Below are 71729 nucleotides of genomic sequence, written 5' to 3' on the forward strand. Positions count from 1 at the left end.
ACTCACCCTTGCACTTCTAAATTAATCAGGAGATTAATGAATGATGAGTGAATGAATAATTAAAGCAGGCCTAATGCTGTGGCCAAATAAATATAGGCTAAAGATACTGTTTGAAGACAGTTATTTAACTTTGACAATTTGTGGCTGTATGTCTGCATATTTATTCCATAAAAATCTAAGACAACTGGTTTAAACATCCTAATGATAGTAATAATAACTAAAAAAAAAAAAAATCCCATATTTGCTAACGATGCGGAATTTATCAATGTGCAAATATTTATAGCTTTAAACGTTTCTTCTGCACGGGTGCTGGAAAATGTTTTGTGTAAATGTTGGTAATCATGGCCCTCTAGTGGTGACAGTGAGAAAGTCCTCAAAGACAGAAATCATGAGTGAGAAATAATTCAGGTTAAGAAAAGTGAGATTTGAGAAGTTGAGGGATCCACTGTGGACAGCCAGACCCAAAAGAGGCAGAGTGACTGTATCATGAATCGCTTTATTTCTCAAATGTACTGTCACAGTTTACAACACAACTATACATTTTAATACACAGCAAAATAAATTCATTTCATACAAAATTAAATCTGAGAAATAATAGTCATGTGAAGCTAGACTGTATTCCAGTCTGTTTTTCCACCAACGTTCACATATTAACGAGTCAGTAACACAGTAAGGACTCGTACAGCCCATGAAGCACAAAGCCATGTGATCCCTTCATCAGGTTTGCCTGCTTCACTGTGGCTTTAATTTACAGTTTTCAAAACTAATAAATGATGATGATGAATCCTGCTACCATTTAAGTTTTCAAAGTAAAATGTAACAAGAAGAGAAAATACAACCATTTAGTCTCCTTTCAGATGTTTGTGTTGAAGTAAATGAGGAGCAAGTACACATACACGTCCGCTCAAACAGCATACACATTAAACAAGTTGATATTCTTGAACTCTGTTTTTAATTTCGCCAAAACGGTATTTCAGTTTCTCCTCAGAAAGAGCCGGGAAACCAAGAAGACAATTACACAATGACTCAAAAATGTCTACAGAGCTAAACGGGAAGATGAAGCCACCGTTGGTTACCGAGCTGATTCACAAAGAAATATTTAAACAACCAATCAGATTAAAGTCAGTTAACATCACATGATCAATACCACCAGGCCAGCCTGCCTGAAATGAAAGTTACACCTGACCTTGGATCTTGTTGGATTTCATTGCTGTGTCAATAATTAACCAAGCAATAAATTAATAAATAGATCAATAAATAGTTACTTGTGATTGCAACACTCTGATATACAGTACAGTATATTTCCAGGTTTACTTGTAAATACTTCCACTATTTACATCAGCAAAATACTGCACACACACACACACACACACACACACACACACACACACACACACACACACACACACACACAATCCTACAGTGACGCATGTCCCAGTCAAAGATTTACAGGTCCTGTCACAACACTCAAACACACCGAAAACTCTTTAGGATTTCCACACAGACACACTGAGGTGCTCTCCGTTTGTCACACTTGTGCAGGGAAAGGAAAAAATCTAATAAATTCATTTTTAAATAAGAATTACATTGCTCTTTTTTTAATAATCTGTGTATTTGTTTATATATATTACGCTGTACACATTGTGTTTGTATATATTTGATTCATGGGCAGCATCTTGAGTTCAGGGGAGGTTAGTGTAAGCTCAGGAATGAAAGGGTTTTTTATTAAAGCATCATTAGGTGGTTTTGCATGTTTATGCTTCTAAATATGTATAAATATATACTCACCACTTCCCATTATCAATACACCACTTTTGTCGATTGTTTCCTTCTTTCTAGAAAGACACAGATGTAAGTTTACCATGTCAAATATTTAGATTGCTTCGTACATGTTAAGTACTGTCATTTCCTTCTGGCTAAATTCAACAGCACTTTGACAACCAAGCTTAGAAACATAAAAACTGCCACGTATACTATATATTTGAATTGTGAATGCCAGCTTCCACGTGGTGAGCTCTGAACAGATAATCATCCTGTGTGTTCATCACTAGGGAGTGTAGATGTGCGTCCTGTCTCCTGCTCTTCTCAGGCAGCTTGCTTGTCCAAACCAAACAAAAGCATATGATTCAGTGAGAATGTGTCATATGTGGGCTCTTGTGCTCTGTGCTAATTCTCAGCCTAGTTCTGTATAAAAATGACTCACGTCTCTGGAACTCTACTGGAGGGATGAACTCCTGTCTTTTAAAGATATTGCCTCATTTGGTGTTTTGATAATGGCGGTGGAGAACACCCTCAAACATGCTGATCTAGATTTGCCACAGCAGGTCACTGCAAAGGCCACATCACATGATTCACATCAGTTTTACCTTTTTGTGACCCCTTCTTATCTATGGAGAACAATGTCTTCCACCAAGGCTCCACAACCATAAAGATAGAAATTTCCATTACAGGCTAAGGTGATTACTCAGAACAACTTTGCATTGGTTTGGGGGAAAGAGACACTTCAAAGTAAGGTTCAGATATTTTGCTCTAAAATTGATCCTAATGAGAATGCATACACTAAACTGTAGCACTAAACATGCAAAACTACCTTTTTGGTGATTCCAGAGATCCAAATTACATGTCAAGTTGTCAGAACGGGAATGGATTATTTTTGTTCACCATCTCATCTGACCCGCTGCCTGAGACGACTTCAGCGCCAGCCTGTGGGACGGAGCCTCTAAATTGACCGTCACCTGATGGGTGATTTTTACTTGAAAGACACCTGAGTGAATCATTCCAGTTCCCATTAAGATGGAGCCTGGATATCCAAACTGCACCATTCCCACTCCTCCAATGGGGGAGTTCATGTTGTGTCCTAATTGTGGACTCTCATTGATATAAATGGGATGTATCATTTGTGTTTCTGGACCTATCTGAGATGCCTGAATCATACTGATGGAAGAATTAGACATTTCCAGAGTATTCAATGATGCTGAAGGATTGTTAGCTCCAAAAGTGGGAGTTGGTGCACCATGGGGGGAAGCTATGGTCGAAATGAAAGGGTTGGAGTATGAGGGTGATGTTTCAGCAAAAGCTCCTGGTTTTAGCAAAGGGCTGGATGTCATGCCCGCTGTTTTGAAAGTGCCTGGGAAATCAAGGAGAGTGGCAGGAAGATGGAGGGTTGAGGGGGAAGGACGGAGGGAGGGAGTTAAACACAGTTTGAAGAATTCCAGTAAAGAGAAAATGTGCCAAGGCAGAGCAGAGAGAGGGGTGAGAAGGGTTATACATCTGCTGGTTAATGTACACTAGTCTTTATACAGAGTAACTTCACTAATGCTCTCTCACACACACTAATGTACAGAACAACATCTACACACTACAGCAAGGCCACAGGGGCAGGAAGGGGAGGTAAAACACACGACCACAATAAGTTTCTCCATACAAACCTACTGATAAATATTAGCCATCACCCCTCTCATCTTATCTTTGAATGACTTCAGACGAACACAAGTGGAATGCATTTTTAAAATCAGCAGGGAGTGACTTTCATTTGTCAGGTCTTCGAGGGTGTTCATGCATCCGTTTGAGTCAAGCGCACCACAAATATTTCCACATGATGAATTTGTCAGAAAAGTTACTTTTCACCCAGACTGACGCGTCATTTTTTCTGTCCTTACCGATGGCTTGTGTTTGGGCGTCAATGAGAGGGCGCTGTCTGGGTTTAGGGTCAGATGAAAACAGATCGTCCAAGTCAACCAGTGATGCCTCTGCTGAGCCCAAGAAGGAAGCAGTCTTTCGATACATCGCGTCTTCCTGCTTCGAGTGCTTTCCTGCAATAAAATAAAGGTCCAGTTCTACTCTAAAAGGTGTTTTCTTTTGGGGACAGGTCAGGGAAGAAGAGAGAGCAAAGTGGAAGAGAAGGTTAATAGATTAAGACTGTTAGGTGACTGCTGACTGACGGGGAAATGAGGATGAAAACAAGGAAAATGGTGACAAGTGCAAATCACCATGTATGGACACAATAATGAAGGTTTAACGAGTCCCCACTTTCAGGATATTAATTAAAGACAAGCCAAACATTTAGTCAATTAAATCAGAGCAGAGTGTGTTATAGGTGATTATACACAGACAATCAGTGTTTGCTCATGGGAATAATGGATAAATGACACAAACATGTATTCAGACAGTGTGTAGAATGTGATGTACCTGTGCCATTGCCACTTGTGTTGCTTGATGCACCCCAGGGGTCATTGGATTTAGATGCTCCATCTCCAAAGGGGTCACTAGATGGGGAGGAGTCTAAAGGTGGAGCAGGTGCACCCCATGCATCGTCTGTACTGGCAGGAGCCAAAGCTAGATGAGTAAATTAAACAGACAGGTTCAGGTGATGGAGAAATAAATGACAGAATTAACTCCTCTGGTTATTCCAGAGTTTTGGACCATGCTACTCAGCCTTCTTCAACAAAGACATAAAGGTGCCACATGTGATGTAAGTACAGAAATTCAGTCACAGGTCTTTCTACAACTAATAAAAATCAGTTTCCAAAATCAGTTTTCATTCATGACTGTGTAGCCACATCAGACACCACCTCCATTGTCAAGTTTGCTGACGACACTGCTGTTGTGGGCCTGATCTCCGACAACATCGAGACGGCCTACCTGGAGGAGATTAGGAACCTGGAGACCTGGTGCCAGGAGAATAACCTCCTCCTAAACATCAGCAAGACTAAGGAGCTGATCGTGGACTTCACTACAAAGCAGGCGAGGAATTACAAACCCCTCATCATCAGTGGCACCACGCCAGTGGAGAGAGTGGACAGTTTCCGATACCTGGGTGTCCACATCACTCAGGACCTGTCATGGTCCTGTCACATCAACACCCTGGTTAAGAAAGCCCGTCAGCGTCTCTTCTTCCTCAGAAGACTTAGAGACTTCCATCTGCCACTGAAGGTGCTCAAGAACTTCTACTCCTGCACCATGGAGAGCGTCCTGACGGCAAACATCTGCACCTGGTTTGGGAACAGCACCAAGCAGGACAGACGAGATCTGCAAAGGGTGGTGCGCTCGGCAGAACGCATCATTCAATCAGAGCTCCCTGACCTGCTGTCCATCTACACCAAGCGGTGCAAGTCCAAAGCTAGGAAGATTATGATGGATCTCTCCCATCCCAACAATGGACTCTTCTCACCTTAAGGCCAAAACAGAGAGAATGAGGAGGAGCTTCTTCCCCCAGGCTATTCGGGGCCTGAACCAGGTGTAGGACTGGACTCTCCCAAACACGTCACTATAAGACTGGACTCTCACACACGTCACCACACATTTCCTATAATCCTATAATTCCTATAATTTATAATCCTTATCTTTATAATCTCTTCTGCTATTTGCACATTCTTTACTGTAAATTCCTAAGTTAATTTGTAAATTTTTGTAGTAAAGTGTAAATTGTAAATATTGTAAAACTTTTCTTCTGTCATTTAATGGTCGGGCATTGTACAGCTACAAGCATTTCACCCCCATGTCATACTGTGTATGGTTGTGTGTGTGTGACAAATAAAATTTGAATTTGAATTTGATATGCCTTTTTGTGAATGTGTGCACTTTAAAGTGCCATGTAAAACTCCACAGTGGAAATGAAAGGCATATACACCTACTTACAATGCATTCTCAGTGCAAGGAGTGGTGAGCACAGCAGCCCCACCCACCTTCTGTTGATAAGGGTCAGCCAATGAAAAAAAGTTGGCATCTTTTTTCAGATAAGTATAACAGTCATTTTGAACTACGACTAATTCAAACCGGTTAGAAGTTAGCAAAATTCTTCAGCTTTACGTTCTGAGAAGTACTATCCATATACAAGTATTTATTTGTTTGTTTCTTACCTGAAGGCCCCCATGGGTCATTGTCTGCTTTGGATGCATCTCCAAATGGATCAGAATTACTGGTAGGTGAAGAAGCACCTGCCGTGGTCCCCCAGGGATCTGACCCGGTGGCTGGTGGAGAAGTGGCTGGGGCTCCCCATGCAGCTGTGCTATTCTGAGGCGAGCTCACTAGAGGGGCATCGAAGGGATCTGTGGCATCTATCTTTGGTGGACTGGATGGTTCTGTGAATGGGTCTTCTTTAGGTGGTGTTGTTGGTGCAGCAAAGGGATCTTCCTTGGTCGGTTTAGATGTTGTGGAGAAGGGATCCTCTTGAGGTGGAGATGTTGGGGCAGCGAAGGGGTCATCTTTTGCATGTAAAGATGGTGTAGAGAACGGATCCTCTTTGGGTGGTGTTGTTGGTGCAGCAAAGGGATCTTGAACAGGTTTGGTTGGCACTGAGAAAGGATCTTCTTTAGGTGGTGTTGTGGGAGCAGTGAAAGGGTCCTCTTTCCCTGATGACGGTTCTGCAAATGGGTCCTCTTTAGGGGGTGTTAATGCTTTTGCACTGAAGGGATCATCTTTTGGAGAGCTAAATGGATCGTCTTTAGGTGCATTAAATGGATCGTCTTTAGGTGCATTGAATGGATCGTCTTTAGGTGCATTGAATGGATCGTCTTTAGGTGCATTGAATGGATCGTCTTTAGGTGCATTGAATGGATCGTCTTTTGGGGTAATGAAAGGATCTTCTTTAGGGGCACTAAAAGGATCATCTTTTGGGGCGATAAATGGGTCATCTTTTGGAGCTTTGAAAGGATCATCCTTTGGAACATTAAACGGATCATTGTTAGAAGAGCTGAAAGGGTCTGGTTCATCTTTCTGAGCAGCAAATGGATCCTCCGTGTCTTTGGGGGCACTGAAAGGGTCTGAACTGTCCTTTGGGGTGTTGAAAGGTGTTGATGCACTAAAGGGATCTTCCCCATTTTTCGGTGCCGCAAAAGGATCTTCCCCATTTTTCGGTGCCACAAAAGGATCTTCCCCATTTTTCGGAGCCGCAAAGGGATCTTCCCCATTTTTTGATGCCACAAAAGGATCATCATTAGTTTGATCTGCTGCAAATGGATCTTTATCAGGACTTGTTGGAGCCCCCCAGGGACCACTGCTAGCTGCTGTTTCAGTTGTGTCAGGTCTTGAGGGGGTGCCCCATGGATCTACGGCCTCTTTAGGTTCTTTGGGGGCTCCCCATGGGTCCGTTTTTACTTCCTCTTCTTTCTCTCCTCCCCAAGCATCAGTTTTAACATCAGAACCTTTATTAGCATCCTCCCATTTTAGCTCCTCTTCACTCATCTTGGCCTAGCATATCGTTGCAAAATGGTTAATACAAATAATTCATATGCCATAATAATTTCATATACCAAAATGCTATATGCTGTGGCTAACCTCCATTTAATGGCACAATACAGACGATAGTTGTTCTTAATCAGCACATACAGTAATTAAAAATATATAGCTAGGTTAGACTCTTACTACTACTACTACTACTACTATAGTTGCTGGATAGACTGCAGGTTCTTGGACTGAGGCAGCCCTAAAAACCAATGGAGATCAAACTGCAACACATCATAGGAATCTGCAATGGGCTTCTCAATATATAACTTCTGCCTATTGAGATTTTTTTGTTTACTTTAATAAAACAGAAGGCCTTCAAATGTAAACACATTGGCTAAATGTTTGGAGAGTTTCCTCGTTAGCCTACCATTTATCGGCAATGGCTTTTTATCTGAAATAGAGCCTCTTGGCAGCATCATATTGGCGTAATGTTCGATCTTTCTACACCTGTGCACTGTACTTACCCGTCTCTCTGTTTCTTTCTTCTCAGCTTCCTGTTTAAGCCGCTCTTCTTTGCGGGCGGCGAAGGAAGCCGTCAAGTCAGCTACAGAGGGTATGTTGTCCAAAGATGGAAGCCCTGAGGCCCCAGGTACATAACAGGGCTTATAGTTTGGATCCTTGACGTTGTCCGTAGATGATGCTGGTTAGAAAGTAAGCAAAAGAATATAAATGATCAGTGAAGAAAACCTGTTGGAACAACAGTATATAGCAGTGATATAAAAAAAGGCTTACCAGCTGCACTTTTTGATGTCTTTTCTCTGGTTTTGACAGCAAACTCTCTCTCTTCCTTTAGTTTCTCATCGTCCTCCATAAGAACAAGAACAACCTTGGCCTTGTCTCTCACATTTACACCCTAGCACAAATATGGCTACAATAAGCGTTCACTTGGCTCTGACCATTTCAGAAAAATTATTTAAGCCTGAAATACTTGTGCTTGAAGAAAACCCCAATGCTTTTTGCTAAACAAGATCAGAACTATTCAAGATCTAATTTAAAACAAACTATAGCACATGATTAAAAAAAAACAAAAAAAAAAAAACAAGTTTATTCATGCTGTAGAGAAATTAAATGTGTTTGTTACTCTGAAAAGGTTTTCAGTTAGGAGTATCTTAAGGTGATTGAGGCAGCAAACCTAGACTACACTTTCATTCTTGCTGTAAACCTGGTCTGAAGGTTAATGACATAAATATTATAGTACCAGTAACTGTCTTAATGCATAGCATGAAATCCTTTAATGGAACCTAAAAGACTACATCCATTTGACATAATCAGGAAGTGTGTATCACCTGATCTTTGCCATCCTTTTCTACAAAGCGGTACTCTGTGAGAGCTTTGACAATGTAGATGTTGTCTTTCATCTTCAGAAGCACGCGATCATCACCGGTCTTCAGCAGGTACTCCAGGAGTGTCAGGGACTAGGATAAAAAACACATGACAACACAAACTCATTTATATACAATAAAAATGCCATTTCCTATCACTACAATGCTTCTTGTTTTATCTGCATTAGGGAATAAATAAGACAAGTAAAAAGGAACAAAAAATATTGGTGCAATGGATGAAAGATAAGAAAAACAACTGAAAAGACATAATTTCTCTGGAACTGATGAGCCAACACTGAGTCATGTGGCTGACTGGCAAAGCTGAAATGGAAGCAGTGATACGGCTGATGTTCAGAAAGTAATAACTGCCACTTAATAGACTAAACTGTGCTTTTAAAGAGAAACTAAATATATTTTTGCTGTAAGGTTTTTTGTTTTTTTTAAACACTAAATATTAAAAAACTTTACAAAGTTAAATGTTTATTTTTAAAACCTTGCATATTCCTATATAGATACTGTACATGCTACTTAGATGAAGAATGCCTTCTATCTTCTCTGTTGGTCCCATCAGGGGGTCGTGACAGCAGATCAACTGCCTCCATCTCACCCTATTCTCCGCATCCTCTTGTGTCACACCAACCCTCACACCAAGCTGAGAGAGGGTTCCCTATGTGCTAGCTTACTGTTATGCTGTTCTACTGAATTCAACTTACACAGTCTGTTTTATTAGATTATTTTTGCTTTTCATTTGATAATGGCTGCACAGGAAACAAGTAGAAACAGTGTTATGAAACTTAAGGGTAAGAGGCTTGGGGAATAGTTGAGGAGTTTAACCAATGCAACAATCCTTTTATTGTTAATCACAAAAATAAAACAAAAGCTGTGGTATATGAGGTTTTACATGCTGCCCTCACTCTAATTCAAACAATCAACACTGTGATGGATTAAAACTCAAACTAGTTCTTTTGTGTTAATTTTATTGATTTATTGTTTCCTGTGACAGATGACTTCAGTCAGTCATTCATGTAGTTTGGAGCAAACTGCAACACACAATCTGTACAGCCATGTTTTGAACAGGCACAATCACACAGACATATTCAGTGACTGTATCGTGTAGCTGTATCAACATAACATGATTTTGCATGTGGTGCATTAAAGGGACATCTGGAAACTGTAGCTGCAAAAAAAAAATAAAAAAATAAAAAAATAACCCTCACTTCAGATGGGCACCGCATTGTAGAGATGAGTAACAGAAGACAGAAACTGACTATATCTGAAGATGAATGTTTCCCATCTTTTTTGTGAATAAATGGACAATTCCACACTTAACATCTCATCCCCGAAGAATCCAATATATGTCTGAAACCAGCATCTATCCTCTAAAGCAAACCCTTCTTTGTTCCAGTGTTACTCCTTCACCGTCGCTCACCTTGTGGATATGTCTCCAGTTCTTGTCGTCTTTCAGCCGTTTCCAGAGCATTGTCATGATCTCATTACAGGCCACAACGTTGTACGTTAGGTCGGAAATGTCGGCCATCTGAGAGCTGGATGGGCCCCATGGGTCATTGGATGTCGCCTCTCTCACCTGCAACAGAAGTAAAGAGAGTAGAAAGAGGCCAAAACAGCTTCAGGAAAGTTGAAAGTTTGAGATGCTAACTTATAAAATGTTAACATCAGGGTTTTGGAGGACTGGCAGCAGCAGGGCATCTCATTACATGAGCCATGCTACCAAAGATGTTTAGTAATCAGTTCTCAAGGACATTATTGATCATGTTTGAGATCAGCATCCAAAAAAGGAGTTCATCTCTATATTTTCTTTGACTCTAAGAAATTCAGGTTCAGGGCTTAAAATTGATGGTTTCTGCTTTGTTTTAATTAGTAGGGTTTTTACTTGAGTAACCCTTTAGTCACTCTAACCTCTTAAAGTATAAGCAATTGTTACCACACCAGACGACTTGAATTTAAAGCTACTAGTGTTCAAACACATGCCAGAAATGTATTATTTGTTGTGCATACAATGATGCACAGACTACATAATAAATATTTACCTTTATTGTCCTCCTAAATTTAACCTACATAATTTTTAAAATATTATTTGCATTACTGGATGAGGTAATATTGAATTGAAAGGCTGAAAACATTATGGTTTTGAGGTCATACACAATTTAAATCTAGCTTCTCCTACCTTGACCTCGGCCTCAGAGTAGTTCTGGACCAGGTTCTTCAGCTGTCGACGGAGCATAGAAGACGTCATGATGTCCGGAGGAGAGGTGGGGAATCAAACCACCGCGATCTGATTTAGAGAAAACATGAGAACAAAGCAAAAGAAAACACAAAGAGTTCTAAAAATGTAACATTTTTGAAATTTCTGGGGATTTCTACATCGATTACCAAGGAAATTTACCCTAACTTTTATCTGAAGCTACATCCACATATACATTTTTTTGCTAATTGTGCATCATTTTTGTAGTTGACGGTTGGTCGATAATGGAGATGAAGCAGAGGTTTATTGTTTTGTGAAAATGCTATCTTTATTTTAGTCAGATTGCTTGGTTCAACATAACTGGTGTTCTGATTGCTAAGACCCAGTAAAATGTTATGTTGGACCAGGAACTACCCAGCTGTTGGCCTATTCAGATCAGTTTTTCATCAGACAGCAAATTGGAAGAAGATAAACCCCATCTTTCAGCTTGTTGCACAATCAGTGAAGCAGCACAAGACTTTGACTTATAATAATGACTGAAAATCTTGTAGATCCACATGTCTAGGAGCATGTGTGTGATAAAAACACTCACAAGATTTGGTGTAATTTGAAGTGCAGCGTCTCTGATGGGCTCACTTTATGAGCCGCAGAGAGTGAGCACTTGGACGGAGACTCAGGTGGAGTTTTTTTTCTATAGTTTCAAACAGCAACACTTTGTTTCTGTAATCACAATCAAACCTTTACAATTAAAAAGCCCACGAGTCGTTTATCAAGCTATTTCTTCAGTAGCCCTTAACATGAAAAGGAGATCCTCCCATCAAACACCTGTTTGTTTTATACACCGACAGCTGTATAATCTATACAAATAAACTGAGTGAGTTTGTCAGTTTTAAATTTGACCGTCCTGCTTCTGTCTTTATAGCAGAGATACCTGCAGCATTACAGGGTGAGTCAAAAGGGAAGTCACAATAGCTCTATGACATTTATTTTCTAAAGCTCAAGTTATTTTATACTTTCCTGTTTTATATCATTCATAAAAACAGACAATATACTAATAAATGATGCCATTTTATATATTATTATTATTATTATTATTATTATTATTATTATTATAAATCCAGGCCAGGCCTACACTGCTTTTTGAAAACTTCACTCCGACTTGAACAAAATTCCATCATGGATATAAATTTGAGTGACCTCTAAGTTACATATGGGCAACGTATGTTGAACGTGAAATGTGAAACAAATGCAAACAAACAGCAGGGTGCAAGATGCTAGCAGGCAGGGGACACATGGAACGCCATAACCAAGTAGCTGGCAAAGTATACAGGAACATCTGTGCCGAGTATGGCCTGAAAGTTCCAAGGTCAAAATGGGAGACGCCCCCTAGGATGGTCGAGAATGACTGAGCTAAGATCCTGTGGGACTTCCAGATACAGAAAGACAAACTAGAGATAACTAACCAACCAGACATAGTAGTGGTGGAGAAGCAGAGGAAGAGGCCGTAACAATAGTGAATGACAGCAAAATCAAGAAGAAGGAACACAAGAAGCTGGAGAAGTACCAAGGGCTCAGAGAAGAGCTCGAGAAGTTGTCAAGGGTAAAGGTAACAGTGGTCCCAGCGGTGATCTGAGCACTTAGTGTAGTGACCCCCAAGCTAGGCGAGTGGCTCCAACAGACCTCTGTCCAGAGGAGCGCAGTCCTAGGAACAGCAAAGATACTGCGCAGGACCCTCAAAATCCTAGGCCTGTGGTAGAGGACTCGAGCTTGAATAATAGACCACCTGCAGGGCCGAGACGGGAATTAGCCACTGTTTCCCTAATGCTTTGCTGAGGCATGTTAATGCCAAGTTTTGCCTTGTCATTCAGTGACAATCATTTTTTATTTGTTGTTATTTCTACAACATGCATCTGCACAAACTTTTTTAATTAATTATTTAGAAAATTCTGTTAAAGTGGATGCTCAATTAGCTCGTAGGCTAAGCAAGTCAAGATATGCTGCAAGGCTAGATGCAGCAGCCCATGGTTGACTCCAACCTGAGGTTATTTGCTGTGTGTCCATGTAATCTTCACTGTGCTATTAAATGAATTCAAAAAAGCCCCCAAACTAAAAAAAAAAACAACAACTAAAAAGCAGTCTGTTAACGCTTTTGTCAGATGATAGGAATCATTATAGTTGCTAGTGCAGAGGCAAAACTCTTACATAAAAATCTAAATGTCATGCATGGTGTAGATGCCACAAATGGAGAAAAACACTGTGAAAGACACAGTCAAAGAACTGCTCTTTCATTCAGCTATGAATACTGGTTTCCCTTTGAGCCCGAAACCCCCCCCCAAAACCCTTCAGTCTGCAGCTGCATATAAAGTTATGTTTTTTTTTGTACTTCACTCTGGACCAATACAACTCTGACCTACTGGCCTGCTTTTTAATCTACAACTCAATTGATTTTGACGATGGCAATGCCACATATAACAGTAATCAATACACAAATCATATGCAATGCAACTATATGTTCTCGCGCATGAACAACACAGTGACATACCTTCAGTAAAATCGTCCTCTGTTGTAAAAGTCTAACTTTCGGTTGTATTTGTGCAGCTCCTGGCTCAGTTAGCATTCATCCTGCTGATCCCCTCTTCCTCCTGCCTGCATTGGTTTGTCTGAGGATGTCAGAAACCAGATCCTAACGCTGCAATGAGAAACCAGTCAACATATAAAAGAGCTGACCAGTGGGAGGTACACATAACTGACTGCAAAGCGTAAACTAACCTAATGTAGGTGACAGCTTTGTCACTGCGACAAACATATATCCCCACCTACGTTAGCTCAGAATCTAGCTGAGCTACAAGCTAGTTAGCTACCAGGGCATGTTAGATAAATTTTAAGAAAAGAAAAGATAAAATTGCATGTTTAGCGCAACTGGATACTTAGTCTTAGGATACGCAGTCGTGGTGTTTGTAACAAGAGTCAGGGTAGGTGTTTTCAGGACCTCGGAGAGCGACTGAAGACGGTCAGCAGGCGTCAATATGGCTAACAGCCAAGCGGTGTTGTCAAGGCAGCGAGCTCCATCATAAATATCCGATTTTAGTGTTCAAATGGTGGGATATATTCCACGAAACGTCCCCTGCTTTTAGTTCAAAACTACAACTGACGTTTTGCATATCAAACATGCATATTTACAGTAAAAATAAAGCACTAACCATGAGCAGATATTCAGGAATCTTCGAGGAGACGACACGACCGGACGGTTTCCGCTTCCGCAGTTTTCAGCACCTGCCAGGCCACGCCCCCTCTCAAAATTAGTGTTATTTATGTCTTTATATATTTATTTATTCATTGATTGATTTCAATTCCCAATATAAACAATCTAGTTCTCTTTTGTGCCAAAAAAATAATTTTCTTTTTGTTTAAAATTTAAAATATCATTCAGTTTTATGGTAGTAAAGTATAATTTTTTTTCTGTTGCCTACGGTTACGGTCTAAGCTTTAAATGACGTCGTGTGTCAGTTAGGTCCCCCTGAACCATACACACATACACACATGCATACACACACACACACACACACACACACGCATACACACACATGCCCCCGTTTGAAAAGAGCTGAATAAATGAGTCACTACCACAACTCCCACATCAATAACAGTTGGACCAAGATGGCGGCCGAGGGAGAGTACGAGTCGATCCTGTGCGTTAAACCCGATGTCAACGTTTACCGTATCCCGCCGCGAGCTTCAAACCGAGCGTACAGGTAAAGACACACCAGTGTCTCGCTGATGTTGCTGTGAAATGCAGTTTAAATGCGTTTGTTGGGCGGGTTTGGGTGTTGTACTTTAACTGCTCGATAGTCAGCGCATGCTTTACAAATCACGGAGGGACAGTGCTGGCTTTATGCTCTGATGTCGGAAGCAGCTGATGAGATGAAAGTCCATCTCCAGGTGTTGTGAAGATGAAGAGAGGCTGAAATGTTGGTTGTTTGGTGTGCGGGGATTCGCTGAGCTGTCAGAGATGTGACCGGGGGTATTTGTCATCATGCTGGCTCGATACGGGCGGCTTGCCAGGATAGTCCCACTCTCCTCTGTGACAGCTGGGATGTCTTCTCCACAAACTGTTCAGGCTCTTCAGTCTGAAATCTTCTGTTTGCTTTTAATTGATCCTTTCAGATAAAATCTTCAAATCCATCCCGCTCTGCTGCACGGCTGTATTAACTTCCTGGAGCCGGGAAAAGATGTGCTGAAGCACTCCTTTCTCCCTGCACCTGTTCCCTGAAACCCACCAGATGAAATTATTAGCTGATATTCATGGGATCCTGCTTTTTTTTTTAAAATATGTGAACATTTGCTAATTCCATAGTTTTCTATGTTAGTCACCTTAACAGCTTTTGTTTTTTCAATCTAAGTTAATGGTTTTTTATTTAGGAATGAAGAAAATTGTTGGCTGCAGCCATGATATCTTCACGTACAACCATGTTATGGAGTTCTCTGTCCCAGTCACAGAAGCAATTAAATCAAAGAGTTCAAACACTTTTTTTCCCCTAATAATTGCATATAGCTCTTTTAAGCTAGAATAATCCCCAAATTGTATCTCTACAAATTAGAGAAGTAATGATAATAGTAAATACTAACAGTTAATTAGTTCATACTTCTAAGAAACATGCCATTAATAAAAAATCTTTTTAAATAAGTCTAATTTTTATAGTGTAATGTCTAAACAAGAGTTGCCATAAGGCGCTTAATACTGTAAGGTAAAAAACCTTACCTAACCTAAAATTGAAAATAAGGGAGCCATCTGAGAGTAAAGTGCTCTGTTGGGGTGCAGTAAACAGTGGTCATTAAGATCAGATGGTGATTATTCAAGACCTCGTATGTGAAGAGAAGGATTTTTAATTTGATTCTGGATTTAACAGGGAGCCAGTGAAGTGAAGCCAGAATGGGAGAAATATACTCTCTCTTTCAAGTCCCTGTTAGTACTCTGGGTACAGTGTTTTGGATCAACTGAAGGCTTTTTAGGGAGTATTTAGGACATCCTGATAATAATGAATTACAGTAGTCAAGTGATAAATGCATGAACTAGTTTTTCAGCATCACTCTGAGACAGGGTATTTCTAATTTTAGCGATATTGCCAAATGCAAGAAAGCAGTCCTACATATTTGTCTGTCATGCATGCTGATGGAGATATCTTGGTCAAAAATGACTACAAAATTCCTGAAGTGTTACTGAAGGCCAAGCCGAGTAATGTGGAATAACATGACTCTAAGAGGACCTTGTTAGTGCACCCCTCTACTGCAGGTGTAGAAGAATATCAGACCATAAATTTAGTAATAAATTACACTAATTAAAAATAATTTGAATTGATCACACAACACAAAAATATAACCCAAAACAAAATCTCTGTTTAAAAAAAGGTGACGTGTAAGTGTCAGCTTTTACCATCCTTTTTGTTTGTGAGCCAGAGCTCCAATGTGTAAAATAAATGCATATTTTCAGTGTAATCAAAGTAATTTGCTTTGTGATTCTGGAACGTCTAAAAGGGCTCTGGAGATAAACCAGGAGGCTCAAGATTTCTTTTAAAGGGGTACGAATGGAGGAAAAATGGGCCCATTTTTACCCATTTCTCTGTAAAATGCTCTTACACTTTCAATAGTATTTTAAATTAAACTGCTAAAAAGTAAAATTACTTTTCATGACATAACCACATTAAAGCAATAACCTTGGATTTTTGCTTTTACAATTAAATAAATAATCCCACTTTAATATGTGCAGCCTCCACTAATGGTTTGTGGCTCCTGAGGCAGCACATATTAAAACTGCAATAATGAAAGTAAATGAACACCTAAATCAAGAAATATCAGAGAGAGAAAATAAAGATTCTCCTCATTTAAAATACACAAATCCTTTTAATACCACCTTCAAACATTTGTTAGATGTTAGAAATATAAATTTTCAACCAAATATCACTGAATCTCTGGATTTTATTGTTCAAAATAAGCAATAAAAAGAAGTCACTTTGGACTTTGTACATATTAGTGTCAGTGAAACAAGTGAAACCTCATTGGACTTTTGTCAGCACTCATGAGGCCACATTATGACCTGAAAATAAATAACTGTTTAAGCAGCCCTGGATTCTAATCATTTAATCTAAAGGTTATTAAATTCTCTAAGAATTAAAAATACATTACAAGAAGCATCACTTCTCTTTCCATTGTCTGTTTTGTAGCTTTATTTGGTGATATGCAAATAGGTAAATGTCTATGCACTCTAGTATGCCTCAAGCCCTGTAATCCACTATGCCAATCACACCTCAAAAGCCAGGTTTGGGTTATTCTTTAAGCAGAAATGTACTGTATTAGTAGCCTGAGTTGGAGCATTTTCCTGATTTCTTTGTCTTGTTTGGAAGCCATTTACAATGTTTTTTTTTTTTTTTTTCCTTTAGAGACAAAGCAATTAACAGAGAGAATAACTAACATTTAATTGAAATGTAACCAGACTAACTGATAGTTGCAGCTCTGAAAATGCTAAACTATGTCAAATAATTTCTGCAGGGCAGCTGATTGGAAGCTCGATGCTCCAGACTGGTCAGGTCGAATGAGGATCACAGCCAAGGGCAAAGCAGCCTACGTTAAACTGGAGGACAAAATCTCAGGTATGACATCACTGGGTTTAGCACTAAAAACTACATTAAAACTATATTTTTATAGTAAAATTGACACCGACTTGCTGTAACGTGAAAGTCACGCTAGTGGTGATGTTTGCACTCAGAATTATGACCCATCTGTGCTGAAGCACGACTTTTCCTCACTGCATTGTATTGGTTTAACATTCCTCTGCTGTTGCAGGGGAGCTGTTTGCCCAGGCACCAGTGAAGGAGTATCCTGGTATAGCAGTGGAAACCGTCAGCGACTCCAGCCGCTACTTTGTCCTGCGGATACAGGATGACAACGGTGAGGATTTAAGTACCCCGGCAACTCCAGAATATTTCTTAACCTTGCTCAAAGACCTTAAATCCTTTCTCTTCTGGTCTTAATGTGAGTTATCATCTCTTACTGGCAGGTCGCAGTGCTTTCATAGGAGTTGGTTTTGGTGACCGAGGGGATGCTTTTGACTTCAACGTGGCTTTGCAGGATCATTTCAAGTAAGCAGGATTTGGTGGTTTGGTGGTTTTAGTGGATTACTTTCTGTTTTTTGTTGACAATCTGATAGCAGGGGATTGAAACATGTAATGTCTGTGAAACACTGGTTATGCCAAATCATCCAGTAGCCATTCTGACCACGCCAGAATTTCCTGAAGTTTCAGATCAAGACACCACAAATAAGCAACCGACCAAAAACATGCTGATATTTGTATGTTCCTATGCAGAATGATATTGAGTAAAAGTAGTAGTACTGCCCTCATTCCCCTTACAGGCCTTCAGCCGGCTGAAGTTGTTCAGAAATGAATATAACAAGCAGCAGAGCTGGGTGCATCCATCCATGCTTCTGCCACTTATCTGGATCTGGGTCGCAAGGGCACCAGTCTAAGCAGGGATGCCTTGACCACCCTCTTCCTACATGCCCACCTCCTTCAGCTCTACCTGGGATACTGAAGTATTTGCAGCCTGCACCAGGAGGCATCTGAGCCACATCTAGTGGCTCTACCCTGAGCCTCTGAACTCCTCCTGCCTCCTAGCTGGTGGTTGTTGGGAAGCAGTAAGCTGAAAAAAAAAGTTTGTTTAGGTTTTGGTTCAACCATACAATATGAAATATTTAAGAAAGGAGGGAGAAAGTCTGACCATTTAAACCAAGTGTTTTAGGGGCTCATCAAACCTGTGTGCTAGACTGTTGCATTTAAATAAAGGTTTGTTTAAAATGAGTACATTCTGAGTGTTTGAGGAATCTAATACGCATCAGATGTACATCCTGTCTTTAATGGTATTCAGAGTATTGATTTTTCTCTTTCACTGTAACTGTCTGCAACACAAGCACTCCACATCAAAGTGAAGTGTTGTTTTTGAGATGCGCTTGTAGAAAGCTGCTGTGGTTGTTGTTAAAACTGCTGAGGTGCATTGTTTATTTCTGTATCAGTGCTGAGAGTGTGTGTTTGTGTGTCTTGCTTCTCTGCAGATGGGTGAAACAAGAGACCGAACTCAGTAAAAATGCCCAGCTTGGGGATTCAGGACCAAAGCTGGACTTGGGCTTTAAGGAAGGGCAGACCATCACACTCAACATAGGGGTGAGAACCAGCTTATGTGCATATACAATACATGCAGATAAAAATCTGTCTATAAAAGAGGCACATGCAGGGCTGTGCTGTTGAAGGATGGGGTGGAGGCAGATCACACAAATGAGTCTGAAAGGCAGAATGACACAATGAGTCATGAAAATGATTGGACTAGTGATGACAACAGAATTGAGTTTGACAGTGATGCAAAGGACAGAAGAACAGCCTGAGCACCCAGGAGTGCAGGCAGACAAATGAATACAGATATTTCTTATTAAACTTACATTTAGGTCTCATTTAAAAAAAAAAACAAAACAAAACAGAAATACCCCATAAAAATGAAAATCCTGATTAAATTTGAAGGTTACAGTTTGTGATCCAATTCTTTAACTATCAATGAAGTAGGAAGAAATACATTGTTTTTGTCATCGCATGAGCCTAACTTCATTCTTCTCCAAATGCAGCAAGGGAAAAAGAGGGATAAGCCCCGCCCACAAGGATCGGGTGGATTTGGACTTCTCCCACCACCACCTGGAGGCAAGATAGCCCCTCCTCCTTCATCAGGGTTATCGAATCACAACATCGTCCCACAGATGGGAAGCACAGCGACAGGTATGCAAACTGACTTTACATAAACATCTTCATCAGCAAATGAAAGTGCACACAAGATGTCAGGTGGGATGTTCCCCTTTGTGCAGCTTTAACATGAGTACACGAGTGACCCGTTTCCACAGGCACTGTGTTAATTAGTGGCTGTTAGATGACTCATTCGTCTTCAAGCTTCAGGCTGCAGAAAATGAGTAAAATCTGTGCCAGCTCGTAGGCTAATGAGCTCTGCTTCTGTCTCCGTCTGTCAGGCTGCCTGCTGGAGCTGGACAGTAGTAACTCCAACACAGTGGTTCAGTCAAACACTAGTTCAGATCTTCTTTGGGGAGAATTTTCTGCTCCTGCAAGGTAAGAAAATTATTTCTTGTGTTAAATGTATGAGGACACTGAAGGATTGGGTATTTTCTAAGCTTTTGTCCACAAGTGACTTTGTGGAGGAATATCACTGATTAGCACTGGCTCCCGGTTTGAAAGGTGCTGAAAGCAGTTGAAGTTGAGTTCTGTGTTTTTTGTAGACCAGTCAAGGCCCTCCACACATGAAGAGAGTTCTTTAATAAATCATTTAAAATATTCAGCACCTGCAAAAAAACACAGAGAATGAGAATAGCAGTCATAGTAATGATGAAGGACATTCAAACATACCTTTGATGTGATAGCACTTGAAATGGATTTTACATGGTGCTTCACAGGGATGGACTGACCTTGCCATACTGTAGGGCAGGAGGGAACATATTTTTTACAGACAGCCGTACCAACTTAGCTTAAGCAAGTGAAGGGTCATACACTTGGTAACTGAATCAAAACTACAATGTAAACTAGCAGTTTTGCACAAATCTGCCATTTGCATCTTACAGTTTTGCATACTGAGGTCCATTCCCATTAATATTAGCATGTCCTTTCCTTTAAAAAGAAAGAAAGAGAAAACACTGTTACAGTGGAAAATATTACTAACATTAAAGAAAAGTCACTTAATGCTATATAAGCATTTAAATGGCCTAAAAACTTGTCACAATTTTTCGTGTCTATACTAAAGAGTGATTAAAAATGTTGTACTCTAGTAAAGTTAAATAGCAGTAAAGGCTACCTGAAGTCATTGCCTGTGAGGTTCCTCAGCACAAAACTGCCTGTTTTTAATTTTTGAGGGTTTTCTTTTTTGGTTTTACTGCTAGATTGTCCAGGGCCATATTAAGATGGTTAATTAGTCAGTTCTGGCATTTGGTCCATTTTTTTTGCCTGTGTTTATTCTAAAAGTTGCAAAAATATTTCCAGATACTCTAATGCAACTAAACTTGCCATGTAAATAGGTTTACTGTGTGTGTGTGTAAAAGCAGCTGACACTTAAAATTGTTTACAGTAAGTATTTGGCTGATGTTTGATGCTGATTTATTTTTTTTAATTACTTTGTCATTAGTTATTCATTCTTTTGTTGCAGGGAAACTAAGAACTATACAAAATATCTAAACAATTAGTTTAGATATTAATTAATCTTTTTGTTACACTAAATAGAATTGATTTGTTGATAAACGATTACAGTAATTAAGTATTTGTGGCAGCAGCAAAACAAACTTCCTGTCCTAAATTTCAAAATGTCATCTGAATAACTGGAAATTGACTGCGAGTTTTTGTTTTCAGCTCTGCTCCACCTCCGCCTCAACCACAAAACGCCACAAACTGGATCCAGTTTTGAGTCGTCGATCGTCGACCGTGACCTGCATCTCACCTGCATCTGTGTCCGTAGCTTCCTGTGCATCACACTGAGTGTAACTCCCACACACTGAACCCAAAGCAGAGACATGACACACCCACAGAGCTGTAGAATCACTTCACTCAGAGAGAGTGAAGCATTAATGCGTTAAAGCCATCACTCTATATGCGCCATCTCAATGATATTTAAGGGCTATGTGTGATGTCCCGAGTAGCAGGTGTTCCTCTTTCATGTGTCTGCATCTCCTCCCCAGTAGGTGGCTCCTACTGCGAGCAGAGCTTCATTTTTGATCTGGAATGTTTTTGTCCCCCTGCAGGCACTGCAGAGCACTACATCAACACACCTTTGCTTTCTGCATCCTGCTGTGAATCACATGTAAAGAGCAACACAGCAAAGATTAAGTGAAGGCTGCAGGAGACAAATTTAAAAAAGAAAATACGATGATTTCTGTACTGGAACATAAATCTTAATTCTGTAAATTATTCACTTTTCCAGCAGTGATCTGAGTAGTTGTAATGTTGATCCTAAAAACAAAGGAACAGTTGATGAAGCATCATGATGATCAAGGTCAGAAGGAGTTTATATAAGATGATAAATTTACTCTGAAGTGGAGTTTAAGTTACTCTCTCCTTTTCACATTGTGAAATGTGGAGCATTACAGCGTTGTCATCAGGGTGGATGCAGTTACATGGCTCAAAATTCTCACGTGTATGTCAGCATTCACATTTAACAACTTCAGCTCATATTGGGTTTGATTAGAAATTGATAATACAGGTGAATTTGTACATGAATCTCCAGACGTGAGGCACAAGTTTAATTGCTATTATCCAAATTTCCTGAATAAATCTTTACAGGAATCAATAATCTTCTAAATTATTCACATGTTTGCAAAATTGCTCAATCTGAAATAGTTGGATGAGATGCTGATGTTACGATATGTGAGTGATGAATACATTAACAGTTTTCTTTCTGGTGTATTAAATGTAAAAATGTATGTTTACATTATGAAATCATGTTTGTTTACTTCTGGGTGCTTCTGATTAGCTAATATATTTGCAAATCAGAAAATCAGCTGCCAAATCCAGACTATCACTATTTTTACATATTTTGCTGCATGTTTAAAGAACTACATAAGCTAAGAAGGATGAAATATTTGCATGTCCTACTCAGTTTCTATCAAACTGGAGGCAGAAAAATTAAAATTGCTCAAATACGAAGTGGGCTATTTTTTTCACCCCAAGTAATTTTCTTGACCTTGAATTAACCGACACATAATCAAGTCTGGTTAAAATGAATCAGAGCAGAAATGTAGGACTTATTATCAGACATTTCTATTTTTTTTTTTTTGTTGCTTTTTTGTATTTATTTTAGAGGGGAAACTGCTGTGAGAGAGGTCAGCCCAAAGCTTAGCTTCACTTTCTATATGAAACATGCAGTAATCATTTATATCAACTGGATTTAAAGGTTTAGAGGAAAATGTTTGGTGCACAGACACAATATTATTGGAAATGAGAAAACAAACTGACAGTTTCTTTGTGCAGTGGAAGAAGTCTGAGTGCTCCAGATTTTCACTTGCAGTTTTCACAGCCTGCTGGTTTCTGTTAATGAAACAACCATGAAGAGTTTTCCACATGTGCTGCAGTTTACCTGCAAAGACGGCCGTGTGGTGAACTCATCATTATGGAAATGAGAATAAATCTGGCAGATTTGAAGAATCTCCACATGAGTCCCAAACAGTGGTGACTGTACGAGGTTTGATGGTCTGTGGATAATGTCTGGAAATTAGAGAAACAGTTTGATAATTTGGGAAATCTACCATTTGACTTCTTTGCTGAGAGTTAGATGAGAAGGTTGATTCTCATGAATTTGAAGCAGGTGGTTAGCTTAGCTTAACGATGAAAGAAATCTGAGACACCTGGCTGTGACAGAGTCCACCTCTAATACCTCTAAAGGAGACTGATGAACACACTATATTGTGTTAAATATTATTGAGTTTTCTTAAATAAAGTGGCAATCCTTTTGTGGCCTATTTAAAATGAAATGCTCCTTTCATTGACGTGATCTGTTTGCTGTAAGAGATTCGAACACATCAGTCTCAGGATTTATGGCGGGGAAAAACAAAACGATTGTGTTAAATCATCTGATGAATGTTTAATGGCAGCAAATGAAATGTTAATCTTTGTGCTAAGAAGGCTTTGGGTGATTGTGAACATGTCTGACATAAAACATGCCTTGACTGTGAATATGTCTGCATAGTATCGCTGTGATCAAATCACATGAGCTGTGTTTAATTGGCATTAAGACACAGGGCTGACTGATATATGTTGACGTGTCTGTTGTTTACATTGCTCGCATCGCTGGCTAAGATTTAAAAATGTCTCCCACTTCTCATTCATTCCACTTTGGCTGTAAAATCACTGAACTAACCCTTTTGAGTTATGACCAACTTAATGAGAAAGAGGCAATAAATCCTTTAAAAGGACCCTCCGAGTCTCGTCATTATTATTTTTGAATATTTAAAGCCCCCAGGAGAAACCGCATCGAATTCATTTGAGTATAAGATTAATTATTTCTAATCCTTTGTGATAAATTTGAATAAGTATGTAGAACAATCCTGATGGTGGAGCAAGAAGACCGTGTGGTGAACCACTGGGACACAAATGTGACGCCACATCTTCAGCAGCATAAATCAGAACCGCAGACATGAAAGAAAAATAAACACTCTTGTTTCTTTTGCACTTTTTCTTTCATTCAATCTCTGTCACATTTGCTCTGATCCTCTCTCCTTTTTCTCTCCCCCCTCTCTCTGTTATTTTTCCTCTCACATTTTCCTCCCTATTCAAGCTAGAGGAGGAGGCAGGGTACACCCTGGACAGGTCGGCAGTTTGTTGCAGGGCTAACACATATAGACAGACAACCATTCACACTCACATTCACACCTATGGACTACTGAGAATTACCATTTAACCTAACCCCACTAACTGCATGTCTTTGGACTGTGGGAGGAATCCGGAGTACCCGGAAAGAACCCACGTACTGCATTTCCTTTCCTGTAAAGTTGCAAGTGCGTGTAAAACAAAGGCTTTTCACACTTGCAGTTGTCTAATTCACCACAGCAGTAGGTGTTTAGTCCTTATTATCTGGCTGTGTAGCATAGATTCATAAGTCATAACCACCAGTGGGATGTATTTGGGTCACTGGGAGGCAGCAGCCACCAGAGATGTGTCACATGGGGGTTAGTAGGTGATATGTTGGCCTTCGACACAAAGCAGGAAGTCAGTGGTCACAGAGCGGCAGCCCGAGGAAAGTAAGTCATACTGTTGCATCATATTTTTGACTCTTTCAAAGTTCAAGTCATGAACTTGGAGATCTGTGTGTGTCCTCTTTAGCACCTGACAACCGTAAAGACAAAGTCACCCAGAGTTCTGGCCTAAAATCATACAAATGGTAAATGGCCTGTATTTATATAGTGCTTTACTAGTCCCTAAGGACCCCAAAGCGCTTCACATATCCAGTCATCCACCCATTCACACACACACATTCACACACTGGTGATGGCAGCTACATTGTAGCCACAGCCACCCTGGGGCGCACTGACAGAGGCGAGGCTGCCGGACACTGGCGCCACCGGGCCCTCTGACCACCACCAGTAGGCAACGGGTGAAGTGTCTTGCCCAAGGACACAACGACCGAGACTGTCCAAGCCGGGGCTCGAACTGGCAACCTTCCGATTACAAGGCGAACTCCCAACTCTTGAGCCACGATCGCCCCACAAGTCATCTCCTCCTTCAGAAGACTGAGTTACAGGAAAAACTTCTCATTGCTGGCTCTGAAGAAATGATCAGCTCATCTTGAATTAATATTAGAAGCAATGCTGACTTGCAGTGTGAGCTGTGTGACCTTATACACGTAGGTGTGTGTCTTTCTAAACAACCATGTGTCCAAATGATTCACTTTGCCACAGCTTAATGATAACTAGAGCAAAACATGTTGGACCCGATAGGAACTTTAAAAATAAAGAGTCTAAATGACAGATTTAAGTTTATGATTTTTTAGAAATGTACAAAAAAACCAACAAAAAACGAGTGAAGGCAGGTGGGTAGATGTGATTATTTCAACTGTAACGTGTACTGAATGTAAAGTTAGGACCATAAATATTTGCACAGAGACAGCTTTTCTCATTTTGGTTCAGTACATTGTCACAATGAATTTCAGTGAAACAACTGAGACACAGTTGAAGTGCAGACTTTCAGCTTTAATTCAGTGGGTTTGTGAGGGTGCGGGGAAGCAAAGTCCAATCTAGCCTTTCTATTCCTGAGGCTTATGATTGGCTTGTACCTTGCAGTGAATCCTCTGTATCTATGTTCATACAGTCTTCGATATCGATACACCTAGCTCCTGGAGAGTGTTGTTCACTTGGTTGGTTGTTGTGAAGGAGTTTCTCTTCACCATGGAAATGATTCTGTGATCATCCACCACTGTTGTCCTCCGTGGATGTCGAGGTCTTTTTGGGTCGCTGAGTTCACCAATGTTTTCTGTCTTTCTCAGCATGTACCAAACTGTAGTTTTTTTTACTCCTAATATTGTAGCAATTTCTTGGATGGATTTTATTCTGTTTTTGCAGCTCACAAATGTCTTGTTTCATCTGCACGGAGAACTCCTTTTTACTCAAAATGCATTAAAAATGGTATGTTGTTCAGGAACTACGTGCTCTCACTTGCACATTTACAAAATGCTCAAATACATTTTTTGTGTGACCTGAGATCAAACTTGACCTTCAATCACTGATCATACTACTGCACATAGGCTACATACATTTTCTTTACAAAAACATAGTGCTGAATTTATATCGAGCATTTTAATATTTTCTCAATCGCTCTCATATTATGAACTCAGCATGAAGCTAGTTAGGGAGACAGTTGTAGCAGAAGTGAGAAATATTGCGTAAGGTGACCTCATTGGGTAGGAGCTTTTAGCTCTGCTGACAGACAGAAAAAGAGAGCAACAGACAGCTGGACAGACAGACTGCTGGTCTCCTCCGAGCTTCATTAGGAACACGATTCATCTTCCTCTGATTTTGTTGTCACCCCATTTTGGCCTCTGAGGTCATTTATGGTGTCTTTTTTCACTAAAGCTGCACCAGCACCGAACACGTGCAAGCACAGGTGTGAAGGCTTGAAGTTTGTATGTCAGGATGCATGTTTACGTGCATGTGTGTTCCTGTGCAAACTTGTTTTGAATGTGTTAAATGAGACCTGGGGGTGGACTAAGTGTGTTTGTGTGCACATAGTGAAGAATGGTGAGAGGCTGTTGACTTAAAGATGATTTTAAAGGACTGTTTGAGGTTAAAGGTTAAAATTAATTTTAGGTTTAGGTTATTAAAGACAGTTAGAAGATCAACATATGTATATGTGAGTAAATCCAGATCCTTTTTCTGATCTGGGTCACCTCATGCTCTGTAACATCTCTCTATCACACTACACAGAAATTCTGGGCTTTCATTATACTAGTTATCCCTGCATTGTCACTAAAGATTTAGTTTCACTTTCCAGAGAATCTCCTCATCTCTATCACAAGTGTGATTATCAAATTTAACAGGTCATTCCTGACTCTGATGTGTAATGTGCATTACTCTCAACACTGAAACTTCTGATAAAAACTTGTTTTTGTTCCTTTCTGACGCCTGTAAACCCTGCAGGTTCTCACGTACTTTAAACACTCAACAGCAATGTTAGTCGTCCTTTGGGACAAATTAAAATTTTGCCATCTGACCAAGAGATGCCATTGTTGCAAGAGTAAAGTCACTGGCAGGTAAACTGCCCATCTGGAGCACTGGGACACGTTTCTCTTTTCTCTGGCCTGGGCGTGATTTGGCCATGAACAGTCAGTTAATACTGATATTATGCTTGCGCACAATATCCCAGCAATATTTGTTCTTTTTGTACAGTTATAGTTACAGACTGTCTCTACGTCCCTGCACAACCCTTATACCTAACCTGTTATGTAAATAATCCACAAAATCCACCATCTTTTCAATGACTGCAAAAAAAATGACAGCTTTAATGATGCATTTACAACAGAGTCTGTGAAACCAGTCTGGTGCAGCTCACTCAGACAGACTAACTAAACAGCCAGCTGGACTTGAGTCTAATCATAGCCTAGCATCACCTTCAAGAGCACACTCATCAGCACTCCATAAAAAATACATAAGTACTTTATTTCTTGGCTCAGGGATACGATTTAAAGAATCCAAAGCCTGTTCCTGGAGTCAACATGTACCCATTAGAGGAGATCGATTTTCCTCCTTCAGATCCAAATGAGGTTCAAGTGTACATTTAAATTCTGCTCTGAATCTCTTGTCTCAGCACATGTGAGTTTCATTTAAAGTCAGCCACAAAACAACACTGCAGTGTCTTTTTTTAAACTTTTGTTTGTTTGTTTTTTGGTACACGCTCTGCTCCACCAAACAAATGCCAATTCTACATCAGCATGGTATGAAGTAAAGTCTGGAACAGTGAAGTGGCTTCATTCAGAATCAGAAGAACAAAAAACTTTTCAAAATCATTAACTGGCCTCAGCTGTTCTCATTTAGGCATCTCAGTGAAAACATCGAGACAGTCACATGATCAAGTAACTATTGCAGTCACATAAAAAGTGTTTATATTTATATTTAATCTTTAAAATGCTCACTTTTAGTAGCAAGGTTTCTGTAAATGTAAAAATGTAAAACAATATTTGTCCAAATTTGAACAATTCCCCTGATATTTGTCCTATTCTTACTACAGGTCCTACTGGTTGCAGAACTGGAGTAAAGCTGCTCTCACAGGAATAACAGCTGAAGGATGATTTTTGCTGCTTGTTTCCAGGAAAAATTTCATCTGTAACTTTTCAGTTAAATTAACAAGCAGAGTGAAAATGAAACTTAATTAAACTGGATAATATCAATGAGAGCCAAAGTGAAACAAATAGATGAATATGATGAATTTGTGTTACGTCTAAAGATCCAGACTAAGGAGTGAGCTGTTCTCTGGTTGGGGCTCATATTTTTTGTGAGTTGTTTATTTGGTACATGTGTAGTTTTTGAGCCCAGAGTCTGTTTGATGTATTTGGCCTGCAGTTTTTCATATTTCAATTGAAATACCAGGTACTGCACAGGGCTACAGTACGCTGCTGTATATTTTCTGTTTTTTTCTTTCAAAACACAGCAAGTTTTTTAAAATTCAGTTTCTCAGTTTTTAATTACTTCCTTACACTTATAGGATACATTTAATCTTGTCGGCTTGTTAGATAAATACACAGTCATACATACTGTCACACAATCTTGGCATACTTCACATAGCGTTAATGCAACATATCAAGTGAAATGTCAGAAGTTTGGATGGGAGCAGGTCTCAGGCCACCGGCCACGTCTGCCCCCCTCCCCGGGGCCTTTGGCCTTCGAGAGAATGATACGATCATCAAACTGTCTCTCTTTAACGAGCTCACTAATTCACGACTTCTGGCACGGCGAGGTTTATGAGATAACTTACAAACTGCTGCTCCTTGCAGATGATCTCTTCATTTAACTATGCTTCTTGATTTAATCTACATGAAACTGGATGTTAGGGTGATTCAGGTATTGCTGGGGTCAGAGCTTAAAGGTCAAAGGTTAAAAGATTAGTGACCTTTTTGATTTGACATTTTCAGAGAAACCTGAACCAGCAACTTAGCTGGATGATTTTCATGCTAGTGATGTCTTTGTATAAATGAAGAAATATTTGCACCTGTAAGTTTGTTCACACAGTTCACGACTTTAGAATCTCAGCTTTTCAGGAATGAGAGAAACCATCCAGCTGTAGTTTTAGCCTCATGGCCATGTGCGCTTTAGTTTATCCAACTGATGGGGAAAAGATTTGACGAGCAAACTCTCAACTGAATTAAAGATATGATCACGACTAAAAATACATTTACAAGGTATCATCAGGTGAAACACGATCATGGCTGTGTGTGCTGTGTAGATTTGCTACTGAGGGCTCTGTAGGGGGCACTCGAAGAACTATATATTATTTATACAATAAACTCCATTGTGGAAGCAGCTGCTCTTTTAACTATAGATGAGAACCAATTAGCCTTGAAGTTGTTTCCAGTCCTAAAAGGGCAGAGTTGTGGTTGGTGGTGTAGGTGGTTAAAGAGTGCAGTTTGGAAACACTTCAGATAAAGCATCAATGTCATCTGTGCATCTGTTTCCTCTAAAACTGCATTCTAACCAATCACCAGTGGGGTCTCTGGCTTCCAGCCACAGATGACAGCGATGAGCTCATCACAGTGTGGTGCACAAGACGCCAAGTAAAATGTAAAAAAGCCGCACAAAAATTCTTCTTTATTGAATTTTGTGTTGTTAAACATAACATCATAAAGATGACAGATAACCAGAAAGTTTGGTAAACCTATGTCTGGTTAAAACTGTATTTTCCATTTAATAGCACAGCTGCCTCCTCAAGCTTTTCCATGGAAACTCTGGGCTTCCATAGCAAAGCTGTGGGCCAAAAGCAAACTTACTTTCATGCGAGTGCATCTTATATTCTCAAAGAGAGTGAAAGGTACAAAAAGAACCTTGTCTTGTTTTTGATTTCACCTCTGCTTGTCATTTACGACTGCAGGTTTTTATTACGCCTGGCAGCAGTTCGGCATTCTGCGGTCAGCCACACCTCCCACTCTCCCTCTCCTCTCACACTCTGAAAGCTGCTGACTTTCACTTTTCCACAGATGTGTCAAAGATACAGTAGCTGGCTTTGTCACCTTCTGAGCCAGAGAAATTGACACTAGAAGTTTCAGCGAGCATATATAAGCCTGTAGCATTCAGTTCCAACTATGAAAATGATAGAAAAGTATCTGTTAGTGGAGAAATTGTGATTTTAAGTTGGACTCTCAAAGTGTGCAGATGGTGAAACCGAAATAATGTATCCAGTTTATTTTTATTATGTGCAACTTTGCAGATAAAACAGTTTTGGTAATGGTATTGTATTTTTGTGTTACATATCATCTCCTCCTGTATCTGAAACAGCATCATGCAGGTGAATTTAATTGTAAATATAAACCAAAACATTAGCCAAATGTTCCAAAGATGTACCAAAACCACAGTGATATTATACTTAGCTGGTAAAACATATCTGTGAAGTGGAAAACAAATATACAGGTATGATGCTTTCAGTGCCTGTGCAGCAGAACCTTCATTATTCCAATAAATGAGGAATTTTAGCTGCTCAGGAGCTTCAGCTCTGCGGTGTTGGTGGATTTCCTCACATAAGCTGCTCCAATCAAATCCTTCCACAACATTTTTGGTGGATTAAGGTCAACACTTAAACCTGGTCATTCAAAAATATCACCATCCATTCTTCAGTAGCAGAAGCTGTGTGCTTAAGCTAAATTTCTTGCTGTCTCTCGTTGTTCGGTTCACAGAAAGATATCCTAACATTTTCCTTTGAAGTATTATTCAAGAATGCATTGCTCCATCAAAGACGGTGAGTTGTCCTGACCCCAGTGTAGCTAAACAGACCCAAAAAAAGACACCATTATGCAGGAATGCAATGGTTTCTCATCTCCAAACAATTTACATTCAATGCCAAAAGTTCTATTTTAGTCTCATCTGAAACATTGTTCAAACAGATGTTTGGCAGGTCCAGGTTATATTTAGCAAACTACAGATTTAGACCAGCTGTACATTATTCCTCATTAACATGAACATTAGCAGACATGAGAGGATTTTCCCTTTCCCTAAAGTTGCCCCCTTTACTACCTTTTTGACTTTTATGATTTCCTAATACACGCCTTACTCTCAGAGGGATATTTGTTGTTTAATCGCTCATTTGATGGTTAAAAGTGTTTTCCTGTGTTTGTAAATAATCTGTCAGGCTGTGTAGTGTAGTGTGATGAGCAACAATAACTCTCTTTCGGTGGTCCTCAGTAATGGAGTCAGACTCTGATGGATCCCACTGCTCTTCAGATAAAATAGGAGCATCAGTTCACACCTTTCATGGACTGAAAACACCTGAAAGACTTCAGCTGCCAATTCTTGAGGTTCATAGACCTTTGGTACTCACAAATGACCAGCTATATATTTTTGTCATGTTTTATTTTCACTGGGTCTCCTTTGTGCCCTATGTGTGTGTTTGAGTAAGAGTTGTGTGTGTTTCAGTCATTATTTGTCTGTCTCAGTTGTCAGTCCATGTTTGGTGAAGTTCACTGTGTCTGTGGTGAAACTGACCTCTGTGTTAAAAGTCCAGCTGATTGCAATTGCAGGAGAAAGTATGACCGTGTGCGATCCGGCTGCAATGTGGTGCTGAGGGGTCAGAACTGTGGGCCGCGGCACATACTCAGTGCTGAAAGGTTGTAACGACACATTTACAACCAGGGCCCTATTTTTGCAAACACATTGGGAAGCTTTCCAGCGGATCCTTGTCTGTGAGTGCGTGCATGTGTGGTATATAATCTTACTAGAACATTACTGAGATATGATCCAATCAGTGCATACATGTTAGGTCAGCATGTTTAAAATCCTCAAAAATGCATATAATTGTAAAACAACTTACATTCAAATAAAATGGTCATATATATAAAAATAATTTTATTACATTAAAAGTATACTTTATAAACAATATATCATTATACAGCTACAGAAGTATTTACACAGTCTCAGTAAGATATTGCACTGTTATCATTATTATGTATAATAATTTTTATATTTTATAATGTTTTACAATACAAAATAAAACAAAATTAGTCTTTTGGTTGCGCATAAAATGCTACACATGAGCTGCCAAGAGCTTAGTGATAGATAATAAAAATAATAATGAGTTACATTAGCTAAACTTTGTAAGCATTTTAGGGTATAAAAGTGCTATTAAAGTGTTAATATATATTATTACTTTCAGAAAACTGTTTTTTAAAGCCAAAAACCAAACAGTCAAAACCCCCTCCGTGGTCTAAAGTGGACCTCAGAGGTGTTTATGACTTGGCTCTGCTGCGGTCTATTTACAGTTCATAGCCTGCTATGACGTATTATACTCTCTGAAATCTAGAGTCAAATATAGATGCAGTGCTTTGCAGAAGTTATGTGATCATTACACACTAAACAGACTAGTTACACACCAGTTAATGCAAATAATCTTGATGCCTACAGCTGTTTCTACACTGGTCATTTAAAATGTTGGTTAAAGTAAATATTTTTCATTTATTTGATGTGAATCAAGCAGCTGTTAGACTTCCTCACTAACCGACAGTTTCCCAGAAAGCAAATTCCCCATAAACCATGGAGTTTTGTTTTAACAAGGGGAATTTTTCCAAAGTTGTTTTCTTAATGTTTAGAGGTTAAACATGTGGGAGGTGATTTTTTTTTTCTTCTAACACATCGACCACCTGCTTCCTTTCCCTTACACAACCTGATGGCTTGCAGTTAAATGTAATAGAAGCTTACCTCAGCATTGGCCATAGTGTAGTATTTTTTTTGTGTTAATCTATGCAACAGAAAAACAGAAAGAATTTAAAAAGCAGTGATGTAAAGTTACAAAATTAACTTGTGAATAACATAAATCGTATGTGCTCAACTTTCAAATGTAATTTCTATTCAGTTCATTTTTTAATGTGGGCAGTCACAACAAAAGTTGTCTCAAGGTGCTTTGTGATTATGGTGAAGCCTCCACGGTATCAGAGGGAGAACCCCAATGATCCCCTATCAGTCAGCACTTGGTGAGAGTAGGGAGGAAGAACTCCTTTTAACAGGAAGAGAACTCCAGGAGTGTGAGGCTTTTGTAAGGTTAAAGTGAAGACAGAAAAGAGCATAGAAAGACATTTGTCTCTTTCAGCTTAGTTTTGGTAGACTTTGTTAACTTAACGCTCTCCTCTCCCCTCCATCTCTTTCATGTTTCTGATCCCTCCTTTCCCTCTACTCTTCTTACGCGCCTTCTCCAGCCTCACCCTCTCTTTCTCCATCATCCAGTCTCCTCCCAGGTAGCTCAAAGCCTCATCAGGTTGCCTACGTAGCTGTGGCCGTGGGTTGAGGAGTGACTGGAAAAAGGAACAGGCCAAATGGGTGAAACATGCAAACTGGGGAGCTTTGGGAATGTGCTTCTTCTTTTCCAGTCCAGCCTCATCCAGATCCTGCGGGCTCTCTGTTTGTGGCTCAGCCCATACGTCCAGTTCATCGTTGGGGCTTTTACTTCTTTCAAACCACTCTTGATATTTCAGGTATGAGTGGCAGTCGCTGGCTGTTTCAGCCCAGGGGTGGCTGCCGGTAAGCATGGCATATGTCAGGATGCCCAGTGCCCAGCTGTCTGTACTTGGCTCCACGGAAACCCAAACTCTCTTTTTCTTCTTCTCTTCACCATCCTTGATGCCATCATTTCCATCAGTTATATTGCTGCTGTCATTGTTTCCTCGAGCAACCTCAGCCTCGGGGGTGCAGTAAGGAGAACTGTACCAGACTTCTGGGATCCTGGTTCCCCTGGACTTTACCTGGGTAAATATTGATTTGCCACATTTAGACTGATAGCGGATGCAAATATGGATAAATTAGATGAAATATGCCATAAGTCTTGTGCAGAACACATCTGAGCCATAGGCGGCTGCTTTTACTTGGTTTTCTTCTGCATCATATCTTAGCGAACAGCTTGTTAATAGACCTGCCAGCTAGATGCTATTGTTATTTATGTTAGTTTTGTCCTTCATACTGACCATGCCAAAGTCTCCCAGTTTGACCCAGCGGCAGGCAGAGTCACAAAGGAAGACGTTTTCTGGTTTGAGATCTCTGTGGACAAAACCAAGAGAGTGCAGGTGGGAAAGTGCACCACACAGTTGAGACACCACCCGCTGACAGCAGTCCTCCTCCATACCAAGCTACAGAACAAATGGAGAAGAAGAAGATAGAAATATAAAATAATTATTTCAAAGTCTAACAAAACAAATTATCTTCCAAAACATAAATACAGTGTGAGTTAAATTGTTCAGGAATCATAAGTCCTTTGTTAAAATCTTTATACCTCAGGTATGATGACTTCGTACAGATCACCGAAGAGGCTGGCTTGCTGAGCAAAGATGTAGTGTGATGGTGTGGAATAGGCTATTCCCAGAGCTCTGGTCAGGGATGGGTGTGTACAGAATGACAGGGAGAGGTTATACTCCCTCAGGAAAGAGAACAGAGAAGTAGAGTCACGAGGGAAGAACTTCAGAGCCATCGGAGTACCTGAAAGATCCAAAGATACTGTACTGATGTAGGTGTGTTTTTAGGGGATCTTGAAGCCATAATGTGTTTGTTTAGCTCCTCACCTCTCTTTCTGTGTACAGCCAGCATAACCTTTCCATATGAGCCTTCACCCAGCAGCTTCAGGACCTTGAAGTGCTCTGATGTGTCCATTGAGTTCAGAGACTGAGCCGTCAGATGACACATCTCATCCAAAAGTTTTGCGGCAGCCTGGACAAATAAACACAAAGTACTGTAATTACACCAATGCTCTTCCAGTGGTTTCTTTGTTTTTTGTTTTTTTTTTTTGGGGGGGGGGGGGGGGGCATATATTCAGTAAGACCTTTGGCTATCCCAAGCAGCTTTCTTAGATCTGACTCACCATAATCACTCACGACAGGATGGCAGTTTTCTTTTAAAACTTCCACTCAAAAGTCTGTATAAAAGTGTCTAAAAATTGTCTAAAACCTATGTGACAAGCCGAAAACAACATGACCTTTATTAATTTGTATCAGTCAATAAGAAATCAACAGGTAATCTCTTAAATCTATTAAAAGATCTTTACCGCAACAAAGTAGGTTGGGTAAGTGCTCAGTAGGTTTCAGGAGTACCTGATTATGTGGTTGCTTAGAAACCCGCATAGTGATAACATTTTATATTAGTCTTGCAATTGAGTGTTGGTGGTTAATTTAAAGCCCACATCTAATTGAATAGGGGGGGGGGGTGAGATAACAAAACATTAAACCAGTACAGACTGACTGGTCAAATCCAATGAAAAAAAAAGTTTGTTGACTAAAGAAAGCTAAAAATATCTTTTTGTGTTTGTACTCCTATACTCTGACTATGAACCTCCACTGTGTACAGGTGTCAGTGTAACAACACGATTGGCTAATATGGTTCCTGTTTAACAGGTTGTGGGTCCTTAGGGAGCAGGGATTGTTTCCTCTCATAGATCTCTATTCATGAGTGTCATGTCTCCTACTTGTATAATGTCTTTGGCTTTGTTGATACAAAGCTTAATGGGTGGGAATGTGAGAAATCTGCATAATAAGATTTCTAGGTAAGTAGTGTCCCTGTGTAAAAGCAGGCTGAATAAGCAGGTTTCTTATATTTCATGTAAGCAGATGATGGTGACAAGACTCCACACTATTTATTGATATCATACTACTGACTTCCTAAAATATCTCTCTTCTGAACTGAATCCCTCGCAGCTCTTTGGAATGTAACACCACCATTGCAGGGATGATCGTCGTCATGGTGATGCTTGCAACACTCGTTCCCGGGTATAAACATGTCTGTTAATAGCCTCGTTAAATCCCCCCACACAGTCACACACGCAGCAGTGTTTTGTTTTGTCTGGTGATGTTTCCACTACAGCTGGCACCCTCGGGCCTGGGTTAGTTTGGATTAACTGTCACCGTACGCATCCAGACAGGGAGCCTCTCATTACAGCTCATCAGTGAACAGCTCAGAGCCGTCAATGTGCTGTGAACCCTTCACTGAGGCTTTGTTCACACTAAGAGAATGACTCGGATCTACCTAAAATTTTTCTACCCATAAAATTTGGGAATTTTACTCTTATTTGTCTTTAATTTCATAAAAGGGCCCCGAGAAAGAGTTACATTACATTAGCAGTTAGCTGGGAATAAATGCACCTTATTTTTAATCATTTGCACCAAATTAAGTTTTTGCATTAAGTTTCCATTTTAAAGAAATGAAGATTATAACTTTGGCAAAATGTGCCTTCCTAAAATAAATGCAACAAATATTTATCCCATGCTTTTTGATAGCTATCAATAATAATAATAATAATAATAATAAAAACTGTTGCAACATCAGTGGGTGTCATTTTATGCTCTCTAATCCTCCTCCACTGGGTGGTTTGGGTGGAAACTGAACTCTAACCCTCTGAGCATCTGTGTAATGCCCAGATTACTAAACTATCAGAGATAAATGGCAGGACCATTTGATCCTTTGCAGCAGTTTATATGTAATTTGTTAGATAAACAATTTAATTAAATTTGATTTATATAGTCCAAATTACAACAACAGTTACCTCAAGGTGCTTTATATTGTAAGGTAAAGACAAAAACACAGAGAAAACCCCAATAATCAGACAAGACACCCTGTGAGGAAGCACTTTGGCAACAGAAACAGGATCAGTAAATGAGGGAGTAAATTGTTTGTGACTTTTTAAAAATATAACATCTTCGTTATTGTGGGTCTAATAATAAGTGTTAAAACACACAGTATACATTTTAATATGCTTCTTTTATCTCTAAATATGAAGGTGCATGGTTTAACTGAAGAGCAGGGATCATGTAGAAGATTCCTGCTCAGATAACAGGGAAAAATCCAAAGTTTTCCATTAGTGAGACTAAATGCAAAGAGGCAGTTAAGACGGTGTTTAAAGAGCAGCATAGCCGACGGCCTCGGAGGTCAGAAAGATGTAAGATGAAGTCAGGATCAGTTTCAGCCTGACCAGAACAACTCCAGCAGCCCTCAGTGGGATGCCGGGCTGAGACAAACACAAAGCTGGACCAGTAGTAACTGATGTGTGTGTCTCAGAGATAAATGACCTGGTGATGTCCTCTATATGAAAATGGATCTCTGGGGACCACAAAGCACCTATGATGATAAGATGTTCTTTCTGTGCCTTTTAATGTGTCTGTGTGTTTCTTCACCTTAGCAAAACCAGAGACTGACACGTGTTAGATCTTACACCATGAAGATTAATAACATACAAAGGATGCATAGAGTCTGAAATACTTTAATGAGTGTAGTATATGTATATCTCTATGTCTGTTCCCAAACTCGTAGATTACTGCTTCAATCTTGAAGAAACTAAGCCTATAAGCTACTTAGGGTACCAAGATTTGTAGCATTTGTGTGGTAATACAAAATATTTACATCAATTACAAAGTACTGTTTGTCCAAATGCACGTTATATTTTTACTGACCAACAGACGATTTAACTGTTAAGAACTGGCCAGTTTTTGACCATGTTTGCCATAAAAGGCATTGCTGCGAATGATGGGTGTGGTTGTTGTACTCATCCCTCTGCCCAAAATCATATTTTGCACTACTTTAGTAATTAAGCCATTTGGGTTTATGATTCACATGTAGAGCAACATTTACAAATAATAGAAAACATGTGTAAAAGAATCACTGTAAACAGCTGATGCTGAAATGAGCCATACTAAATACATGATGTGGCCATTACCATACCATCACTTTTTATAGTTTACATGGTCCTAATGAATTTCTAATGGTTCCAAATTCTTAGTAATTAAATATATTTTCTTTAAAATTCTCAACTGTAATTGGGCCAAGTTTGATGGGTCGACATATTAATGCACATACACTGTGAGTGCAGTGTGCATTGTATCCAGTTACTCTATTTAAATTATTTTTAAATGATTGGATGAGCCAGTGTATTTTTTAAATTAAGTTTTCCAGAGGTAATTTGGGTTTGATTGGTCCAGGTTAGGACAAATCAATAATTAAAATATCTCCTTCGAGAATAACTGTCCTTGTTACACAGGATACTTCTCCACCTCTGACTTACCGTCATGTTGCTGCAGTTGTTCAGTTCAAAGTCGGTGATCCAAAGCTACGTTCTCCTCTTCATTTAGCAGGTGCACCAGCTGGTAGAGCCTCCACACCGAGTCTTCTTTCCACCCACCGCACCAAAATGCAGAATTGTCGCAGCCGGCAGAGTTTGGTTGTAGTCTGCACTCAGTCAGGAAAACCCTTCGACTGGATTGCGAGAGGCTTTCGTGGCTGCTGCTGCTGCTACAACCTTTATCCCAAAGTGTTCTGTCCTCACCTCCCCTCCTCCTCGTGTCCTCTCTTATTGCAGTGAAAGGCGGATCCACACATGTTTGTGTGTGTAGAAGACCGTATGTTACCTCCAACCTGTCATTATTTGGGTTTTGAGTTCAGTTGACCTGTGTTTTGCACCAGTTATCTCTGTTGAACATTTCACACATTTTACAATTGTGACTGTAATTTCAAAATTGACTTAAAATTCCACAAGTGGCACTGACGACTGCTAAAAACATGACTCTCTATGAAATAATCTTTAGTGCACATTGTCATAAAAATAAAATAAAAAAACCCCCAGAAATTTGTAGAAAGTATGACACATCTTAAATGGCTTTTGTTGTCTGCTAAAGAATAAATGTTGGTGGTTTGACAATAGACAGCTGCAGCAAAGGACAATGGAATTAGTCTGGATCCATGATACAGTCCTGGATAGCTGGATAAATGGTTAAGAAAATGGATAGGTGATCAAGTCAAAGAATAAATCTCACTTAATATGGCACCCAGTTTGATAAAATTTATTACTGCTGTGATTGGAATGCAAATATCTGAGATCTGATATTTATTTTGAATGCCAAAGCTTGAGTGGTGTGTTTTTCAATGCTTTCTACACCACACCTCAGTGCCACCTAACAATGGTAGACCTGCATACTTTCAAAAAGGAACACTAGCTTGGAAGAGCATGGAAGGAGAAAGTACAAACCCCCACAAAAATCTGTTGCTCTCAAAGGAAAATGTAGCCGACAGTTGGATTCTTTTCCTCATGCAGTCATGTTAGGTTCAGCACTCACTGGGAAGCATTTATTGCACTTACAGTAATGTATTGAGTTGTTTTCAGCTCCCACACGTAACTGTGGTCTACTCTTCTTGTGCAGATGTGGTGAAGCAGAGGACATGGAACATATGAGACTACATTCCTGTAATGACCCAAATATTTGGCTTTGTGATTTTAAATCAACAAGTGTCATTCAAAAAAAGCTGAAGAATCTTTATTCAGCCTGTTTCTAATCTGTAGCATGATCAGCATGTCTTTTATGTTCCTTTCCTCTTTTTCTTTTTTCTCTGTCATTTTAAATATTCAACAGCTGCTCTGAACATTGACTTGTAAACACCAGTGAAGTGTCCTCTGGCACCGAGATGAAGAGCATTTTATCAGCTCATAGTAATCTATGAGGAACTGAACCAAACTGAACATTGGTGTCATATTTTTTAATGGTACCAATAAAACAAAAACTATTTTTAGTCAGCATATTGTTGTTTTGGTTATTCCCTCCTCTGCTGGTCCCTTGTTGCTCCGTTGGTCACTAAGTCAACCCATTAGCACACATCATACACATATAGTCACGCCTTTCTTCAACCCTCTCTAGCTCTATATCCAGTGAAAGGATTCTCCTGTAACACCCGGACCCCTTGTGATTTCACTGATCCTGCTCTCAGCTGCTACCAGCCACCACAGTCCACACATACTGGACAACTGCAGTGTTCCTCTGGAGGCCTCATATTAGTTACAGTGAAAGTCTGTCTGTGAGTGAGATCATCTGTCTGTGCCTACATGTCAACACGCTCATATGCAATCCTCATTATGCAAGCAACACGGTGTCACTTCAGTTCAGGGTTACAGGTCGCAGCTGAACAGTGGCAGTCGGTACATTCCCCTCATGTGTCACCTGGACTTGTGTGGGCTCTTTTACCCCTGCTATTTAAAAGTTTTAGCATTCCACTGACATGTGTGGCATGTTTGTGTTTTCTACTCAAGAAGCTAGGAGTATTTATTCAGCTTTAAGGGGAAAAGTTGTATAAAACCATGTTCCTTTTTGGGATTCAGCAGATATATATATATATATATATATATATATATATATATATATATATATATATATATATATATATATATATATATATTATATATAAACTAAAAAGGGAAGTCAATGCTGAAGTGCCCTGCATTTTTTCTAATAGCCAGCAGGGGGCGACTCCCATGACATCAAAAGCAACTTCAAGGGTTTGGAAATTACTTTTGACTTACAACTCAGTGAAGATTTCCTAATGAGTTTATGGTCTCAGTTAAAATAGAAATATGCTTTATCTTACTCAAAGGTTGGGAAATTACTGTGTCAAAGCAGCCAAAATATAAAAATGTCATCTCTGTGTTTCCGGTTTCACGTTCCTTTTTGGATCTTTGGGTTCCCTGGTGGTTTGTTCATCATGCCTTCATGGACTCAACAATTTTGGATTTTGTGTTTGGTTTGCACAATCAGTAACCAACTCTCCCATTATGTTTGTACTTCTGTTTCCTGCATCATGCACTCAAAAATATACTGAACTCAACACAGGAGATTGTGACGATCAAAACTATAAAAAACACCAGTGCTGAGGTTTTTCTAACAAGTGAGGAGCAAATGTTAAAGTAAATAATCAAAAATCTCTTTAATGTAATTATATTCAAAAAACAAACACACACACACACACACACACACACACACACACACACACACACACACACACACACACACACACACACTTATTCTTGTGTCCCTAAACCCCAAAAGTATCACACTGAGCACTTACATCAGTTTCTAAGGCAGTTTTATTAATGACTGTAAAACAAGACATACAAATATATAAATAGCAATATGATGGTTTATAGAATGATAATAGATATTATTATTAAATATTACAAAATACTTTGACATAGAAAAATGTTTAGCTGGAGATGCCTGCATCTGCAGCTAAACTGATATACAAATACATAATATAAAAGCTTATAAATAGTAACCTAATTATGTACCGAAAATAACAATAAAAAACACGAACTGCAGGCACTGTGAGTGTAAACAGTCTGAGAGGGAGTAAAGGTCACGGGTGACAGTACCTTAGCACAGTGCATTAATACAATACATTTTCAAAGGCGACACGTAAACTGTGACATACACGTCTTATAAATAGCAAATTACATTAACGTACAGTACATTCCGTTTCCTTTTCTCAAAATAGGTCTTAATGACAGGCAGCATAAAGAAAATCCCAATAATCCAGTAAGATTTCTCTCATTTTAAAAATGCTGAAACCTTGATCTTGCATTTTTTGAACTTTTCTGTAGCTCTACTCTCTACTCACCACTTCTGACATGCTAGTAGCTTCGTAAGGCTGTACTTGGACTACAGTAGCTATTTAAGAATGCTCACAATAACAATGACAGTACATTCTGGTGCTAGCAGATATTCAATGTTCACTGTCTCAGATTAGCATGTTAGCAGGCTAAAACTGACTTATTAGCACAAAACACAAAGTTTAGTCCAGCTGGGAGTTGCAGTTTTAAAGGCATTTGTTAAAAATAAACTAAAGTGAAGTAACTGAATTTTAAACAAATAAACAAAATACAGACAAGACGTCAGACCGTTCATCTCAAGGGAGACATCAACATCTATTACCCTATCACTGTTGAGACGTTTAACTCAAAGTTCTGTATCATGGACCTCAATCAAATATGAGAAATTTCAGAGTAATGGAAAATTAAATATCATATCCTGTCATGACATGATATGACATCAAATATTCAATATTTTTTAGTCCAGCTCAAATGCTGAAGGGGAAATCATAAAACGTGACAGTGGTTATGTAGGAAGACATCACTAGTTTTGTCTTGGAGGCTTGAGTTTAATGTTTTGGACAGGGGGATCGTCTCTGGAGTTGCCGTAAGATTCTTTTTGACCAGTGACAGAAGACTTGTAGCCGGTCTGAGATCTCTACAGAGAACCTGAGAGCCTCGAAGGCTGTGGAGACGACCGGGAGGGAGGGAGACGCCGTCTGAGGAACTTGTTCACCGATCTGAAGATGGAAAGAAAAAGAAACCAAAGTCATTGGTTGAATCAGAGAAAGCACAAAAACTGATTGTTTTCTCTTCACTCTCTGGATGAGTTTTAATGGGAATCAATACATTTAGCTGTGGAGTTGAATGATTAAATGTCAGGTCTGTTCTTAATTTGTTTGTTTCCTTTTGTTAATCTATATTTTGGTCATTGCTTTCTTTGAGAGACAGGAAAAAAGAGTTTAAGAATTTAGTCTTTATTCCTTTATTTTTTTAACCCAGGTGGTGATTAAATTATGTAATGACTACGTGGTCAAAAACAACACAAAAAAACAAAAAAATCAAAAGATGAATGTGAGTCAAAGTTAAAGTTTTACATTGTTATGTCAAACACTATCTTTTACATTTTGTACATATTCTTTAATTTACTTTTTGCTCTAATATCAACAGTATCAGTTTTCAGTTAAAGTTAATATTAAATTAAAGTGTAAGAAATCTCTTGTGTGTCATTTTCAGTGGATTTTCTTTCTAAAAACAAGCAGACTCAGTAAATTCAAGCCATACTGTTGCTCTCACCTTTTCTAGAAATTTTTTAGTGAGATCGGACAATTGCTCGAGGTGGTTGCTGGCGCCCTCAGCTGCCTGAAAGGGCACACTGACATTTACTTGTGCAGTTTTCAACCACTTGGTGTGCAGCCTGAAGGACTCGACGTACACGTAGAGCTGAGAGAGAGACTCGTTAACCTGCAGAGATGTTAAGGCGACAAATTAAGTGAATATCTTTTAAACTTTGATAGCATTTAGAGTGCATTTCGACCGTTTAAATCACTGATAGGAGAAACTGGATGATTACCTTCAACGAGTTGAGATGGGCAGCAGTGTGTTTTATTACAGGAAGACTGTCCAGTTTGTGTTCTATGTCCATGAAGGTCACAAGCTCGGCTTCTGGCTGTTAAAATATAGCGAAAACGGAGGTTTAAAACATAACCACATTTTCTTATAATACTTATTATATAGGATTTTTAATTGTTAAACATAAACTAGAATGCTCACTTGAATCAGATAAGACATTTTTCAAGCTTTCAGTTCACAGTTATGCACTTTCACTTTTGGTGATTTACTATGTTCTTTAAATGACTCATTTTTCACTTGCTTTATTAAAAAGCGCACAACCAATTCTCTCATTTACCGAGACATTTTACAAGCCTTTTGCAGTAACACTCCTACAAAGTTTGTGCTCGAGTGTATCGTGCTTATTTTTAATTACGCCTCAAATTTTTCTATTTCTTAGTTGGAGTCCAGTTTTCGGTCAGTGAGGAAAGATCTGATTTATTTTGACCTAATAACAACAAGTTTTGAAACAAAAAAAATGGTTCTATGACAGAAAAGCCAACATGGATCTGGAACAGGAAGGGTAAAGTTAAACCTTACCAAACCATGGAGTTTTTTGGAGGAGGTGATGATCTTGTCCAACTGATGAATCATTGGTTCAAACACGCTGTACGGACAAGGGGTGGGACGGGACGACGAATGGACAAATAGCTCAGCCAGTATTACCAGGTAGAGAAGAAAAGAGGTGGTGTCATGGAAAACTGCAAAGACAAGAAAAAAGGATCAAAATAATAAGTTACAATCTTGTGTATTTCATTAGGTTCTGTGGTCTTTAGCCTCATCAAAACACAATCAGCCACATAAAAACACCAGCTCCACATTTATTCAAAGCAAAGGATCGAGCTGAGTAACATTCAGCTGATGCTGCTCCCAGCTGCGCGCGCGCACACACACACACACACACACACACACACACACACACACACACACACACACACACACACACACACACACACACACACTCTCATAACAGGTGGCTACTGGGCTGCATTCACGTTGCAGCAGAAAGTATCACAACTCAACCTCTTCCCCTCTGTGCGACCCAGACGTGCTGCTTCTGAATCAGATAGAAAAACCACAGAGCTACATGGAAACTTGTTTTCATTTCCAGCCTAAATCTGGACCACATGACCCACAAGATTAATCCTGAGGCAGCTGTATTTGTCACGGCAGTTAGGAACTATTACGCCATCAATCTGATGCGACTGTAGGTACATACTAGCATTAACACCAAAGCGTTTGTTGGAGATCGGATCTAACGAACGAACAAACAAAAAAAACCAAAAAAAAAACCTCACACCCTCAGATATCAGATCCAGACATAAACAGTAATTCAAAGAAATCAGATAAGAGCAGGAGATCAGATACGAGATAAAACAAGCATGGATGGTGGTTTAGACACTAAAGCAGGTCACTGTTAGCATTTAGTACTGAAGGAGTGTGGGTGTGTGACAGAAGGAAGGAGAAAATTTTCTGCAAAGTGATAGCCGGTGTTTCCCAGAAACACAAGCAGCATGTTAACAGGTTAGCTGACATTTTTCATAACACTGTTTTTATTTGACCTGCATAAAGTCTTTTCATTTTTTTAAAATTTCAGACGCTGTTTCAGGTAAATCACATCTCAGAAGTGTCACCAGGGAACAACATCAGCACAAACTGGAGCCTCAAATGGCTTCAAATGGTCGCTGTCTTTTCCCTGCAATTCTTTTTGAAGCAGTCAAAAATGAATGGATGAGTACCTTAAAACGACATTTTTAGCTCATACTTGCTGATATTATGCTTTCAGGTTAAATGTAGAGAATGCAAATGTAGCGAACCTCAACAAAGTTATAGCAGCAACCACTGATTAGCCCATACGGACATAAACCCAATACAAAAAGCAAGACGACTGTAGCTGCTTTGTCTATAAGACTGTTAAAAAACATTCTACTTAACTCACAGCGAATAATACTTTGTATCTAGTACCACAGTCTCTTATTTTAGGCTGCATGGCTTCAGAATAGTTGCTACACTGACCACTTTGGAAACAGAAACTATGAGTTTGCCTTTTTACTATCATACAAAGTTGTTTTGCTGAATTTGGCAGTTGCCTAATGACACATTAATGCCAGATTTGCCATTTTCCATCAGTACCTTGTTGTAGCTCTGGTTTTGGTCTCCACTGGTTTCTGGGGAAATTATCTGTCTCTTTGGCTGCTAAATGCTTAACTATGTAAACTCTATTCAAACACCTTTCATGAGTCACAGCTACCTCCTGCTGCCGCATTTAGGTTAATGAAGCAAGGGTTGAGGGCTGTAAAACAACAGGCAATTAATCAAGAACACCAAACTAAACTATAAAGCTGAGGGGCACTTTAGATATGTTACTAGAAGCAGCACAGTGTTTATATTTTATGGCCATCCCATTTAATGTTTACGTATGAACAATAAAAAAAAAATTAAGTCTGATGGACTGGACCTCCGTGACTGAATACCTCCTACTGTGCTTAGTTAATCCCTGGAAAGAAGAACCACCCTGATGTTATCTGTTTGAGAATGAATAATTGCAATGAGTCTTCTGTAGTTTGTTTTGTCTCTATTTCATAAACTTCTTTTCATCATAACTGAAAGGAGTAACACCAAAATCAAGATTAGTTCATGTCTGCAGGTCTTTGTAACTTCAGAAATCCCATTATGCAGAGTAACAAAGAAATGAACTGTCCGTTAGTGTTAGATCAGGGATAAGGAATGAGAGGTATGCTGTGGGCTTTTTTTTCCCCAGCCTGCTCTGGGCCTCTTGTTGGAAAAGGAGAAGGGAGCTGGCGCAGAAGTCTGACTCAGATTAATCTCTTGGCGGTGACATCACCGGGCAGATGCCCCGGGCTGCGCTTTTTAGAGGGAAAACATCCACTTTGTTATGAGTGTCGGAGCACTTTAAGCACTTTTACTGCCACTCAGGCACTCGGGGCAGTATACTTTATGGGCTAAAGAGGTCAACAATGAGGTAAAAAGGGTGAAATTGTTTACCTAAGAAAACAAAGTGAAGTTTTCGTGATGTTTTATCCATTTAAAATGAAAACGACTTGAATATTTAAATTATTTTACACAGTTCAGTAAAGGTGAAAATTTATTAAATGTTTCTACTTATTGTCTTCCCTATATTTTAGGTTTTATTTCTTCCATTTTTGCTTCTATAGTTTTTCTTTCTATATTTCTATATATTAGCTTTATTCTAGCTGCTGTCGCTGGAAGATAACTTTCAACCTTGATCTAATTTGCTGGTGACCTTTGGTCAGACATTATTCTTTGGAAGTCAGATTTCATCTCGTGACTTTGGCTGATCAGGAAACAGCAGGAAAGCAGAAGGTCAGCAGCCAGACAGACGTATAAAGCTGTGACTTTATAAATGTTACGGTAATGTCATTACAATGTGAATTTTATCCTCCACTTTTTAGTTACTAAACCCACCAATGCTATATGATAATTTGGGGCTTTTTTCTAGGTCTGAATGCACTCTATTTAACATTCACCCTCCAATAAATGCATTGGAGAGCAACTTCAGCATCTTGCCCAAGGATAATTTCGCATGCAGACTGGAGCAGCTAGGGATCAAACCACTAACAACCTTCTGATTAATAGATGACCTGCTCTGCCTCCTGAGCTACAACTCGAAGTAGGTTAATGGAGTTATGATTGTCTTGTGAGTTTAGCCTGTGGAACAAAACAGTGTTCATTTGCTAAAAAACTAAAAATTTCATAATGAACTTGTAGTATACTTTTATGTCTTACTGACCAGTGAAAGCAAAATCATGCCTCTCCCTATTTGTTTAGATAGCACTTGGTCTTAGTCCAAATTAAATTCACCAAGATGGCATCCATATGGCCCTTTGTTGGACTGGGAACATGTTCAGGGTGTACTCAGTGTTTTAGCTAAAGAAAGCTTAGATAATACGCAGACCTCCCATGATCCAAATAAGTGTTTACTAATGGATGGATGGAAGCTGAGTCACTGAGGGCACCAGTGTCATAATGCTGAAACAAAAGATGGCTGTTAAATCAACGCATCTGGTGAAATGTACTTTTACATTCACAATGTGACTATTAATTAACAAACAATAGAGCTGTTTGTTAATTAATGTAACTGAAATTGATGAATTTAGGCTTTAAAAAAATGTCCCCCCCACCCCCCACCACCACCACGACACACCTTCTTCATCCAACAAGTCAATAACTTTCTTTTCTTCTTAAAAATCTCAATATAAAGAGTTTTGCTCTTTCACTCTTCATCTGTTTGTTCTTGTTATGAGTGTTTAGTATTAAATGCACAGGGGGTCAAGAAGAGCTGGGAAACAATATTTTTCCGCCATCAGCATTCATGTCTGGATCTTATTACAGAGCTAAAATACTGCATCAGAGAACAATTTAATACTCTGATATGAGTCAGACATCGACCACCAGACAAATATATTGCTGTCTGCTCTTCACTTATCCTCAATTTTCCCGATAGCACAAAACCTCGTGGCTTGATTGTAAGAACAGTGTAGTTTTTGGATTCAGTGTTGAACAAGATTCAAACACGAAATAGTTAATAACAAAAGTACAAGCACTGAATGAGTGCAACTGTGGCTTTTGCACATGCAACAGCAGGCTTCATGTTAAAATGATTTTCAGTTAGTGAAGGGCTCAAAATGCTTCATTTAGTTATTGGAAAATTACTGAAAAAGCCATCAGCAAAACCCAACTGTCACACTAAGAAAAACATCCTCCAGCAGTGCTGCGTACAGTCATGTATTTGGCAGAGTAAACAGCTGTGACAGCATAACGGCACAGAACAAAGTTGCTTAAGAAGCAGAGTGAATGGGCCACCTTTAATGTGTTTAACAGGTCATTTCATCAGCACTCGTTTACCCACGCACGAAACATCAACACACGCACATGCAAGCTCTCACATAATCACAAGCTTCCACCGTTTCCGATCGGGTTCGTGTGCTCTTTCTTGCTGAGTCAGACAAACAAACACTGGAGTTTCCTGTGTTTTCTCTCTGACACAGTGAGTGCCTTATTTCTTCTTATTTGCTCTTCTTTTACTTTGAAGACCGTCCAGTGAATAAAGTGTAAAGCCTGAGTGGCGGGAGGAGCTCTGTCATCTTTCTCCAAAACCATCAAATAAACAAGAAAATGGTAACTTTGTAATAACTGAAGTGTGAGGTTTGGCTTTCAAACAGGTTGTTTCAGGAGCAGAGTGACAGCACTAAGAACATGTTTATATGTTTTTCTACCAAAACTAAAATAAAAAACACTTTGGATACTTCAGATAAACATAAATATATAATTTTATATTAACAGTGAATCAAATGATTATGTAGTCTAAAAGGTGGCACCCTAAGGTGACAAACCCTATAAAATTATAACCTGACTGTGCTGTTTAACTCCTCTAAAAAGCTTTACACTATAACAATCCAAAAGTGTTTACTATTTAAAAGCCACATACTTCCCTTTAGGGAGTGGAGGTGGAGACCTGGAGTAGAGTTACAAGAGTGTGAAAGTTGCACTTACAAAGTGAGGTGTAAGTTCAGTCACTCTGGATCATTCGGGATTTGAACTTCAGCGTCTGTTTGCCTAAACTTCTTTTTATAGGTACAATTTTACAGAGCTACAAATACAGAGTTGAAACTAGAAGAAAGAAATTGTTTGACTCAAGAAAAGCCAAAGAACAGAAAAAAAACAAGAGAAGGAGGGCATGAGTCCTGCTGGTGGGATTACGCGCTAGCATCCTGGAAAGTACAATAGTTCTATAGAAATTTACGCAAGCCCAGTTTCAAATTACTGTTACAGAGAAATGCAACAGGAAGTGTGCTGAAAATGCCACTCTGCTGGCCTAACAGATGTGCCATGTCATTGTGGCTGATTGGTCCCATATATATAACTTGTAAGGTTCTTGCAGCACTAAATTGTTGAATCTATCCAAACCTGACATGAACAAAAGCATGTAAATGTCAAAATATTGCTGATTTTCATGCTATAAAAATCAGCTAAATGGGGGAAGAAAAAGATTCTTAAATATAAGTGGCATTGATTTAATTAACAATTCTTAATAATATTAAATTAGCTAAACATTTATTTTACTTTGTTTTTCAAATTGCAGAGCATGACTGTGTGCAGTTTCAATTCCTGCAGCATCCTGTTTTCTTAGGTTCACTGGAGACAGGGTGACATCACTCCAGTATGTAGCTATATACAGACTTCACTGGAATTAATCGTTGCTCTGCCCCATACAGCTAATCCATTTATGTAGCATAACAAGGGGAAACCTATTCCTTAAAATGACTCATACTCACTACAACATCATAAAAAATAAAAAAAAATCATAGCCAAGCTTGAAATCTCCCAAGAAGCTTTGGACCATAATGGATAAAACCACTGCAGTAATAATGATTCGCATAATCTGAATATTGAGGTTGTTTATATTGAGGTTTAAAAAAAATTGGAGTGGATGAGTTGCAGTACCATTTTTGTCCACTTGGGCAAGCTGGTATATGAGCTGACTCACTCCACAGCAGAATCAGGGTTCAGGCCCCTTATAGTGAGTCTGCAAATTACATTACAGTAAATGCTGGTGATGTGCAATGATGACATCACTGTCTGATGACCTGACTCGTAGCTTTCACAACTTTTGGATAAACAGACTCTGGGTGCCTCATGGCTCCTGTTTTTGTTACTAGTCATCATGTTTTCACAGTTCGTTGATGATCCAGTAGTTTTTGACTTAGTAAGAGTGTCATACAATACCAATCTGATTGGATGAGCATCAAGGAAATATCATTCCCAAAGCACAGATAAAGAGAATACAGTTAACACAGGCTCAGTTCTTTAAAACTACTCCAGCTATTAAATGTTATAAAACCTGAGATGACCACACAACTAAAGTAGCAACTTGATTTATTCTGTTATTTTTCCTCCTGTCACTGTGACTGATTACCTCCAGACGACTGCGTGAAAGCAAAGGAAAACTGGTGTTTTCATGTCAGTAAAACTGTCAAAACGTTTTTTGTTTTTTCTGCTGACTACAAAGGAAAACCACAGAGCCCACCTTCACTGCCCAGTGACCACAGCTTCCTTTTCATTCATAAATATGTGCGCCAGTTACACAGCCATTCATTTCTGTTGCTGTCAGAAACTAGGAAGTCCACGTGTAGTGTTGGCCAAATCTCTCAGCTAAGCAACAACAACAATTTATGACTTTCATACACTGTGTTGACATGATGATTGCCTCTGTAAAACATTAAAACAGCACCATAATGTGAAGTTATTTTACTTCACTTTGATCCTACACAGCACAGTTTTATAACTGAGCATTTCAATAGTAAAAACTAACTAAACACATTCATGCAGTACTATTTTAAATACCTCTACTTTACCTGAGTAGTTACATTTTATACAAGCTTATGCGACTACTTCATTATCTGAGCGATATAGTTATTACTTAGAGTGTTTCTCTTCCACCTTGAGCAGTTACATTACAGAGCAGTTACAGTGAAATGCTGCCTGGAAATTCATGTGTCAGCATTAAAGAGTAGGTTGGCCAAACAAATGCTACTTTCTACAACACTTTTAATACCCTAAGCCCATTCAGCTTAAAGTCCTTGTGTACTTAAGCAACTTTACTTTTCACATTTATCTGTGAGTACCTGTTTTTTATCTAAGGATCTACTTTTTAACCAGCTCGAACAACCCGGGAAACCCCTAAGACACAAAGACATGCACACTGACACACACACAGCACCAGCCAATCACAGCCCAACCTGAAACTAAACAGTGGCTGATTTCTAGAGTTCAAATTAAACATTTAAGCACTTCAAATATCACTTTGAGTTTAGTTTCAGCCACAGACTGCTTGGGATTTAATCATTCATCCATCCATTCATTGCCTCTCCCTCTCCACTTCCTTTAGGCTAAAAGTAAAAGTAGGAGACCACGTGCAGCAAAGCCCCCCTTCTTCACACAAACATTCACTCTCACACTCACAGTCACTCACACCTCCCCCTCTTTCTTTAAAAAGTAACTTAGACCAACTTACATTTCATGTTTCTGCTCCTGCCGTAGTAAACAAACCTTCCTCTGAGTCCAGTGTGAGTACAGTACGTGTGAGTGATTGTGTTTGTGTGGACAAATGTAAAAGTTCCCTTTTATAGCATAGAGTATGACACATCACCTGAGTCATCAGCCATCGTCGCCATTTAGGCATCACACCCACGCTGGCCAACCACCCCTCCTCTAACCCCCCCTTTATCTGAAAAAGCTTCAAATTTCTTTGTTTGTTGAGGTAATTCTAAATGGAGGAAATGATAAATTAAAAAAAAAAAGCAGAAAATACCAGATTGAGCAATTTTCCTTTCCTCCTCTCTCTCTTTCTCTCCACTCTTATGTTATCACCTCACTTTCTTATTTTAACTACATTAAGTTTAGAAAATAAAACTCAGTTTGCAAAACACTGAAACAGATTTAAGAAAGTAAATGTAAACTCTGTAGGAATGAAAGTGGCTGTAAAGCAAAATATAATTTGTACAACAACATATTAAATAAAAGAGGATATGGTGATACTTGCAGGAGTAAGTAGCGCAAACAGTGTGACCACATCCCAGCAGCATTGACCATTAATAATAAATGTACAGAAGGTGAAAAACATGCGGAGATGAAGACCGAGTGTAGCTTCGTGCCAGGAGTTAAGTCAATAATTTCCCCCAGGGATCAATAAAGTATTCTGATTCTGATTCTGAATACTATTCCCAGATAATAGAAACTAATACTCATAAAGGAGGAAATCTCACTTCTGTTTCTGACACTTTTCTTTGTATTTGATTTTCTGGAATTTCAAAAGTTTGGAAAAAGATGATCTTTTATTGTCATTCTGTTAATAATCTCCTACCTGGGTTTAAAAAAAATAGATTCTTTTTTTCTAAGAGCTGAGGCTGTACTAATGAATTTCTTCAGAGTTGCGAGTTTGCGTATCAAAGGGATCACGTCAGTTCCCCCTGCTGAAAGTCATCTCTGTAGTGTAGTGATGGAAACGTTCAGGTTTAATCATTTTGTTTGTAAGCCGATTAAAGCACCTACTCAATATTTGTAAATATGATTTGATTTGGAAAATGATTATAACACAAAATGTAAAATATTCATCATTAGCAGCTTTTTCTTGTGAGGTGGTGGAGACCAAAACAGAGGTAAAAGAGAATTTATCTTGGCCTGACTCACACATTCAAATGGAACATGACGTAAATAACTGTTTGCAAATAAAGCTGCCGTATGAACATTAAAGAGGATAATAATATATGTAGATCTTGTTGCATTCAAAAACTAGCCCAACGTGTTCATGAGAAGCTGCGCTTTAGATTCACTACTATGTTGAAGATATCTTTAATCTAAAGCATTTCTGCAGGATTGTCTTCCAATGAACAGTTATAACCCATGGTTGAAACAGGAAGGGGCTCTCCTTGGTCAGAACTTGCGGCAGATGGGTGAGAAAAACGGGACAGAGACCAATGTGGACTTTATCTCTATTTGGACCAGTCAGGTGATCCCTGATTAAGGAAGTGTTAGGGCGTGGGCAAAAAAAAAAGCCTCAGGACAATAAGGAAGTACGTTCTAGTTGTGACCAGCAGGAAACCACCACACTCACAATAGAAGTAGTGAGTTGGGAGTGTAATTCTGGCATTGAGTCCAGGGCACAAGGACACCACACTCACAGTTATCATCCTGGTTACAAACAGGAAATGGTGTTCATTCTGACGAACTAGCAATCAATCACATCTTGCATCTTCTTAACTTTTCCTGAGTTTTCATCAAACTTAATAGGCTTTGTTTTAGTAGGCAGTGAGTTTTCTCACCAGATCTTGGAAATGCAGCCTTCAGTGTCATCTTCTTCAGGTCTTAGGTGCTTTCATAAGGTGGCAACCCTCTAATTTCACAATAAGGTTTTAATCCTTCGACAGTTTCTGGTCCAGTCTTATGTTAAAAATTCCACATATGCCCTGATTAAAAACGGATCCTCCTTCCAATAAAACTATTTGCCTTTAATTCAATTAAAATCAATTAAATTTCATTTGTATAGCTCCAACTCACAACTGCCTCAAGATGCAATAAGGTCAAGACCCTACACCCACCTTTAAAGATGTGCCGTTCTCCAACTAAGATCCAATTACAACCAGCTGCTCCTGTGTTCTACCTGGCTTCTGGTATCCCCACCCTCCTTTCCTCCTGTCTTGCCTCTTTATAGAGACGGGTCTCAAACTCACACCAGTCAACTACTTCTAGTGTTCAAATAGCTGTCAGCTGAACTAGAGGTGGGATCTCTATCCCCACATAAGTGTGGTATACATATAACCCATTAAAAACATACAAATAACTAATAATCCTAAACCAGTGTTTAGTAGCAGATTCTCTCAGTTACTCTAATATTTCATATTCTACAACAGTAGAAATATTGTTCTACAAAGTCTAAAAACAATATCTCAGCAATCCTCAAGTACTCCTGCATACCTGGCACATTGGTCACTTCCATTGCCACTGGTGACATCACACATTGTATTCAAGTGTAACCTTTTCAAAGTTTCGCAAACAAAAATGAAAGTATGTAACAACGGCTGTGACGTCAACTTGATGTCAGCCCTGTTCATTCACCAGTTTTATAATGAGGTCCTTAAAAGAGTGCTGAGCAGAAGGTGACTTGAGGTGTTCAACATCTGCACAATTTCAATTTTAGAACTATTTTTTATCCAAGACTTGACCGGTGTCAAAATATTTGCAGACAATTGATTTTTTTCTCTATTTTCTGTAATTTCCTTCAATATTGTTCACATTGCTTTTAGGCTATTATAAAGAACCATCAAATGTTCAGCTCAAAAGTTCAAAACCTGATTTACTTAACCAGAGGAGCACATCACAGTGGCTACATTGGTTGTTATATAAAGTTTATACTATAAAAATGTTTTTCTTCAAATGTTAGCTCCCCTGAAACAGATGAAATGGACCATATGGCTGTGCATTGGTTTGTTGTTTGACCATCAGTAGTATTTTTTTTCACATTGTCTTGGCAGAAGACTCTGGGTGCCTTTTTAGTCATAAATATTGATATTAACATTTGCTTATTGACATATTCAGCAGTAATGGGGCAATATCGGTTTTTATATTAGGACATGTGTGCATCTGATAAGATGTCTATGTAAAAGATAAATTCTTTTCTTACAAATTGATGATGTGTGCACATTCCTCTTCATTTGAAGCGTACAGTTTTTCCTCACAGCCTGAGTGTTTTCACTTACCAGGACCTCAGCCCTACCTAGTCTTTATAGATCTCTATACTACTTCTTCCACAAACAGACAAGTCATGCTTCAAAATTTTTCTGATCCATTTCCTAGAGTTGCAAAACTAACTGGACTGGACAGTGTCAGGTAAACTTATTCACACCTTTCTGCCTTACTGCAGTAGTTAGTCTCCAAAATCTGTAGTATTTGTGTTGATGATCATTGGCAAATTTAATCTCGGCTGTCCTATTCTTTCTCAGACACATATTCTGGCATTTGAGATGGGCTGTGGTTGGAGGGAGTTATTTGCTTTTGGAGGTGCAAGCAAAATATACTGAGATTGCAAGATCAATTGTGTTGCACTGTGAAATATTGCCATTTCAGTGCCAGTGCATAACTGTGGTAAAGTAAAGTAGAGGGCGTGACTCTCTTCTACAAAAAGCTCCAAGTGTTCTCTTCTCAGGCTCTTTATCGTGGCTTGGGAATTTACATTTTCATCAGATGACGATTTTTTTTTGGCCCAAGAGTGTTACACAGTGAAACAGAATTGATCTTTCAGTCTCAATCTCAGGCCTGACACCCTCCACACACAATGGTGGATAATTTGGCATTGTGGGTAGAGCATGACGTCAGTCTGTGTAACAGAAAGTTTTGAACTTATGAATGGTGTCCCTCTGTGCCCATGCTCACTGATCCTATCTCAAGTTGCCTGTTAACTGTTGTATCTAGTAACTCACCTGTAAACTGATCTTGCTGCTGTTTCTTATCTGTTTTTGTTGACGCAATTTGCATTGAGGAGAACAATGTTTGCCCTTTTCCCACTTGACTATGCCAAGTGTCACTACAGTTGCTTTAACTAAATATCCATCCATTCATTTTCTAAACCATTTATCCAATAAAGGGTTGCCTATCCCAGCTGCCATAAAATGTAGGGTGTACTTTGATCGCCAGTCCATCACAGGATTAACGCATGTTGACTAACATCCACACTTGCTGCCAATTAGGTGTATCACCAATTAACTAAACTAGCAGGTTTTCAGAGGGAACCCACACAGACACAAGGAGAACAAACTTCAGAAAGGCCTTTCTGCACACAAGAGACTGTATGACAATCACTGAATGGAGGTGGTGGCTTATGACACCAACCATCAGGCATCACATCTTGATGGTTCAGTGATGGTGGGGTAGGGCAATATCTCAGCGAGATTTCCCCCATTAACCCCAGTGACGATAATAACCCATGCCTTTGGTGAGTTAACGACCCTCACGACCACCTCCAAAGGAGACAACCCCACTAGGGTTTTATTGCCTGGAACTCTACACAAGCTCTTTTAGAACTGAAGGAGCTTCTTGGATGAGAGAGGCGACATGTCTTCACAAACTTAATGCAGCCCCCTTGTCTTCTTTTTCAAGCCCTCAAGATTACTATGACTTGAATGATTTGAAACCTACATAGACATTGAGACATAAGACTTTGCACTGAGGTAACACTTGTAACAAGTGGAATTTTCAAAGCATGGCAGGGTGGGAGGAAGGTGAATGTTACGTTCAGTAACTCACAGCTTACTCAGGTTGAGTCACTATGAACCTGAGGTGTGTTAGCCAAAAATCTATACATTTTAAGTAACAGTTTTACCCTATTTTATCCATTACCAGTGGTTTGGCTTGTGTCACCGCTGCTTTGGCAGGGGGCACCGTGTCTAAGGAGTGACGTTACAGAGTTTCCAAGAAGCCAGTAGTTTCCTGCTTCTTATGAAATGTGTTTGATAGTTAAAAACTCCACCCACCAGGATACAAAGTTGATATATGTGCATGAGAACTATATCCTTCCCCCTCATTTCCAATATACATATTACTGTAGTAATTGGATAGTGTTTTTCATGAAATGCTGAACTAATGAACTTTGTGCTAGAGAAAGTGATGTGCAAGAACAGAAGAAAGCACGTCATAAAGGTTGCAGGATGACTCGCTAATTCTCTCTTTTATCATCAAAGCCGTATGGGGTAATGGAGAGACTGCATGTTTCCGTAAGCGAGCATGTGGATTGGATGAGGTGGTCTCATCCTCAATACTGATTTGCACAGTCGGGTCTACTTGTTTCATCATTTCCCCAACCACCCACGCTCCGGATATCATTTACTCTAGTTCACGCTCTTCTCGTGTTCTGTGACCTCTGCTGAATGAAGGCATGTGAAGAATGCAGCAGTGAATGGGCGACTGGGGGAGGCAGGAATGCACATCACTCAAAGATCCAGGTTTTTCTTTTGTTTGCTGACACTAATACAAACACACACAAAGCTTAAAAAATATGCTGAAGGCATGCTATTAAATTTATTACTTGCAACAACATGCTCGGCTCAGTAAGAAAAACACAATCCAAGCGTGAAACAATGCAAGCCACCACCCGCAAAACAACTTTCAGATATTGCACAGATTTTGGCATTTTGCCTATTCACACTTTGACACGCATTCACTATTTTTAGGAATCAAACGCTCTGCGGTCTGGTTTTGAACCCTCAGACTCAACCAGGACCAATTTAAACCATCACATTAGGCAGGAATTCAGCTTGGCAGACAGATGACAGCCAGATATCCCTATAGACAACAAATGAAGCGTGACATCAAAGCTGAGATTGAGGTAACAAGTGTGTCAGTGCTTCCTGTGGAATTTGTTGAGCCTGTCTGGGTTCGGTGTTCTGTCTGAGACCCCAGCCTAACTCTGATCTCATTCTGGGGTCTCCGCGGAAAAGGTGGGGTTGGGGAGGGGGGTTTACATACCCCATTCATATGTTATGTAGTTATAAGTTTTTCTAGCTAAAAGAGAAGTATGTTATGTTTTCACCATGGTGTTTCATAGCATAAAAGTGAAAGAATGTAGCTCATCTGCCATTAATTTCAGTAAAGCTGAAATACTTTTATAGTCTCAACACACATATTTAGTAACTGATGCCAAAAATAGCCAGAAGTCTTAGTCTGACTGATCTTAAATCAATTTTCCAGAATGACAAAGAAGTATTTTTACTTCCAAAATAAACAGAATAATGAGTCCAGTGCCAGCACAGATGTTATGGCCCCACAGGGTCCCTATCTCAACATAATTAAGAGAAAAAAAAAGAACTGTGGGAACAACCTACCTGCTAAGCAATGGAATTGATGCTTTTTTTTTAAGGTGACAGGTGTTTATATTGAATTTGATTTATTTTTTTGTTATCTGTTTAAGTGCCATAATGTCTCTGCCCCCATCCACATTTGTTCTGTTGCATATAAATAGGGACATAACATTTGGTAAATTTTGTGTGGTTCTCAACTTTTAGGTGGGCTTGTTTCATTTAAATCCATGACTGATCAACTTAACATGCATTTTTGGATTTTTCTTTAATTTACTGGGGAATTCCTTTAAATATTATTCATTCAGACAATCAGGTATTTTTTAATCATAAAGCCTTGTTACCAGCACAACTGCCACTTTGATGAATTGCTGAGACAATTGCAGACTTGTGTGGCTTGATAGACCTGCATGGTAATCACACAGAGAGCAATGAAGAGCTGTGAATGGACTGTGTTAGACTCTCAACCCTCCAGACACAAAAGCATCTGCATCTGCTAATGATACAGTTAAATATTTAAGGGAGTTTTGACAATGACACTCATGTGTTAAGTTTTGCCCCACAGGGTCAAATCAGTCACCTGACTTCAACTCAACAGAGAGTTCTTTTCAAACACTTATGGCAAAACTGAGCACACAAAGACCCACACACAAGCACCAGCTGGAGGGAGCTGTAGTAAACCATAATAATGCGGGCCCACAGTGGGTAGATGTGGATGAACTGTGGGGCTGTGTGGGCAGGACAGGGCAAACCACAGGGCCCACCACAGGGCCCACAGAAGTTGTGCTCTTTGAGGCCCCTATTTGGGTTTTCTATGGATAAGCACATGAGTTGCTCACAGAAAACTATAATGGGGGCCTCAAGGGGTAAAACTCCTGTGGGGCCTGTGTGGGCTAGTATGCATCAAGGATTTTCCACCAGTTAAAAGGCCCATCAAACTCTGGGTTTGATAACTGATGATTTAAATACTTTCAGCTGTAACATTCAGCCCTAAATATGCTTTAAAACATGAGAGGATTATCAAAGCAACACTTCCACACTGATTTGTTCCCAATTATGCAACACTAGGATTAAGCTAAGATTGTTCGCTTAGTTTACAGTGGCCAGACAGCAGTGGGGTTTACCAACAGCTGTGTACATTCTTGATGCAGGTACTATATTTTTGGTGATAATATGGTATGTGATGGCATTTTAAGCTTAGTAAGATTTAATTGATATTTTTAAGTTGTTTTTTTTTAACATACAATAGAAAAATGAGGACAGCACGGTGGCATAGTTAGCACTGTTGCCGCACAGCAAGAAGGTGCTGAGTAAGGTGGTGAAAGTGAGTGTGACTGGCTGTCTGTTTCTTTGTGTTAGCCCTGCGACAGACTGGCAACCTGTCCAGGGTGTACCCTGCCTCTCGCCCTATGACAGCTGGAATAGGCTCCAGCGCCCCCCGTGACCCTGAAAAGGATAAGCAGAAGCGAATGGATGGGTAGAAAAATAACATATAGCTTTAAATGTTGCTTTTGGCCATTAGAGGCAACATTTCTAAACATTTTGAATACAAAGGGTTTCTTTGTTCATTATTTTATAGAAATGTTACCATAAGTGGTACTAAACAGATCACAGATCAGTTTTACACCTCCCTGTAAAAGGCTGTATTGTCGTTACACTTCTCAGGGGGCAGGTGACGTGAAAACAAGTCACTACTGGGAAGCTGAGGGGTACCACTGGCTGCCACCAGTATTTTTTACCCAAATATGTACATGTTCGACTACACAACTACGCTATGATTAGGTTTCTGTTTTATAAAGTTTTCACAACTTTCCTGTTTACACAGGTTAGTTTCATTCTTTCTCATGCTACCTTAAATTTTGGAAGCACTCTTGAAAGCTATATGTGTGTCTGTTTTTCATATCAGGGACAGAGAAGCAGATTGTGAAAGATAACTGCCTTATGTGCGTATTATGCATGTGGAAAGAGACTGAAGCAATTGCTTTCTTAAAATGAGCAAAAATATCACTTGTTGAAGATCAGTCAGCAGTTAAACCAATGAAGCAGTCGAGTAAAAAGTAAATTTCTTCCTTTAAGGTAGGGAATCGGAAAGACTTTATGATTACTTAAAGTAAAAATACTTTTCCGTTTATAAGTAGTCAACGCTGTTCTTATACTATTTTACAATTCTGAACATACAGTAGGGCAAAAAAGAATTTAGTCAGCCTCCAATTGTGCAAGTTCTCCCACAATGAGAGAGAGGCCTGTAATTTTCATCATAGGTACTATGATACAAACTAAACTATGCGAGACAAAATGGGGAAAAAAAATAAAAATAAATAATATCCAGAAAATCACATTCTCTTATTTTTAAATAATTTCCAAATTATGGTGGAAAATAAGTATTTGGTCAATAACAAAAATTCATCTCAGTACTTTATTTTATGCCCTTTGTTGGCAATGACGGAGGTCTGCGACTGGGGAGAGTGCCCGCCCTATGGAAGACATCCTGCATCGTCCCGGTCCCCAAAAAGAACCGGCCCAATGAGCTGAATGACTTCCGACCGGTGGCACTGACGTCACATCTTATGAAGACTCTATAGCGGCTCTTCCTCAACCTCCTCCGACCACAGGTACAACATGCCCAGGACCCACTACAATTTGCATACAAGGCGGGTGTCGGAGTGGAGGATGCCATCCTGTACCTCCTACACAGAGCCCACTCACACCTGGATGGGGGAAAAGGCACGGTCAGGATCCTGTTTCTTGACTTTTCCAGTGCCTTTAATACCATCCGGCCCTGTATGCTTCAGGAAAAACTGAACAGGATGGAGGTGGACCCCTGCCTGGTCGCTTGGATCTCCGACTACCTCACCGACAGACCACAGTACGTCAGGCTGAAGGACATCACGTCTGACACAGTGGTCAGCAGCACAGGAGCACCACAGGGAACTGTGCTGTCCCCTCTTCTCTTCACCCTGTACACCTCTGACTTCTGCTACAACTCTGAATTATGCCATATTCAGAAGTTTGCAGATGACACGGCCATCATGGGGTGTATCTGGGATGATCAGGAAGAGGAGTACAGAAGTCTGGTGAGGAACTTTGTCGCATGGAGTCACACAAACCACCTGCAACTCAACACCTCAAAGACTAAGGAACTGGTTGTGGACTTCGGGAGGTCTAGAGCAGGTCCACTGCCGGTTCAGATAGAGGGGGAGGAGGTGGAGGTGGTCAACAAGTACAAGTACCTCGGGCTGTGGGTGGACAATAAACTGGACTGGTCATGCAACACAGAGCACCTGTATAAAAAAGCCCAAAGCCGACTGTACTTCCTCAGGAGGCTGAGGTCTTTCAACATCTGCAGGAAGCTCCTGAGGATGTTTTACCAGTCGGTGGTTACTGGAGTACTTTTCTATGCTGTGGTGTGCTGGGGGAGCAGCACAGCAAAGAAGGACTCATCCAGGCTGGAGAAACTGATCAGGAGGGCTAGCTCTGTGGTCGGCATGAAGCTGGACACTCTGGTGACAGTGGCAGAGGAAAGGACATTAAAGAAACTGATGGACATTATGGACAATGCTGGGCATCCTCTGCACACGGCCATTAACAACCAGAAGAGCCTGTTCAGTGACAGGTTGCTTCTCCCAAAGACAAGAACTAACAGACTTAATAACTCCTTTGTCCCACACACCATCAGACCTTTTAACTCCTCTCTGGAGGGGAGAGGGAGGGGAGACAGCAGGACAAAGGAGGGGGGAACAACTAAGCTGTAGTGCCTCTTCACCTCACTGTACAATACTTTTGTAAATAGTCAACAGTGCAATAGACCTCAATACTTGAAATGTGCAATTCACTTGTATTTTTTATTCCTATTTATTCTATTTATCCCCTTCGTATATTTTATTTATATTGTCTCTGTATATATATATATATATATATATATATATATATATATATATATATATATATATATATATATATATATATATATAATATTCTGTAACTCTGTAACTTCTGTCGGTGCTGTGCTTTTATGGAAATCGAATTTCCCAGAGGAACCCACCCGAGGGATTAATAAAGTTTTATCTTATCTAATCTAAATGTTTTCTGTAAGTCTTTGCAAGGTTTTACACACACTGCTGCTGGTATTTTGGTCCATTCCTCCATCCAGATCTCCTCTAGTGTGTTTTGAAGCTGTCGCTGTGCAACACGGACTTTCACTCCTGGCTAGGCCACTCCAGGACCTTGAAATGTTCTCTAGCAAACTTCAGACAGGCCTGGACATGTCCAAGCTTGAAGGGGGGGTACGTCTCTCGCTGAAGTATATCAGTCCCTGGTGGCGTAGTGTGTTACTGATGGTAGCCTTTGTTACTTTGGTCCCAGCTCTGCAGGTCATTCACTAGGTCCCCCCGTGAGGTTCTGGGATTTTTGCTCACCGTTCTTGTGATCATCTTCCGTGGAGCCCCAGATCGAGGGAAATTATCAGTGCTCTTGAATGTCTTCCATTTTCTAATAATTGCTCCCACAGTTGATTTCTTCACAGCAAGCTGCTTACTTACTGCAGACGCAGTCTTCCCAGCCTGGTGCAGGTCTATAATTGTGTTTCTGGTGTCCTTTGACAGCTCTTTGGTCTTGACTCTTGGCCATAGTGGCGTTTGGAGTGTGACTGTTTAAGGTTGTGGACAGGTGTCTTTTATACTGATAACGAGTGGAGGACAGAGGAGCCTCTTACAGAAGAAGTTACACGTCTGTGAGAGCCAGAAATCTTGCTTGTGTCACAATACTTATTTTCCACCATAATTTGCAAATAAATTCTTTTATTTCTCTCATCTCTCGCGTCTCTCATCTTTTTAAGTGGGAGAACTTGCACTTAACTTTTTAAAATTTTACTTAAATGTCTTTCCAAGTGTGCATATGTCTCTCCTCTTTTTCTCTCAGCCTTTGTCTTTTTCACTTTCACTTAACTGCATGAGTTGAACCACTATGAAGACTTAAATTTAGCTCAAAAAGCTGTAGTACAGGCCTTCAAATGTTTGCTTTTTTCCTCTCTTAGATTCTCTACAATATCCAGGCCAACCAGAAGTGGAAGTTTGCAAGCTAGAAATAGTTTACGGTGCATTTTTGCATATTTCAGCATCATTGTTTCAAATAGGACAGGAACAGTAAAAATGAATCAGTGCATCCGGCAGGTGTCTCAGTGGACAATTTGAAATATTTATGCTGACTGGCTGACATCACTCACAACTAATTAAGCATTCTGCACACTAGTAAATTCCCCCAACTTGTGTCACTGTGCAGATCAAAAGGTCTGTGGGTCTCAGCTTTTTCTCTTCATTTCAGAGGAAACTAATGAGGCCACTATGACGTCACTATTTGGTGTGTCACAGAAAGCCCTTTGAAGCAATTCAGTAGCTAAATCTTGTATGTGGTGTGTAAACATGACTGTTATGTTAACGCGAGCTTATTCTTGACCTTTTCACCTTTAGGGTTTCAGCATTCAGATCATTGCATCTGTTGATTTAACCCCATGCTTCCCAAATGTGCAGATGTTGCTGTATTTTCTTTCATATTTTTAACTGTTTGTATCTCCCCTGTGCAGATTTGGCAAAAGCTTAAATTTAGGGATGTTGCAACTTTGACTGACAGATACTTAGATTGCACTGTTGTTACTTTTTGAAGTATTTTAATAGTATTGTCTGATTAATAATACAGCCTGCTGTATGGTACAGACCATGCAAATTTGTGCCGAGTCAAATTCTAGTATTTTACCATTGTGTTGCACTATTTGAGGTATCTCTCTTTGAAAAGCGTCCATCCAGTTTCTGACGCAGCTTTTCATCCAGCCTGTCGGCGCCCAATAGCTGAGCAGTGAACTAGCACATCCAAATATGGTCACTTCCCAAAGAAAGAACTAATTAACCCTTGTGTGGTGTTCATGTTTTTGTAACTTAGCCAGTGTTTGTGGGTGTGTAGACCTGCTACATTTTTTGGGCTTTTAAATGAATTCAGCCATAGATATTCAGGAAAAAATTACTTACAGAAGTTTACTTTATTCTAAGCCATACAGATTATATATATATATATATATATATATATATATATATATATATATATATATATATGGTGCTGAGTCTAAAACTCATACAGTTTCCTAGTTTGCCTCAGCCTACTCCGTCTGATCTGATTGCTTTTGGACTTCCTGCCTTATTTCCTGTGTACCAAACTTCCTACCTCAGTAACGACTATAAACTTAGCCAAAAACACGACTCAACTTGTGCTTTTGGGTCCTTATCCTGAGTTGCCAGTCTTTGATGGCACCTAGGATTAAAAGTGAAAAATAAGATAATGCCAGAGATTCACAGAATTTACAGAAAAAGCACTATTTTGGGATATTTATGGTTATCAGGATGAGAAATGTCTTAAATCAGGATATGAGATTTTGGTTATATCGCACAGCCCAAGATGTAGCAGTGTCTGTGAGGCTGGATTAAAGAAATAAGTGCTGAAGTTTTAAAACATGTTTAGCTCCATCTTCTGTCAGTACAGAATGTTACTGACATGTCCCCGTTGAGCTAACAGTTGCCAATGTCAAGTCAGTCATTTGAAGAAAGACCTGGGTGCATTTATCAGTGGGCCATGTCACTGAATAAGTTTGTGCTCAAAGATACAGTTATTATATTCACTGAGCATGATGAGAAGAAGAGGCTTGGACTCAGATGATACATCTGAAGCTTTTCATTGTAATAATGATAGGAATAATAATAATGGGAATAGACATCTTCAGGATATGAGAGAAGAATTTTAATATTACTTTTTTTTTTTTAGCAGAACATCAGAAAAGGTTTAAGGTTTAAAGACCCCTTGTCATGGTTTTGGACCCTTTTCGCCCAGCATTTTATGTTTTCTTGTATTTTTGTGGTATTTTTGTATAATGGGTTATGTCCTGGTTTATTAATAGTCTTTAGTTACCTTATTGAGATTCTCTAACTATTTAGATTTCCCAGTGTCTTCTCCCTTTGTGTGTCTGTGTTTGTACAGTTGTGTGAGTTCTTGTGCCTCATTTCCCCTCCTTGTGTTTTATTCCATTATGAAACATAACGGATGGGCCCAGCCCAGCATGTCTCCTCTCCCTCCCTCGTGTTCCCTTGCTCCCTCTCCCTTGTTTCCCGTGTCCCGTTGTGGTTATTCATGTCAGCTGTGTTCTTTGTGTTCTCACTTCCTTGTTATCTTCTGTGTATTTAGGTCAGCGTCTCCCTCTGTCCTTTGTCGCATCCTCCCTCATAGCTGTGTGACTCTCCCTGTGTTTCCCTGTGAGTTTAGATTCTTATGTTATCCCAGTTTAGTTTATTTCTATTTGTACCACCTCCACGCCTGCAATAAAGCAGTGTATTCTGAGTACACGTTTTGGTCTCCACGCCTTTAGGTCCTTTTCCTGCCTGCAGATCAGTCTTGCTAGAACTAGAAAACTCAAGAGTGACTCTTTAGATATTTCTAAAATTCACATTAATGTTTCAGTATTTGTTTTCCTTTATTTTTTTATTTGGTGGTGTTTGACTTGTGTATTTACAGATGTTGCTGTGGACAAAACAAAAATGAGTGGTGGCTACATCTCAAAAAAAGGAAGAAATGTGTAAAACACACTAACATGTTTAAATAAGCATGTAACAACTATTTTCAATTCACTTTGTTTTTATTGTTTATGTACTTTTATTTTCTTGTCTTGAATTTTTCATTATCCTACATTTTTCTAATATTACAATGAATCTGTTAAAGTGCTTGAATGGTGCCTCTGTTACATTTCAGTCAACTGACCTTGTTCGAACACTACACTTAGCGTAGCTCTCTGTAATGTTTTAGATGTAACAGCTTCTTTAGGTGCTGTGGTCAATCTTGAAAAAACAAGAAAAAAAAAACAGATATAAAATGAAACCAGACTATATTTTAAAACTCTACGACAGTCCCATAATAGAAAAGCAATCAAAACTATAAACTTACGCTTCTTATTTAATATCTCGTAATTCAACCTCTAGCCTGTCTAATTGTTATTAAACAAAACGCCCTGACATTGTGTTATTGTAAGGAATGAGGCACCTGCATGGCATTCAACATGGTGAAGCCAGGCCCAGCACAATGGGCCTGGCTTCATATCTGGCTTCAACATCATATCTTCACATCCATGTCTTCTTCTGAGCGCTGATGTGCTTGTTTAGGAGCTGACTCACCTTTGCCTCACTGACAGACTCTACATTAAGGGTGATGCAATAGCTCACCTGGCTGAGCGGGTGGCCCATAAACTGCAGGTTAGAGACCTCCCCACAGGGTCTGGTTTTGCAGACCCTTGCCTGTGTGTCATTCTCCCTCACTGTCTCCTTGCCTTCCCGTTACTACAGTGGGGAAAAAAAGTATTTGTATAGCACTTTACTTAGTCCCTAAGGACCACAAAGTGCTTTACGCTACATTCAGATTTTACTGCACTGCTACACTTATGCAATTATGTCCATCCATCCTCTTCCCCTTATCTTTTTCAGGGTTGCAATGGGGGAGCTGGAGCCTAGCCCAGCTACAGTGGGCCAAAAAAAGTATTTAGTCAGCCACCGATTGTGCAAGTTCCCCCACCTAAAATGATGACAGAGGTCAGTAATTTGCACCAGAGGTACACTTCAACTGTGAGAGGCAGAATGTGAAAAAAAAATCCATGAATCCACATGGTAGGATTTGTAAAGAATTTATTCGTAAATCAGGGTGGAAAATAAGTATTTGGTCAATAACAAAAATACAACTCAACATAACATAACCTTTGTTGGCAATAACAGAGGTCAAACGTTTACTATAGGTCTTTACCAGGTTTGCACACACAGTAGCTGGTATTTTGGCCCATTCCTCCATGCAGATCTTCTCGAGAGCAGTGATGTTTTGGGGCTGTCGCCGAGCAACACGGACTTTCAACTCCCGCCACAGATTTTCTATGGGGTTGAGGTCTGGAGACTGGCTAGGCCACTCCAGGACTTTCAAATGCTTCTTACGGAGCCACTCCTTTGTTGCCCGGGCGGTGTGTTTTGGATCATTGTCATGTTGGAAGACCCAGCCTCGTTTCATCTTCAAAGTTCTCACTGATGGAAGGAGGTTTTGGCTCAAAATCTCACGATACATGGCCCCATTCATTCTGTCCTTAACACGAATCAGTTGTCCTGTCCCCTTGGCAGAAAAACAGCCCCATAGCATGATGTTTCCACCCCCATGCTTCACAGTAGGTATGGTGTTCTTGGGATGCAACTCAGTATTCTTCTTCCTCCAAACACAACGAGTTGAGTTTATACCAAAAAGTTCTACTTTGGTTTCATCTGACCACATGACATTCTCCCAATCCTCTGCTGTATCATCCATGTGCTCTCTGGCAAACTTCAGACGGGCCTGGACATGCACTGGCTTCAGCAGCGGAACACGTCTGGCACTGCGGGATTTGATTCCCTGCCGTTGTAGTGTGTTACTGATGGTGACCTTTGTTACTTTGGTCCCAGCTCTCTGCAGGTCATTCACCAGGTCCCCCCGTGTGGTTCTGGGATCTTTGCTCACCGTTCTCATGATCATTTTGACCCCACGGGATGAGATCTTGCGTGGAGCCCCAGATGGAGGGAGATTATCAGTGGTCTTGTATGTCTTCCATTTTCTGATGATTGCTCCCACAGTTGATTTTTTCACACCAAGCTGCTTGCCTATTGTAGATTCACTCTTCCCAGTCTGGTGCAGGTCTACAATACTTTTCCTGGTGTCCTTCCAAAGCTCTTTGGTCTTGGCCATGGCGGAGTTTGGAGTCTGACTGTTTGAGGCTGTGGACAGGTGTCTTTTATACAGATGATGGGTTCAAACAGGTGCCATTCATACAGGTAACGAGTGGGGGACAGAAAAGCTTCTTACAGAAGATGTTACAGGTCTGTGAGAGCCAGAGATTTTCCTTGTTTGAGGTGACCAAATACTTATTTTCCACCCTAATTTACGAATAAATTCTTTACAAATCCTACCATGTGAATTCATGGATTTTTTTTTCACATTCTGTCTCTCACAGTTGAAGTGTACCTCTGGTGCAAATTACTGACCTCTGTCATCATTTTAAGTGGGGGAACTTGCACAATCGGTGGCTGACTAAATACTTTTTTGCCCCACTGTATATCCAGTGTCCAAAAAGCCTCAGTTTCGTAACAATCCTTGAAATCTTCTCTCTTCTTCTATTCCCCTTGGACTTGAACACTACATGTGTAATGTAAATGTGTGTGTGTGTGTTGGGGGGTAAAGTTACTTAATGATAAATCAAACCTGAACACCATACAAGAGGTAATAACTACAGAAAACAAGAGGTGATGTCATAGTGGCTCTATCCATCTTTATATACAATTTATGCTATATCCACACATTGAGTCAAGTATTTGTCAGTAATGCATTAATACAATATATTACTGAACTAAACAAGAATAGAATATAGAATTAAAGATAAAGAAGAGCAAAATGATGGAGCTATTGACAGATTTTGAGGAGTGGACATATGGGGATTACATTACATTGTTATTGCATGAAAAGACACGAGTGCAACCGTAAAGCACGAACTGCATCGAGGTCACAGACACACCTACGTTATGCTGCTAACACAAGTTTGGATCTTTGTAAAACATCTGCACAGACATGTTGACACAAGGCTACCCAAGAACCAGAGTGATTTTAAAAAGCCGAGTGAATGCTGACCCCAGCCCAGCAGCCAGACCCCGAATGTTAACATGTAAGCAGCCAGGCTGCTGCCCTTAAGTAGAATCACTGTTGAGTGCTTTAAAGTCCCCTTGAACTGTCTTCTGTTTCAGAAGTAAACTGTTTTTATTTTATTTTAATAATTGTCTCTGAACATTTCAGTGTGAACACTTGTTTTATGAGGGTGGGAGTTGCTGAGACCAAGATCTACTATGTGTGGGAAACTTATCAGTGCTGCAGTTTTAGATTAACAACTGTTTTCAGTTATGTTTACTGCATCTGATCCTTTTTGTGAGTTCCTGTTGTAAATGTTTAGTTTCTGATTTGAGAGTTGTGTTTGTGTTTTGCAAGGATCTGATTGAATCCTGCTGTCCTTTGTTTTAATTCGTCCACTCAACCCTGTACGGCTATAAGATGAAAACGTCTGTGTGTGTGTGTGTGTGTGTGTGTGTGTGTGTGTGTGTGTGTGTGTGTGTGTGTGTGTGTGTGTGTGCAGGATAACTTCTTGTATTTTTCTAATTGTTTTTTGTTTGCAGCATTTCCCTTTCAAAGGGTGCTGCGGGTAAAGTATGGTTATACTTAGTAGTGTGAAATGACTGCACTGCTTTCAAAGATATGGTGTGATGATGGCAGTGCAGTTATAGCTATTTGGACTTTATTTATTTATTCATTTATTTTATTTTTCAGGCCTCGCTTGGACTTTAGTGTATATAGCGCATATAGTTAATCCTTTTTGGAGGATTACTGGAGGCCCCTGTGTTAAGGAGCTGGCAGGCTAATGACCACTTAATGTCTGAGCTGTCTCCATCACTGATTTATGTTCTAATGTGCACCTTTGTGGGGTGATGTCTAGACAATTTCAAGGTTGCAGTGCATGTGTGTTTGCTCCTTACGTCACTTTTACTCGCTTGCACGGACTCAACATGAAGGTATGCTAACAGACAAACCAATTAAGTTTCCATATTCCATTCTTCATAATTCATTTAAGCCTTTAAAGCCAAGTGTATCGTATTTGATACATGTATTTTTGTGAGTTTGAGACTTTACATTATGAGCGTGACTTTTTTAAAACTCAAAAATGATATAAATTGCATGACAAATTTTTAGTGACTAAATTGCAAATATATGGCTTATTCAGCAAACGTGATACAAATGAAAACTCATACATGCAGATTAAAACACTCCATTATCGAAAAATGAAAGATTTCTGGTAGTTATTTCATGGTTCAGGTTTTAAAGTGTTAATGGTACTACTAAGAACTGCTACAAAGTATTTTTACTTTATTATTTACTACCTTTGGCAGTAAATACTTTTGTAAGAAAAGTGAATAAAAATAAACAAGTTTAAGAATTTCAACAGTAGCTACTATGACACCAGAGTGATTAAGTATAGTTCTCACATCTCTTTCTGGATTTTATAACTTTGCTTACTTCTACTACTTTTTGACAGATTCCAACCGCTGCTGGCCGGTCAGAGTATTTATTTCCTGTCAGATGCCAGAAGTTCAGAAATGAAGAACAAACAACTCCCGCCTCAGATGTCCAAACTGCTCAGATATGTTTGAACATGTTCCAGCATGTCTGAACAGGAACACCACACCTGGAGCTGGTCACAGTCAGAGGCCACACTGCAGGTCCCCAGATTAGGCTAGAAGCCCCCGCCTCCCCACCCCAGCTCAGTCTGCATAGTAAACAAGGCCTATAAATTCAAGACTGACTGGCCACAAAATGTCACTGACATCCTTCCTCGTTTCATGCATTTAAAACATAAGTGGCTGCTGACATGCATCAAATTCATTTTCCCGACAAAAAGGTCCTTAGGTGAACTCTAAAACACGAGGTTTAGATATTACGGCTGCTTTAGTAGAGTTGAAATATTTCAGGATGTGAGACTAGTATTAGATATGACAACTTAATTTCACTACCTTGTGGTAGCTCAAAATAAGGAAGTAAATGGAAAGTAAATGCTCGCTGTGTTGAAATATGTGGAGGATGTACTACTGCAGTACTGACAGTTCTTACAGCAATGAATGTGGCAGATCATTCTGTTACCTTCTAATATTCTATGATTCTTTAGTGAGCAACACTTAAGTTCTTTCACATTCAACCACTCACCACCTCCAACTTTATCTCTTTCCATGCCATTTTTTCTTATCATGTTTCCTGCATGCAATATTTACCAAAAAAGCCTTCTTTCTTAGGAAATATATAATTTATCTTGCACCGAACACATTCTGAGTGTATTTGCCTTTCCAAACATTATGCACACAAGATAGTGAGTTCTTAATAATTTCATTTACGTCTCATCCATTTACACATTACTCATCCCGACTTCCTGCTTCACTCAGAGACGTAAAGAACCACAGCAAAACCAGACTTTGACGTGTCAAAGATGTCAAAACTTCTCTTCAGATTACACAGAGGGGTATTTTTCAGACTGTCTTTTCTTTAGTTGCATGCCAAGGGGAACATTTAAAAAAAAATCCTTAAACCTCATGGAAAGATTTGGAAGGAGTAAAACAAACAGTGAAAGAATGTTATCGAAAAAATATGAGGAAGGATTAGTCAGCAAAGCAGGGCAGATGAGTTGTTTGGAAAAAAGCAGCAGGCAGGTTTTCAAAAAGTCAGCATGTACAGCAATTAAAGTTAATCTTCATAAAGTACGGTATGATTTTTAATCAAGAACCACAATAAGAAGTGGCTCCTGGCTGGATGAGAGAATTAAAGCATGACAGAAGAACAGACGTCAGGGGTTTTATAAGTCGGTAAATAAAAGAGATAAACATCACAGTTTGTTATTTTTCTCCAAGTTGTGACGTTAACGTTTTTTTTGTCTGAAGCATCTGCCAAACTTCTTTTGCAATCAAGTACTTTTTGTGTATCCACTTTCCTATCAATTCTTACTTAAGTCAACAATTTCCTTTATTTCATTTACTCATTAATTTTTCACATGAAATTTTATCAATTTAAGCAAGAGAGTAAATTTCTTCTGCTCTTCAGCCACTTTTTAAAACCTTCACCAGTTTAAGAAGTTTCATTTCTTTTTCTGAATACTGATAATTAAAATTATAGTTTTCATTCCGTCTAATGTATTTCAGTCAAAATATTGTTCTGTTTTTTACTTTGTAGCATTACCACATCTAATCTCACCTCCTTTTACTTCAGCTCACCTCACTTTGTGGCTTTACTTAATTTTAATTTACAACCATATGTCATAAACGGCTGTGTAGCGCTGGCAGGATAGGACCCAAATGTATTGTCACAGGCATGACTTAAACTCCAAGAACACAGCTTCATTTGCTGAACAAAAAAGCGATGCAAAACTATATAAGGAAATCTATGAATCTGAACATGTAGGGAAACACAGGGAGAATTACACAGCCAGGAGGGAGATCACGACACAGGACCGAGGGAGACGCTGACATAATTACACAGAAGGATAACGAGGAAAGTGAGAACACATGGGGAACACAGCTGACATGAATTAACATGACACCACAGGTGAAGCACAACTAGACATCCTGAACGTGGAAACACGAGACCTTCACAATAAAACAGGAAACGAGGTACATGACACAGAAGTGGAGGAAAGGCATAAAAACAGAACAGCCTAGGCATTATAGGAATAAACTCA

General features: G+C 39.5%; 4 protein-coding genes across 6 annotated transcripts; 1 reads left to right on the forward strand and 3 right to left on the reverse strand.

Moving 5' to 3' along the window:
- Positions 1-476: 476 nt before the first annotated feature.
- On the reverse strand, positions 477-14021 carry epn1b (epsin 1b). 3 transcript variants are annotated; one of them, XM_026157104.1, is made up of 11 exons: positions 13950-14021; positions 13292-13438; positions 10732-10839; positions 9976-10131; positions 8511-8639; positions 7957-8077; positions 7689-7864; positions 5859-7188; positions 4189-4335; positions 3660-3812; positions 477-3127 (listed from the first exon to the last, which is right to left on the reverse strand). In XM_026157104.1, the coding sequence occupies exons 3-11, from the start codon at positions 10798-10800 to the stop codon at positions 2658-2660; spliced, it is 2751 nt and encodes a 916-aa protein (XP_026012889.1). In that variant the 5' UTR covers positions 10801-10839; positions 13292-13438; positions 13950-14021; the 3' UTR covers positions 477-2657. The 3 variants fall into 3 exon arrangements, with proteins under 3 accessions (XP_026012889.1, XP_026012890.1, XP_026012891.1); XM_026157105.1 differs by lacking the exon at positions 13950-14021 and adding an exon at positions 13739-13943; XM_026157106.1 differs by having other exon boundaries at positions 3062-3812; positions 13950-14020.
- A 263-nt stretch (positions 14022-14284) lies between these two features.
- necap1 (NECAP endocytosis associated 1) lies at positions 14285-23740 on the forward strand. Its single transcript, XM_026157157.1, has 8 exons — positions 14285-14501; positions 17293-17393; positions 17587-17691; positions 17801-17882; positions 18851-18959; positions 19412-19559; positions 19805-19901; positions 21186-23740. Exons 1-8 carry the CDS (start codon positions 14362-14364, stop codon positions 21238-21240), a joined length of 837 nt encoding a protein of 278 aa, XP_026012942.1. The 5' UTR covers positions 14285-14361; the 3' UTR covers positions 21241-23740.
- An 8108-nt stretch (positions 23741-31848) lies between these two features.
- LOC113015185 (serine/threonine-protein kinase SBK2) lies at positions 31849-38311 on the reverse strand. The gene is made up of 5 exons (XM_026157134.1): positions 38040-38311; positions 34558-34702; positions 34272-34474; positions 33967-34128; positions 31849-33747 (listed from the first exon to the last, which is right to left on the reverse strand). The coding sequence occupies exons 1-5, from the start codon at positions 38043-38045 to the stop codon at positions 33124-33126; spliced, it is 1140 nt and encodes a 379-aa protein (XP_026012919.1). The 5' UTR covers positions 38046-38311; the 3' UTR covers positions 31849-33123.
- A 3597-nt stretch (positions 38312-41908) lies between these two features.
- Positions 41909-51117, reverse strand: il11b (interleukin 11b). Its single transcript, XM_026157164.1, has 5 exons — positions 51052-51117; positions 43536-43696; positions 42958-43053; positions 42681-42848; positions 41909-42124 (listed from the first exon to the last, which is right to left on the reverse strand). Exons 1-5 carry the CDS (start codon positions 51056-51058, stop codon positions 41954-41956), a joined length of 603 nt encoding a protein of 200 aa, XP_026012949.1. The 5' UTR covers positions 51059-51117; the 3' UTR covers positions 41909-41953.
- Between the last annotated feature and the right edge of the window lie 20612 nt (positions 51118-71729).

The sequence above is a fragment of the Astatotilapia calliptera genome, chromosome 22, assembly GCF_900246225.1.
Source record: "Astatotilapia calliptera chromosome 22, fAstCal1.2, whole genome shotgun sequence".
In the NCBI taxonomy this organism is placed as follows: Eukaryota; Metazoa; Chordata; class Actinopteri; order Cichliformes; family Cichlidae; genus Astatotilapia; species Astatotilapia calliptera.

Coding starts and splice junctions, on each gene's coding strand:
- necap1 (XM_026157157.1), top strand. CDS start 14,362: ATGAGTCACTACCACAACTCCCACATCAATAACAGTTGGACCAAGATG. Junction 14,502..17,292: donor GCTTCAAACCGAGCGTACAG/GTAAAGACACAC, acceptor TAATTTCTGCAG/GGCAGCTGATTGGAAGCTCG. Junction 18,960..19,411: donor CCATCACACTCAACATAGGG/GTGAGAACCAGC, acceptor CTCCAAATGCAG/CAAGGGAAAAAGAGGGATAA.
- LOC113015185 (XM_026157134.1), bottom strand. Junction 34,475..34,557: donor GGCTGTACACAGAAAGAGAG/GTGAGGAGCTAA, acceptor TGGATCTTTCAG/GTACTCCGATGGCTCTGAAG. Junction 33,748..33,966: donor AACTGGGAGACTTTGGCATG/GTCAGTATGAAG, acceptor ATATTTACCCAG/GTAAAGTCCAGGGGAACCAG.
- epn1b (XM_026157104.1), bottom strand. CDS start 10,800: ATGACGTCTTCTATGCTCCGTCGACAGCTGAAGAACCTGGTCCAGAAC. Junction 3,813..4,188: donor CACAAGTGGCAATGGCACAG/GTACATCACATT, acceptor ATTTTATTGCAG/GAAAGCACTCGAAGCAGGAA. Junction 3,128..3,659: donor CGCCCAAACACAAGCCATCG/GTAAGGACAGAA, acceptor TTGATTTCCCAG/GCACTTTCAAAACAGCGGGC.
- il11b (XM_026157164.1), bottom strand. Junction 43,054..43,535: donor CCAAAAAACTCCATGGTTTG/GTAAGGTTTAAC, acceptor ATATTTTAACAG/CCAGAAGCCGAGCTTGTGAC. Junction 42,125..42,680: donor CTAAAAAATTTCTAGAAAAG/GTGAGAGCAACA, acceptor TTCCATCTTCAG/ATCGGTGAACAAGTTCCTCA.